The sequence below is a fragment of the Salvia miltiorrhiza genome, chromosome 5 (genome assembly GCF_028751815.1).
Source record: "Salvia miltiorrhiza cultivar Shanhuang (shh) chromosome 5, IMPLAD_Smil_shh, whole genome shotgun sequence".
Taxonomy (NCBI): Eukaryota; Viridiplantae; Streptophyta; class Magnoliopsida; order Lamiales; family Lamiaceae; genus Salvia; species Salvia miltiorrhiza.
Window position 1 is genome coordinate 13299578 of NC_080391.1, and position 71595 is coordinate 13371172.

Here is a 71595-nt window from a genome sequence, read left to right on the forward strand (position 1 = left end):
CGTTTCATGAGGTTAAGAGGAAACGTGATCGGCGGAAAGTGGTACGTACCATTGGGCTTGTTCCATTTTCTACAGCTTCTTCAAATGTCTTGGCTTTTTTCCTAAGTTCCTCTAGTTGTGGGGCCTCCATGCTGTCCAGTTTTCGGTTGATAATATGTTTAGAAGCAAACTTTCAGCAAGATCATGACTTTGCAATAATTTAAGGATTCGGTTACTATCATATAATTAAGGTTTTATCCACAAATTCTTAGCTGACCTTCAGTAAGGCTGGACAAGCTACATATATATAGTTTTTTTAGGTGTTGCTATTAAAATTTTAGATAAGGTTTTAAAAAAATGGAGCGGGGATTTGCAGAAGATTGAAATCCATCAAAGCACAATTATGTTGAAGTGTTTTCATTACCTAGATTACTTATGCCAATCTAATCCTTTCAAACATTTCTTTTGGAGCTTAGCTTAACTGTACGTGATTAGAAGAATAAATTGACCCTTCATGAAAAAAAACTTATATCATCATAATGATATACCGGATGGCTGCAAATCTAGTGGCTCTGAGTTTGATAGAACTGAATAGTGTGAAAGATCTTGCACATTAGAAAACAGTATTCCTTTTGCATTTTGTCCCCGTTGTTGTTGGATTGCTACTTGTTCAAAATCACTGGATGTTATTGATGTTTATGCTTATGATACAAAATAGCGAGTTAGTACTAATTTTGTTTTTTCATTTTCCATGTGACTCTTTTGGAATGCAGCGGCGAGGGACTAGGGGTGGTGGAAACAATTATTCTTCGTATAATTCTGCTGGTATACCTTCTGAGTTGGCTAAAGATGGAAAATTTGGTCTGCTTAAATAATATTGATGTGTTCCTTATAATTTAAAATTTCTTGCTCTTCTTTTAAATTTTTAATATAGGATGGGAAACTATCTACTTGTCTGTCTCCCTAAATGACTTCCCCTCCTTGCTGGCTTTATTAATTTCGTTAGAATTCTTTAGGGTGATCATTCTGTCCTAGATATGCCATAAAGAAATTCTTTGAATGTCCTAATGGATATTTCACATTCATGTTGTAATGTTGCTTTTTAAGAAGATGGAGATTGCATCCTTTGTTGCTCATTGAACTTTCTACTGGGGAATATTGCACCAGTGCGGTAATTTTTCACTGTTCTGATGCCTAGTGTGGGATACTATATTTGTTGTGCAGGGATGGAAGAGTACATGTCTACATCGAATCCCTGTTTTCGTGGTCCTTAAATTGTGGCCAGTATACTTCCATAAGAGTAGTATACTAGAGTGTAGTTTCTGAAGTGTTCAGTAGTCTTTTAAGTTCTCTGTTTTTAATCTAATTGTGTTCATCTCCAGGTCCTAATGACAATTTTATAAAGATATAGGGTGGATGCTACTATTCAGCATTAAATTTTTTGATAAAAAATAGTGTATTCACTCTTGTTCCCGGGGTTATATCAATTTTATCATTCAACACCTTATTTAATCTTGCATCACCTATATTAAAAATTCATAAGATGTTGTAGGTGGGAGACAACTAAATGTTCGTCAAGAAATTTCTCACAGTAGTCCTATGGCTATGGGGAGAGATTCTAATAAATCTTCTGTGGCAGTTGTGCACCAAGAAAGCAGTAAAGCACCTGCTATAACAGGGTAAAAGTTCATATTATCAGCTATTATCTTGATTCTCATGCTATTCTGATTTATTTATTTATACGGGCTTACCAGTTGGTGGATTAATTATTTAGTTCCACAAGTGCTGCCAATGGATCAACAATTGTATACAATGGAAGCCCAATCCATGAATTGAACTCTCAATTAGCTGAGCAAAATATCAGAGGTGCCGCCAAAGAAACTCAAACTGTTTGTGATGGTATGTCCAAAAAATTGCCATCTCTGCGGACTGTTTCCTTGAAGCAATTTGCAAATATAGATCCCGGTCCTACTCCTACTTCGACACCTACCAATGCCTCCGCAGCAGCAACAGCTAGAACTCCAGGTGGAAGTTTGAGGCCAAAATGTAGTCATGTTGGGAACAGTGTTGGCTTGTACTCTTCTGCAACAGATCCTGTCTTAGTGCCATCTCTCAACCCACGGAACCCTGGCTCTGTTGGTATAATTAAGCGTGAGACGGGTAATCAGCGTAGTGCTGCTGAAATTAGTGGTAATCTCCTAGAAGACAGCAGAATGACTGCTGTCGTCAATGTGACATTTGGTCAAGTAGCCACAGGATCTGTTGACTTGACTCAAGAGACACAGCCTATAGAAGAATATCAGGGAGTCGGAAGTAGTCAGGCTGAATCTTCAAGACTGCCATCTTCAACTAGTCACCACACTGCTGCTGCCAAGGGTAATCAAGAAACTTGCTTAGTTCAACAGGATAATGCTCCTTCTAAAGGTATGTCTCATATCTTTGTGCAGAAATAGGGTCTGATAAGGAGGTAATCAAGCTCTACTAATCGGTCTATACTGATAAAAGTTGTATCAGCGTTGCTTACAATAAATAAATGCTATTATGTCCTTTATAACGAAGTGTTTCCTTTACAGTAAGCACTCGGAAACTAGTTCCTTTTAAAAGATGAAGGAATCTTACCGACTAATGCTTGCTCATCTGATTCTTGTTCTCTTTAAGAAAGAATTAAATAAGACTGCAGCATATGTGATTTGCTTTCTGTTTATTATTGACTTATTCTGCCTCGATTATGCTCCAGAGATGTGTGAAGATGTGGATGTTGCATCAGAAGCTAATCTTCATTCTCTTCCTACTGTGGAGGATCCTATTCAAGAGCAAACTACTTCAGAAGTTGATAAGCTACACTCAGCTACAAAATCTGTGATTTTCCCAAATCATCTTCATGTACCTGAAGCATTTAAAAGTTCTTTGATGTTTGGAAGTCTGGAGTCTTCTCTAGGAGAGAGCAGCGACTCCGGTCCTAGGGAAGCATCAATTGGCACCAATATTGAAGCTTCAAAGGAACCTTCAGTAATGTAAGTTAGAAAACACTGTTCTCCTTGAGTTGGGTTATCACTTATCTCCAGTTACATTTTCAAGCAGAGCTGTATAAGTGTCCTTGCTTTAATATGAATGTATTGTATATGAAGTGCAGTCCGAGGTTAAATTTATCATTATTGGGTGCAGGCCTCAGTCTTCATCCTCGATATCTAGATGCAGCGACTATCCTGATTGCCCCCCTTCTCCACCTCATGTCCTTGTAAACTTAAAAGAAAATCCTGCTGCGTCTCTGAGATATGAGCGGTCGAAACAGGAGATGCTGCAACCTCACAACCCACCTGCTCCCCCTACCACTTCTGACTACGGTCTGAATCTCGTACCTCCTGCCGTGCAACTAGAAGGACTTGAAACAAAGGCATGTTGTGTTGCCATTTTAGATGATTATCTGATGGAATTGATACTCACAGTTTCTTTATATTTATTCTAGGGAGGAAATCCAATGGTTCCATCATCATCTTCAACTCAACCCAGAGGAATTGCTCCGAGCTCTATGACAGCTGTATCAGCAGCAGCAGCACCACAGATGTATCCTTACCTCCGGCAAACATATCCTCCGAATTACATACCATACAACCCTTACTATTATATGCCAGCCCAGCACGCGCACCAGTTGCTGAGCCACAGCGGGTTCCCTCATCAACCTTCGGCCGGCAACATGTATATGCCTACGGGGGTTAAATTCCCAGCTTACAAGCCCGGAAATGTAGCTGGAAACATGAGCCAATACGGAATCTCATCTGGCTATGGCTATGGGCCGCCCCGGAATGAGGATATTGCAGGAGCAGAGCTCAAGGATAAGAATATGTACTCCGCAATGCCAATCAAACAGGTCCGAAGTTGCTTTGCTTTGAAAATCATGGATTTTAATTATTTACTAAAGTATTTGTTTGGTTCGTAGAAGGAGGATTTGTTGTACAACGTGCCACAAGGACAAGCGATGGCGTATCAAGCAGCCCACAATTCCTTTGGTGGGATATATCATCAGAGCATGGTGCCGCCGCCGCCACTGCGATCAGTCCATCAACCTCACCCAACCGCTGACACTTCTTATTCTTCTCAACCACCTCAACACTACGCCCACATGAATTGGAACCAAAAAATGTTCAACAGAGAAACCGTTTGATTCTGCTCTGTAAAATACATATCCAACACATTATCAAATAATTCTTTTTGCTCATTTACTACTATTATTCTTGCTAGGTTTTGTTTCTTCACGTGTCTCCCATGAAGTAGTATAAATAATAAGTTATTTCTAGTTAAATTCTGTTCCTACAGTTCCAATCTTATCATATGTGGAATTTGATCTTATCATATGTTTGATCCCCTCTCACACTCCAACTCATAAGGAGCAATTTTAGCTCACCTATTGTCATTTTGTTTCTGTATAAATGAACATTGCATGTGGTTTTTAGACACATTTCCTCTGCACTTCATCATTAAATTTTCTTAAAAATATGATATACCAACCTATATATTATAAGACGTTGGATTTGCGAATGTTGAACAAATCAAAAACTCTAAAATTCATTCTCTCGCTTAAAAAGAAGTGGCAATGGTGAAAACTACCATTTGTCACGACCAGTGTAGAATTTGAACAAGAGATTAAATATGGTTACTCGAGTTGCAGAGAGTGAGATGGAAGAAGACAAATTATGTGCATATTTGGGAATTGAGACAAGTGAAGTAACCGTTGTGTTAAAAATAATTGAAGATATCTCCATATACACATGACAAAGATATTTATCTTCGTCAATTGTGTAATTAGGATTTCAGAAATAAGCCATTAAAAATAAAATATTAACTAGAAAGACACTATACAAGATGAAAGAGTGTTATTGTGTGTTAAAGCATGTTCAAATAGACCATATATATAGAGTTTGATTTACTAATGATGCATAAATAATAAATAGTGTAGATTTAATGAAATCTGGTTGAACGGTGAAGATTCAAATATTTAGATTTTAAGATAAGATAGATTTTTTACGAATGGAAGCTGCATTAAAGCATTTGGTAGGACCAGATGTCAATCAATGTAGTGAATGAATAATGAAATGGATGTTGCACTAAAGCATTTGGTAGGGACCAAAATCAATATAGTGAATGATATTGTCAATCAGATCTTTCATACAGTACGGAGTGATAGAGTGGACGGTGTGGATTTAATGAAATCTGGATGAAAGATGGCAATTCAATATTTAAGATTTTCAGATAAGATAGCATTACTAACTATCTTATGGAAGCTAAGTTCTTGGTCACAAGGTAATCCATCGTGACTGAGAAACAGTAGCTCATCGTCTCTTCAATGACTATCTTTCTTAAAAGTCCAACATTTATCAAAGAAATGTTTAATTCAAAGAAAAAATATTATGTAATTTATGCTTTGTCAAGTACTTCGTAATATGTAATGTTTAATTCTAAGAAAAAGCATTATGTAATATTAATTTTTATATTGTTGAAATAAATTAATCATTCTACAATATTTAAATATAGCACTTTAAGTATAATTATTTATAAAATATATATGATATAGTAATAATTAAATTGACAAAATAATTTAATAATAAGTAGCATAAAAATAAAATATTTCATTGTAGAAGAAAATATAGAGTTAGTTGTTGGATGAAAATCCAAAAACCCTACATTTTAACTTTACAATAGAATGAATGACACTCTATTGTAGAGTTACCGTGGGAGATGCTCTGAGAGTTGAAGAAAGCGGGCTAAGGTTTTTGAACAAAAACACGACTTGCTGTTATTCAATTATACATTTATGACTAACAGCCAATTTACATTCTCATACACCCAAAAAAGCACAAATTAACAAATAAAAGCAAATTAGGAAAACAGTTCCAACACATTGGCCTCAAATTTACAATGCATATAAGCAATTATTCTGCACAAGAAAGTGATTGTAGGCAGTCACCAAACCGGCCTCTCACCAGGCAAGTAGGAAGGAGAGCCGCCATCTACTTTGTTTTTCTTTTTCTGGAAAACATAAGTAAGACTAGGCATCAGCACTTTCTTGGAAACAGATGTCTTTGCCTTCTCTAGCCTCTTGGTTTCCACTACTTTCTCTTTTACTTGAGACCTTGGCTTTTGGATTTGGTAATGACTGGGAGATGATTCCAGAGACTTGTCTGTCTCTGCAAGAATACGCGCTGCTGCTTCTTCAGCCTTCTTTTGCTCCCGTTCCCGCCATCTTCTGAGTTCCCCTTCAACTGCCTTCCTGGCCGCCTCCGCCATCTCTGCTTTCTTCAATGCCTCTTGGGTTGCAGCTTTCATCTCGTCTATCTCTTTCCGGGTCGCCTCCAATCTCTGCAGTGCCTCATTCTCGCTGGCCTGCACAGCTTCCACCTGAGCCATGGCAGCTGCAACTTTCATATCTGACAGTTTTTCAGATTCCTCAACCTTTCGACTCAGTGATTCAAATTCGTCTCTCGACAAGGTGATCTGGGCGCCAGGCTCGGACGTGGAGGCACGCGCAGCATCTGTTTTCTCAGAAAGCATCTTAATTTGATCAAGGGCTTTGACTTCAGCCGCCTTTGCTTCCTCAGCTTCGTTCATCGCTATCTCTAGCTTATTTTCTGCTTCTTCCAGTTCAATTCTCGTGGCATCTGCTTCTTTGTTAAGCTCTTCAGCCTTGTGTTTCATCTCTTGAGCTTCGATTTTAGCAGTCTCATTCTCTGAAGCTAGCTGATGAATCGAAGCAATCAGTTCATCAGATGCACCTCTGATCTTGGCTTCTTCAGCAAGTGCATCTTCAAGCTCAGACTTAGCTTTCCGGAGTTTGACGTGCAGATTACCTGCCAATGATTCAGTTTCTGCTTCCTGCTCCTTTAATTCAGCATGCACCTTTTTAATATTTTCCAGTTCAACCTTAAGACTCTCGACTAAGCTTCTTAGCGAGCTCTCCTCTTCTGCTACTTTATTTAGCGAATCTTTGGCACCAACCAACTCTACAGTAACAGCTTTAACAGAACCAAGATCAGAAACCCTTGTGTTCTCCATCTCATTTCGTAGAGATTCGATTTCAGACAAAGTTCCATTCAACTCAGCCTCCAGATTTTTTGTGACCTCAGGCTCAACATCTTTCTTCAAAGCAATCAGTTTCTTCACTGACTCTTCGATTCTTTCTTTATATGAGTGCTTCTCTTTCTCCTTGTCGGCACAGATTAACGTTTCCTCTTCCTTTGCTTGTGCGCTTGCCAACTTTACTTGCTGAACCGAGTCATGTATATTAGCAATTTCAGCAGACAGCTCACCAACTCTCTCCAAGTTTGCTTTGGCAGCAGCATCAGCTTCAACAGCTTGCTTTGCTGCTCTGTCCTTCTCTTCTACAGATGCATCATATTCCAGACGAATTTTCCTTAATTCCTGTTTGGCTGCATTAAGTTCAGCGACAGCATTCAAATACTGAGTTTTGTCGGTTTCAAGATCATTGTTCGAATATCCGTTTACTCCTTCCAAAATATCATTGTTGGCTTCTGCAAGTTGGTTTGCCTGACGCTTAGCCGCTTCTGTAGATTTAATTGCTGAATCTTTTGATTCATTAATGACTTTTAGCTTCTGGCTCAAATCATCAACGGTCCGTTTAGCTTTTTCTAGCTCTAAAAGAGCATCGACTTTTGTGGTCTCGGCATTTTTCAATTGCTCCTTCAACTTATTTAACTCCTTTTGGGCCAGGTGAAGCTGCGTCTCTTTTGCCAGAACTCGCTACAAATAAGAAACACCAACAGAGGAAGGGGCAAAATCAGTATCCATGCCACATAAAATGGCGAGTGCACACATTAATAGTTCTGCTAATAAAATAACCTAGCGGCAGCCCGGCCGGCCTCCCGACTACCCTGTAACATAACGAGACATTAATGACGCACTGAATGTAGCTAAGTGAAAGCCACATGTACGTATCTACCATTCATATTCTATATATTATCATAACTTCTAGGAACTTGCTTTTCACATATTCACACACATCCAGAAACATGAAATAAACCACCACATTGCAGCTTCGATTGATTTAGAGGGACACTGTTATGTTAACTGGAACTCGAAAAAATCAACGGAGTGATTTTTGACCAATTGTGTGAATCAAGGTCCGTGAACATGGTCCCCATGACCATATGACCTCACATTATATATATAATAAAGAGATTTCTTATGTCCTAAGGAGCACTATTATTACTTAAGATATTTATAGGAATGCCAAAACAAGAAACCATTTAATAACAATTAAAATCATGTTTATCTTGAATCAAACTAATAGCAAAACCAAGTACTCGGCTGTAATGACACTATCCTCATCATTCTTAAAATTTTAAATTGAAGAATCACCAACACAAAGTAATGATTAAGAACACAAAGAACGGATCAGAAGTGGGATCAACATACTTCTGCAGATTGTGCTTTCGGCTTCCTAATGGCAGGCCTTTCACCTGAAAAAGCACCTTCACCAAATAAGTTGACAGCATCTTTGACGGATTGAAACGGTGCACTGGTGTCTATTTCTCCCACCTCAGCTTTATTTGATCCTTTGCTTTTCTGATAATCTTTCGCCACCATAATGCCCCAATATTATTCAGCTGTTAACTGCAAAAGAAAGACAAAGAAAGAAAATGTTGAGAAAAAAACTGACAAAGTGACAATTAAAGGTCATAATGTAGAAAGAGAATATAGTATTCCAACTAAAAGAGTATGTGAAAAGAAGGTTGCTTCCAGCAAAATATGTCAGTGCGTGTGGGACATGCAACTAAAAGGTTCAACCAAGCTTACTGCTAGATTCTTAAAAAACTTGCATCTGTCCTAAAATTTTAGAGATCCTATTTCAACCAGCACAAAGATAGATATTACACATGCTAAGATGTAAGAGATTCAGTACAAGATCACAAAAGAACTTGGATACCAAAAATTATCAGCTGAAAGTAGAATAAGCACCATGTTCTAAATTCACTTGTTTTATTTTATAAATAGAAACCATGGGTCCAAGTCAGTAATATAGAGACTGAAACCATGAGATTTCATGCAAAAGGCTCTAAGGAATGGATGTTTTTTTCTGAAACAGACCCAATACGATCAACTACATGCTACTGATTTTCCTTAATCAGCTGCAAAGCTAGACCACCATCTATTCCTTAAGTATATTTTGGTTGCTAATCATGGGGCTGATATCCCATAAAGAGTTATATAATTGTGAATCCTCAAAATGGAGCCGGTATAAGAAGCAATTTGATGAAAGATATGTTCTTTTTACAGAGAAGCTCTAGGTGGGTGTGGGTGAGGGTGTGTGTAGACAGAGAGAGAGAGAGAGAGAGAGAGAGATTAGGAGGATGCATATACTACGTCATCATCATAAGATGTATTCTTGACACTATCAGAAGAATTGCAGCTAAACAAAAAGAACACGTCCAATTGTGAGGGAAAGAGTGTTCATCAAAAACAGAGATTAGAATTATGTACCAATGTTTTCAGATTAATACTGACATCACACACATCATGACATTGTATAGCACATTTTAATGAGATATTCACATAACAAAACAATAATGTATGGCAAAAATAGCCTTAAATCCATGAACTACAAAAGCAACAGGATAAAAACATTAAGATAGGCAAGCTGATAAAATTCTTAACTAGAACTACTTGGAACTCCAGATGTGTAAGATGGCTGACCCCTCCACAATTTCATTTAATTTATGATCGACGATTGTAACCAGTTATTCTAGTAGAAGACGAGTTCTGTTCAACAGGCCAATTTGACAGATTTGACGTCCGGACATTTTCATATCCATCAAAAAACAAAAGATAAATGCAGATGAAAATCATCACATACTACTCAACCAAATATTTAAGGACTTTTCAGATTATAACTGCAGGGGTGATTTAATTCAAGAAACTAACTTTTGCCATCAAAGAGGGGAATCAGCATATTCAACCAGCACTTAGTAAGTCTATGAAAGTGTAGACAGTGGGAAACTTTCAAGAACGTCGAAATCAAAGGAGCAAAAGGACCACTTCAATATTACCTGAAATTTGTGCTTCTGTAAAACCACTTCAATCCTTAATTTCTCAGAGACTAGATTGAACCTGAAATCTCAAAGCCGACAATCACCCATTTTACACACTAAAATACTGTGCGTGATAAGTTAGAAGGCAAAGCACAATAAACAGGAAATAGAGCAAAAAAAGGGGTAAAAAAGTACAAAAGGCTAATAATAACTCACCAAAAACCCTAATCATATGAGAGAAGGAACAAGCTGACAAAAACCTCCAGAAATCATCAAAGCACTGAAATCCCAAAAAGGGCAGTGAAAAATCTTGTGAAACTCAACAGTATTCGACCAGGCTCCGAAAAAGTCAAACCCTTTTTTCAGAATCTACAAACCGGAAACAAAGCACCACCAAGAAAAACCCAAGAATCTGCAACGCAAGAAAATCACCTCGGCGAATTTTTCGGTCTCAAAGAAAAACAAAATTTTCTTTTTCCTTGAAAGTTAAAACTCCCTGTTATAAAGGTGGATAAAACAAGGAAGCAACTTTAAAGAATGAATTTTTCACCGTTGTATGAGAGAGATTTTGAAAATTCTTGGGGTTGTTTTTTGATGGGGGTTTTAAAAATGAGAGTGGGGCGAGCAATGCAAATGAGAGAAGTAGCAGGTCAGCAAAGAGCACCGTCCAAATGCTGACTAGCGGAAAAAAGGTGAAAACAACAAAATTGATGGAGATGGCTTCTTGTAATTCGTAATAATATTTATTTATTAGTATTAATATTATATGATATTTATTTGATTCTCTTTTCCTTTTTCCTTTCTTTACGACTGGCCGACTGGGGTTTTAAGGTGACAATATAGTATGCTACTAGTTCAATGATTTGATTTTTTTTTTGACTTGAGTTCAATGATTTGATCAAAAATATATGCCGGATAATTTTTCTTTTTACTTGTATATTAGTATTTGCACCCAGTGCAATGCACGGGAAACATTTTTATATTTTTAAATTTATATAAAATTAATATCAACTCAATATCATATTTATAAATACAATAAAATTAACTTTAATTAATTAGATATACTTTATTTAAATATTGAAAAACGAAAAAATAGAAAAGAATTCACAATAATAAAATTTGATATTATGTAAAGACTAAAAAATAATTAAAAATAGATTTATTCAAAAAAATATGAGAGAGGAGAGAGATTTTTAAAAAAATTAATCTTTAAATAAATATAATTTTTATAGTTTAAATAAAATATTTACATAAAATATATCAAGTTAAAGCTCTTATCGTGATCTTTAATTTGATATGCATATTAAATATAGAATTAATATATAAAACTATCCACTTTCATATTATAAAGATAAAAATTGTCCACTAAGATAAAAATAATAAAAACTGTCCACTTTTTGATTGAAAAGACAAAAATACCCCTTACTTTAAAATTAAAAAAATGGCCACTCATTTTTCTCTCTCTCTCATCTCTCTCTTCACATTCACGTCACATTCTCTCTCTCTCTCTCCCTCTTCCTTTCCTTCTCGTCCTCACCGTCGTTCCACAGTTGCCGCCCACCACCACCGCTACGCTGTTGTTCTGAGACGGAGGGAGCCGCGCACGCGGCAGCGTTGCTCCGCCAGTGCTGACTCGCCGGGGAAGAAGGCGCGCTTCTGGCGCGGCACCTTTGACTCCGCCGCGCCGCCTCCCCCGGTCCGACGCTCCACCTTCCCTGGTCCGACGCGCCGCTTCCCTGGTTCGACGCTCCTTCGGAAGCCTCCCCCTCCGTTCGACCTTGGCGGTGGCTGCTGCTGCAATTTCTCGTGCTTCAGATCCGAGAATTGGGAGCGGATTCCGCCGTCGTCCGGAGAGGGCGAGGCGATTGGCTGGGAGGCAGCGGCGGCGGCGATGGCGATGGCGTGACGCCGACGATGGTGTGGCAGCTACGGCAAGGAGACGAGATAGAGAGATTTAGGGGAAGGCATGTTGCACTACAAGAATTCAGAATTTTGGGGAAATCAATTGTATTCATCTTGATTCAGAATTTTACTTTCTCTTGTACTCAAAATTGGGATGGTTTGTTTATCTAAACCTCAATTCAATTTTACTTTCTTCAAGTTAGTTTAATTGCAAGGACTGGAAATTGGGGAAAAGAGCAGGAAATTGGGGAATTTGTGGAAGAAGATGATGTGTGAATTAGTTTAGCTTGATGAATGAGAAATAGATGTGAAAAAACAGAGGAAATTTATTTCACTGATGTATAGTCAATTGATGGTAGATTGAGTTGTTGTATTTTGGTGTTGTACACCAATTTGATTGAGCTGTATAATTATTTTTTTTAATGTTCTTAAATTCACAACCAAATTTATGAATTCACAATTTAATGTTCTTGAATTCACGACCACATTTATGAATTCACAACTAGATTTAAGAATTCACAACCAGGACGATGAATTCACAACTTAATGTTCTTGAATTCACAACTAACTCGATGAATTCACAACTTAATATTCTTGAATTTACAACCAAATCTATAAATTCACAATCAAAATAAATTACAGTTTTAATTGTGAATTCAAACTTTAAAAACTCAAACTCACAACTACTTGAATTCACAACCAAAATAAATTCTAGTTATGAATTAAATTCAGGTTGTGAATTCGACTGATTGTGAATTCACAACCAACATAAATCTGGTTGTGAATTAAATTTTGGTTGTGAATTCGTTTGTTGTGAATTCACAACCAAAAAATTCTAGTTGTGAATTAAATTTTGGTTGTGAATTTGACTGGTTGTGAATTAAATTTTGGTTGTGAATTCGACTAGTTGTGAATTCACAAACAAAAAATTCTGGTTGTGAATTGCGGGATTTTTTAAAGGGGTGATGTAAAGTGGACATTTTTTTAATTTTTAATGTGAAGGGTATTTTGGTAACAGTGGACATTTTTTATGTTTTTTATTTTAGTGGACATTTTTTATCTTTACAATATGAAAGTGGCCATTTTAAAAATCCACTCATAAATATATTATAATTAAGCAAATTTCATAATTTTAGAAATAAATAAAATAAAGAATAAAAAGTTAAAGAAAAAGAAAATAAACCTTTTTACAGATTATAGAATTGTAAATAAACTTTTCGTGAGTTAGTGGACTTAAATACTTTAATTAGATATGTGAGAATGTGAGTGAGAAATAGTGGGATTGTGAATGGATCATTTAATTCCTAACCTTCATATTAAAAATATTTTTAAAATTGCCATTAAAATCAATTTCAAGTTGATTTGAAATTGAGAACTTCTTTTTAATATAGTATAGATTCGGATGATTTAATGGGATCTAATATTCATATTCTACATGGTTATGTTATTATTTAGAGGGGCATGGTTATGCTATTATTGATTGTTAAATTCAACGAAAATGAGGGTTTTCACGTTAATATTTAGGGTAAATATTATATTAAACTTCAAATTATATTCATTTTATTAAAAATATTTTGAATTATAAGAAATGCTTTTAAAAAATTTAAATTATTAGATTTAAATTTAAAATGTCTCACTTTCATTTTTCGATTCACAAAATCATGATATGACTCGTCGAATGCCAATGTATAATTAATATTTTGTTATTTTAAATGACATGGCATACAACGACATCATTTTATGTCATATTATTTTAAAAAATAACGTCGTTTTGTGCCACATTAGTTGATTCAAATCGCGTTGAATGTGAGTTTATCGAGCGTAGACTTAATGTATTTAATAATAAGGTAAAAAAAAGGCATCATTTTGTGCCATGTCATTTAAAACAATAAAATACTACTCCCTCCGTTCCACCTATCTTGTGACAATTTTCATTTTGGGCGTTCCACCTATCTTGAGACCTTCTTTTATTTGGCAAAAATTTACCATTTATTCACCTTTTTATCTACACACAAAATGCTACTTTCTTAATTCTCGTGTAAAAAAAAATGTCTCAAAATAACCGAGATAAAAGGAGTATAAATTATACTGTAGCATTTAGCGAGCCACCTAAATGATTCTAGGGACCGGACAATGCATGTAGGACATTTTGATACAAACTTAATAATTTCATATTTTTAAAAAGGGGTTATTGCCGGAAAATACATGTAGTTTGTCAATTTTCTGGTTTATAACATGACTTTATAATTTGACCAGAAAATATATCAATTTTCAATTTAATCGCAATTATAACATGACTTTATAGTCTGACAAGAAAATACACCAAATTTCAATTTATTCTGAATTATAACATGTTCTTATTTAGATTATTTTTCATCATAGATGTATTAATATTTATTGTATTTATATTAAATTGTTATGTATAAAATATTGTTAATTAATTGATTAATTTTTATAAAAATTAAGTTAGATGATTAATATATATATATATATATATATATATATATATATTGAATAGTGGTATTTAGTTAATATGTTGAAAATCTCATCCCCTCCAAGATTCGAATCCAGAATAAAATGCACATTTATAAAAATTGTTGATTTATTCGATCATATTCACACATATTCTCAATTCTCAAGACATTTAACATTCTCAACGGAAACACACGCGCGCGCGCGCGCCCACACACACACACACACACACACACACACACATATATATATATATCTTATTTCTTCTCTTCTACAAGCCCCCTCTATCTCTGATTTCTATGTCGATGTTGTTGACATCAACTCCTTCCATAATAATATGATGACATATGAGTTTTACGAGTTTCAAATCTACGAAAATCATGAGATCCAAATCCACATCTACGTAAAACAAAGAAGCGTATGAGTAAAATAGAGCCCGTAATTTTTTTTGTACGTAATAGGGTGTAGATCGGTTCGGGTTTGGTTACTCGTATCCGAATTTTCGCTTCATATTTCACTAACTGTTCCCGAACCGTTTTAGGAGTTCGGTTACCCAATAACCGCTTCGGTTATCCGATTCGGTTATCCGATTCGGTTATTTGGGTATCCGAAATACCCAATTAAAAAAATTCAAATTCAAATAATTTGCTAAATAGAGAATTTGAACCCTAGTCTTCAAAAAATACATAAAGCAACTTATCCACTAGACTAAAGCTCATTCTTGTACTTTAAATATATCATAATTTTATTTTAGCTAAGAATCGATTTAAAAAAAAACAAATTAATGAATTAATAATTAAAATGTATATAATATACATATTAAATAATTTTCGGTTATTTCGGTTAACCCATTTCGATTATCGGGTTGACCGATACCCAAATTTTTTTTAAAAATGATACCCGAAACCGAACCGATAACCAAAAAATTATGTTATTGGATACCCAAACATGAGAATTTCGGTTCGGTTAACAGATTATCCAAAACCCTATAACCAATTAGACAACCCTACATAAAACAAAAAAGAGTGTGAGTAATTTCACCCGAAACAATTAAAATTATCTATAGTCTATTGAAATAATGTTGAATGAACAACTATTGATTTTTACTATCTCCAGTAAATATTCCGCACCATTAACACTATGGATGTGTTTGTTTTGAGGTATAAGGAAAGGATAGCTTTATTTACCACCTTATACCTTATTTTCTTTGACGTAATAATCTGGACAGATGGTATAAATTTTTTGACAACACATTTTTCCTTGGAAAATAGATAATTTTATACATAAAGGATGGTGGTATGATTTTATATAACCTTATAAGGAGTGGATAAATATATTATCATTCAAACTAAATAAGATATCAAAAATGTGGTCCGCACTTTAAGTAATAAATTTATATTCTCACTATATATATACATATATACGTGTATTATATATATATATATATAGGGTGTGGTTCTAGAGAGAACTACATTATTTGTGAGAACGGGAGAACCATCAAATCTAATGCATCCACTGTAAAAATTAATGCATTCGCTGTTAAAATTAATGCACTAAAAAAATTAAAAAAAAATGCTCCCTTCAGGATTCGAACCCAGGATCTGCATTCATCCAACAAGATGATGCATCCACCGTAGATCTTGATGATCGAATGGCTGAAAATGGTTCTCCGGTCTTCTTTTATTTATGGTTCTTTCTTGAACCTCTCCCTATATATATATATATATATATATATATATATATATATATATATATTTCGTCTCTTTAAATGTTCATAATTTGTTTGTTTTAAATCAATATTTTGCATATCAAATTAGTGCTATATTCTCGAGATCTTTAATTTAAGATGTGTATTGTATATATTTTTATGAGTGAAATAGCATAATTTTATGAAAGAATAAAAGAAGAAGAAAGAAAAGAGATTAAATAGAGAGAGATATAATTAATATAAGAAATAAACAATACTCCCAATCCTTTTTTAGTGGGGATATATGTGGAGTTTGGAGCTGGTACACTTAAAATATTAATCAATATAATATATGATATCTAATATTCGTGACATTCATAAATAATAGTAAAATATAGAATATAACACAACTTATAATATGAAATCTCGTATGAAAGATCCTTGGAAAACCAAAATCACCTCTAACGCATCTTCTCTCTAATTGATTATATTATTTTACAAGATATGATGATCTGAAAATCAATTTTTTCGTACTGATTATTGATTTTTTTTTTCTTCTTTTACTGATTATTGAATATTGGGCACTCTTATTTTAGGTAACACCGTTCTCATTTTTTCCTCTTAAAAAATGTAATTGATACCGTAAAATCGATATATTTATTAGTATAATTGTCATTGAGGCAATTAATTAGATTGATATTACAGCATTAATTAAGGGGCTAGGATTGTTGGAGAATGATGTTTTTAGGGAGTTGTTGGAGAAGTTAATTAGCATAAAATTGAAGGAAACGGCCTGGGAATATAATGAGATGAACGGCAAATAATGTAGAGCATAATTCAAATGCAAATAGCTAACTAATTATTAGTTTGACGTAGGCCTTAATGGATGGTTGGAGCCCACGCATTAAATAGCCTGTTTTAGCTCACCTAATTATCGACAATTAAAACTCAATTGTACGTAGGGCACTAATTTGAATATCCTTTATTGAGAGAGACACCGCTTTTGAATTGCGTAAACATGCATTAATTAATATTAATGACGGCAGTTATGGGCCAAATGGACTATTTGAACCCAATTATTATGCTTTATAATTTCTGAAACCCAACTTAATGAACTAGTATTCCAATCATGGAGGCCCAAATAAGATAATTAAAGTCTAATTAATGAAGATTTCAAGATAACGAAATGACAGACAGCGACGGCATGCTTTTGTAGTGTGTGAGTGGGGAAAGAAAAAATAAATTAAATTGAGGAGAAATGTTGTTGCTGTCGGCCATCCATATGAAGAGAGCGAGAGAGACTAGTTTTTCTTTGTTTTATTTGCAACAGTGGGTCATGGAATTAGGTCAAAACAAAAAAACAAGAGTGATGGGCCTAGTTTTTAATTAAAAATTTGACCCGTGTCTAAAAAGCTCTTTTTTTTTTCTTTTTTTTCAGTCAAGAGCTTTTATCCTTCCCAACTCAGCTTTTATCGATTTGAAACCTCTATTTAGTTATAAATAATGACATTTTAGTGTGTTTCAATATTGTGTTATTTTTTTTTTTATCATTAATTTGGCCATATTGAAATTTTCGACTACCAACTCAGCTTCAATTTGAAGAAATTTAAAATCATATGCAAAATAAAAATAAATAAAAATGTCAAGTAAATCTGTTATAAAAAAATTGTGTAATTTAAGAAAATCTTCAAAGTTCATATATTTTCAGACAAATATCCCTATATAAAACAATACGTTACCTACGGCTACAATACGACCAAATATATTTATAACTTAATTATAGATTGTTCTCACATTGTATTGCACATAATTGCATCTGGGATCCATATAAATATCAACAACGGTGTTAGCTTGACACTCTAAATCTAAGTTCACCATAAGTTTTCTCATCTGCGCATAACAACACAAGGCAAAGTGTTTTATAATTTCAGATTTGGTACAACTAGCAAACCAATATCCAAACTACATTGCTCTAAAGAATCATGTATAGTAAAGAACAGGAAAGATGCCCACAAGTTCTGGATGTTAAAGACATACCAGTTTCTAGTTGCAATTCGGCATCTGCTCATGAAACTTGGGGCGGGCTAACGCACAAATTCTTCATAAAACCAAAGTTTGTTTGCGCAATCCTACATGGTCCATAATGCTAACCAGGTTGAAGGAACCATATTTTGATATACGGTTCGTGTGCCCACGATCCATTTCGGATATCTAACAAGTACATACAAAAACCATAATCCTACAAGGTAGTAAAAGAAGTATACCTGCGAAACGAGAAGTGATCGACTCCAGAGTTGATCTTCCGAATTGTTCCCACGGCAAAATTCGACGTTGGATGGCAACGATCTTCGAATCCTATCTCAACTCCAATGAACAAACACTCTCAATCTCTTTCTTTCTCAATTTCTCTCTTTCTCAAAATTATGTCTAATTGCTACGTGATTGTTCATTCTTAAGAATGATATCACATATTATTCTTATCTTTTACTTTTGATTAAAAATAGCAAAAGATAAGAATAATAGCAATTATTATGTTTGCCATTTTACTTTTGATTAAAATAGCAAAAGATAAGAATAATAGCAATTATTATGTTTGCCATTTTACTTTTGATTAAAATAGCAAAAGATAATAATAATAACAATTATTAATGAGAAAGAATCTAGAGATAATGAATTGTTTGTCCACTTGAGATTTAAGCCTTAATTTGGGCCAATCGGGGATCTACTAGCTCGAATAAAGTTTGGCCTCCCAGTGCTCGATTTTTCTTATTCAGCCCAGAATATAAATCGAGACACTAGTATTAATTTATTCCACTAGAAAATTAATACTGAATTACCTCTTTATTCTTTAGGTGAGTCGGGGCTAGTATTAGACTTAATTAATCTCCGTGTTTAAGATATCGAATATCCATTAATTAATTAATTCCTCTGACGATCAATTAATTAATTAATTAGTCGTTTAATTATAAACGACATCTCGAGTGCTACCACTTAAACTTATTATCGTATCGGAACTAATTCCACCTGCAGGGTTTAATACGATAAACTTATTAAGTTCCTCGAGAGGATATTATCATCCTGTTATTAGCAGGACACGGATCCTTATTGCAATATAATCGCATGTCAAATAATAATTGCTATCACCCAAAGTATCGAGTATATTGAGCTTCAAGAGAACTCTCACCCATGATAAATCAAAGCAATAGTCAATCTATTATTCACACCGATTAATCCAACTAAGGTTAAGACTATTTAAGTCGCCGAGATCTTGATTCTTAATTAGTCAGAATATAAGAATTCATCTCACTGTGATCCTGTTCAATACACGAAGGTACTAGCATAAATAAATAGCCAAGACAAACTATTTATCCATTTATGCTACAATCTAAACCAGCAACTCGTCCATAGTTGCCTCGATTGTGAACTCAATTTATATCTCAACTTTTTCCAATTATATGATCTTCTGTGATCTACAACACACCATATAATCTATAGTATGAGATAAATTGGACTATAATAGGATTATGCAATAACAATATTTCAGATAGAAGAATCACAGTGAACTAAGGAATCAATGTATACAAGCATAAAGTCTTGCTTTCAGTATACAACCCTTCAATTCTCCCACTTATACTAAAGCAAACTTTTAGTATACAATGTGACTAATAAACTGATAATATCCTCTAGCTATCCACTCGCTTGTAAATCTCTATTACAAATTCTCCCACTTATACTAAAGTTTAGTTTAGTATCGGGAGGTCACGAACTCCAAGGTCTTCAACATGCTTGTTGAACACCGCACCAGGAAGACTCTTCGTGAAGGGATCAGCAAGATTATCAACTCCCGCAATATGTAGTAATGCAACATCACCATGCTTGACCACTGACCGAATGTAATGATACTTGCCATCAATGTGTTTCATGGATTGATGACATCTTGAATCCTTGCTATTCGCAATAGCAGCCTCGTTATCACAATAAATTGTGATGCACTTCGGCAAACTAGGAATCACATCAATCTCAGTTAGGAAGTTCCTGAGCCATACAGCCTCTTTAGCAGCTTCACAAGCAGCTACATACTCAGCTTCCATGGTAGATAGTGAATTGCATTTCTGCTTTACACTTCTCCACACAATGGCTCCACCTCCAAACATAAACACATAGCCAGTAGTAGACCGCCTCTTGTCCTTATCACCTTGATAATCGGCGTCTACATACCCTACTGGTGCCAGATCATGAGACTGGTAAACTAGCGCATACTCCTTAGTCCGTTTAAGGTACTTGAGTATGTGCTTTACAGCAGTCCAATGAGCTTGACCTGGATTCGCTTGATATCTAGCCACAATGCCAACGGCAAAACAGATATCAGGCCTGGTACACTGCATCGCATACATGAGACTTCCTACAGCCGAAGCATAAGGAACTGTCTTCATGCTCGCTATTTGCTCAGGTGTTGTGGGACACAAAGCTTTAGATAGCGGAACACCATGTCTGAAAGGTAGAAAACCTTTCTTAGCATTTTGCATGCTGAACCGCGCCAAAACAGTGTCAATGTAGGATGTTTGAGACAAACTCAACATTCTCTTAGATCGGTCACGACCAATCTTTATCCCGAGAATATATGCTGCCTCTCCCAGATCCTTCATTTCAAACTGTTGGGATAACCAATCCTTAATGCCAGACAATACATTCACATTATCACTAATGAGAAGTATGTCATCCACATAGAGTATAAGGAAAACCAAACTCCCATCGATACAGACCCTATAAACGCAGCTATCGTTGACACACTGCTCAAAACCATAAGTTTTGACCACGTCATCAAAACGTTTATTCCAGGATCGTGAAGCTTGCTTAAGTCCATAAATAGATTTCTTAAGCTTCCAAACTAGATGCTCTTCACCTTTCTTGATGAACCCTTCTGGTTGTAGCATATAGATATCTCTATCTTCTTCAAGATACCCATTCAAGAATGCGGTCTTGACATCCATTTGCCACACCTCAAGGTTCATATGGGCTGCCATGGACAAGAGAAATCGGATAGACTTAAGCATGGCCACTGGCGAAAAAGTTTCCTCAAAATCGATACCAGGTCGTTGAGTATAACCTTTCGCCACCAGTCTCGCTTTGAAGGCCGTAACCTTCCCATCCGGTCCTCTCTTGCGTTTGTATACCCATTTGCTACCAATGGCCTTTCGACCCTCAGGTAGCAAACATTTCTCGTATACATCCATGGCAGTTATGGATTCAAATTCTGAAACCATACATGCCTCCCACTCAAGAGCATCCGGATCTGCTAGTGCTTCGGAGTAAGTCCAGGGATCTTCTTCGATAAGCCCATCGTCAATTGAATCTTTAGATTTATTGACAAATGCATATCGACTGGGCAGTTTGCCCTTTGATTCCCTCTCACTTCGACGTGGCACTATTTCAGATTCGGTATCGACATTCTGTGCATTTTCTGATGAGACCTGCGGTACTACATCTTGCACAGTTGGCTGAATTGGCTGACTTGTCGTGCCAATTTCTTTGACCTCTCCGAATATAATTTTACTCTTACTTTTATGGTTATTTATGTAGTCCTCTTCCAAGAATCTTGCGTTAGTGCTAATAACGACTTTCTGATCCTTAGGACAATAAAAATAACCCCCTTTCGTTCCTCTAGGATATCCTATAAACAACTTTACTTCAGTTCTAGAGCTCAACTTATCGGCATCCTTGTTCAGCACGTGTGCTGGACTGCCCCAAACCCGGATGTGGTTAAGAGAAGGCTTGCGCCCTGACCACAGCTCGGACGGGGTCTTAGCAACCGACTTAGAAGGCACTAAGTTTAGAATGTAACCAGCTGTTTCTAAGGCATATCCCCAAAACGAAATGGGTAAAGTAGCAAAACTCATCATCGATCTAACCATCTCAAGAAGAGTTCTATTTCTTCTCTCTGCCACACCATTCTGTTGGGGTGTACCCGGTGTAGTCAACTGAGATGTAATCCCAGATTCTAACAAGTATGCTCTAAACTCGTTACTGAGGTATTCACCACCGCGGTCAGATCGCAATGACTTGATACTTTTATCTTGTCGCTTTTCTACTTCCGCCTTGAATATTTGAAACTTGTCAAAGCATTCAGACTTGTAGCGCAACAAGAAAATGTACCCGTACCTTGAGTAATCGTCAATGAAAGTGACAAAGTACTCGTACCCTCCACGAGCTTGAGTGGACATAGGTCCGCACAAGTCAGAATGAACCAGTTCCAACACTTCTTTGGCCCTATACCCCTTGGCCTTGAAAGGCCGAGTCGTCATCTTTCCTTCTAGGCAGGATTCGCAGACTGGGATTGGTTCTACTTGAAGAGACTCCAAGATACCATCGGAAACCAGTCTTTGGATCCTCCTTAGATTGATGTGACCCAATCGTAGGTGCCAAAGAAGAGTTTGGTTCTCTAGAGAAGAAGTTTTTCTCTTCTTTTGGTTTGTAGTCAAAGTAAAAGCAGATGAAGAATAATCAAATGGACATGTAAAAGTATAAAGAGAATCAGCTGCACTTCTAAATAAAACTTGACCATCTTTAATGAATATTGCACTGTCTTCTAAAAGAACAGAATATCCATACTTTCGTAATTGAATGGTAGAAATCAAGTTTTTCCGAAAACCCGGAACATAGAGTACATCTCTTAAAACCAAAACATGTTCATCAATTAATAAATTCACATCTCCAATTGAAACAACGGGTAAGCTTGCTTCATTTCCCATGGAGAGTGCTAGCTCGGCTTTACTAAGCTCCCTTGTCCGCAGGAACCCCTGCAAGGTGTAACAAACATGGTCAGTTGCACCCGAGTCAACAACCCATTGATGGGAAGATCTCGAAACTGAATATGTTTCCGTTACTAGAGCAATAGAAATACCTTGAGCTTTCTTCATCAAGGGACAGTCGGATTTCCAATGTCCTACTTGTTGACACTTGAAGCATTTCCCTTTCCCCTTTGGCTTGCCAACGCCTCCGGTCGGGCCTAGCTTCTTCTTGCTCCCACCTTTTTCTTGGCCTTTCTTGCCATGGGGCCCTTTCTTCTTCCTACCTTTCGGTGGAAAACTGGGTCCTGTGGCAGTGGCCAAAGCCTGTGGACTCTTTCCCATGACCCCTTCGGCCGCTACCAACTCATTAAGCAGTTCATTTAGAGTGAACTTTTTCTTGCCCATTACGGCATTGAGTCGGAAGTTTTCGTAGGATTTGGGCAGAGTGTGGAGAACCATGTCTACCTTAATGGCATCCTTGATTCCTCCACCGAGCACGTCCAGCTCATTGAAATGATTAATCATTCCAAGCACGTGCTCGCGCACAGACGAACCTTCCGTCATCTTTGAAGACATGAGTTTCCTCATGAGTTCAAAACGGACTGATCGGTCTGATTCCCCAAAGAGCTCCTCGAGGTTCCTTATAATTGCAGCCGCAGTCTCCAACGACTGATGTTGCAGCTGCAACGCAGAAGACATAGTGGTCATAATATAAGCTTTCGCCATATTATTCGCCCTATGCCACCGCTTATGGGCCTCCCTTTGCTCTTCGGAAGACCGAGTAGTAAGGTTCGCGGGAGCGGGAGTAGTAAGCACAAACTTATACTCCTCCGCGTCTAGGACAAATCTCAGATTGCGCTTCCATTCCGAAAAATTCGGACCAGTAAGCGGCTTAGCAGATAAAACATTCAAAAGCGAGGTAATAGTCATATCTGAAATATTAAACAAACAAATGCAAATAAGAAAACACGTTATTGCATAAAGATTCGTAGCAATAATATTGTAACCTTTTGATAAAACAATATTATTGAAACCTCCGTTAGCCCAATCGAATTACACGCAAGCCACGTTCGTGTGGACGTTTACGCGCTCTTCGTTTGACCAGACACCCAGTCTTTGGTCTCATTCCATTTTCAACTTATCCTTATGAAAAAAATGGGACCAATAAACGGACCTTGTCTAGACCACGCAATTTCAAGAAGGGACTCCGTTGGGGAGTTGTACTTGAAATAAACGCCTAAGCTATGACCACAGTTTAGTCAACTTTATGACTATCTTTTATTTTAACCCCTTCTAGAATAATCCATGAAAGACTAACCCGTGCAAGCCACGTTCGTGTGGACGTTTACACGAGAAGCTCCCACTATTCTCAAGGTTAAAATAATTAATTTTAATCATTTCTAGAATAATTCGCAGAAATTAATACATGCAAGTCACGATAGTGTGAACGTTTACATGCAAAAACTCCCACTTATTCACAAGATTAAAATATTTTTTAATTTAGAAGTTTAACCGACAAAAGCTGCAAATTAATAACGAGTGCAAGCCACGTTCGTGTGGACGTTTACACCAATTATCAATTTACTTTGTCTTAAACCAACTGTGGAGGTCTATATCAATTTTATTTAAAAAATTGAATTATCCGCTAAGTCTTTTACTTCAAAAGGTTTACAGGTTAAATCACGTTGACACGGAAAACCTAAGCATGTATTTCTATAACACATGTAATAAAACATGCTCGCTTGAAATTCTAAAACATGCTTAGAGAAAACGTGATAACACCTAGCATGATATACTATGCGCATTTAAAACCACATAGAGCAAAAAACATCATGCTATTAAAACACCTTAACGGTGATTAAATTCCACGACATAAAAGAAACCCGACAAAAAAAAATGTCGTCTTATCGTGGAAACCTGGAACCTGTTCTTCCCTGCCTATTTTATTACAAATGAATAAAATAAGGGAAATTAAATTCTAATCTATTACATAATAGATTTCTTCGTCTTTTGGCAAGTCTCGTCGTCCGCGAAACACTCCATCCATTAAGTAGCCCAAATTAAATAAAAGATCCCAAATTAATTAAATCAAAGAGGCTCAAATTAATTAAATAAAAGAGCCCAAATTAATAAGCTCAAATTAATTTAATTAAATAGGCCCAACTTAATTTAATTAAATAGGTCCAATATATTTAATTTAAGAGGCCCAAAAGAGAGCCCAATGGAATTAAATCATAGAAGTCCAAAAGATAGGCCCAATTCGTCAATCTGTTGCTGAACAGGTCAGCCAACTTCAACGCTCCGTTTGACCCCTCAAACGAACTCCAATCGTATTTTATGCAGAAATACGACTTCTTCGTCTTTGAAAGAGCTTTCCGTGGCCACTTGTTTCACCTCAATCGGACTTCTGTAGAGGAAGTTATAGCTGTTCTTCGGAAACTGCCAGAACTTGATTTCCTGCGAGAGGCACGGCGGCACCGGCTGAATTCCGGCACCGGGCGACCAGCGGGAGCCCGGAATTTCTGTGCTTCTCCATTTTGCATTCTATCACCCTCTGTTCTTGATTTCTATTGTTCTCCAATAGATAAACCAACAAAGAAAAAATACAAATGGAAATCCTAATCTAATCACGCATAGCTTGTCGTGATTTTAAGATTACAGGCCAAGATCGACAAATCAAATAAATGATCCACGATAAGACGACGAACAATATACAAAACCTGCATATTGATATAGCAAAGTTCTACCAAGATCTAATGGTTTTACTACTCATTAATCCGATAGAGCCGAAATGTCCGGACCTTGGCTCTGATACCAATTGAAGGAACCATATTTTGATATACGGTTCGTGTGCCCACGATCCATTTCGGATATCTAACAAGTACATACAAAAACCATAATCCTACAAGGTAGTAAAAGAAGTATACCTGCGAAACGAGAAGTGATCGACTCCAGAGTTGATCTTCCGAATTGTTCCCACGGCAAAATTCGACGTTGGATGGCAACGATCTTCGAATCCTATCTCAACTCCAATGAACAAACACTCTCAATCTCTTTCTTTCTCAATTTCTCTCTTTCTCAAAATTATGTCTAATTGCTACGTGATTGTTCATTCTTAAGAATGATATCACATATTATTCTTATCTTTTACTTTTGATTAAAAATAGCAAAAGATAAGAATAATAGCAATTATTATGTTTGCCATTTTACTTTTGATTAAAATAGCAAAAGATAAGAATAATAGCAATTATTATGTTTGCCATTTTACTTTTGATTAAAATAGCAAAAGATAATAATAATAACAATTATTAATGAGAAAGAATCTAGAGATAATGAATTGTTTGTCCACTTGAGATTTAAGCCTTAATTTGGGCCAATCGGGGATCTACTAGCTCGAATAAAGTTTGGCCTCCCAGTGCTCGATTTTTCTTATTCAGCCCAGAATATAAATCGAGACACTAGTATTAATTTATTCCACTAGAAAATTAATACTGAATTACCTCTTTATTCTTTAGGTGAGTCGGGGCTAGTATTAGACTTAATTAATCTCCGTGTTTAAGATATCGAATATCCATTAATTAATTAATTCCTCTGACGATCAATTAATTAATTAATTAGTCGTTTAATTATAAACGACATCTCGAGTGCTACCACTTAAACTTATTATCGTATCGGAACTAATTCCACCTGCAGGGTTTAATACGATAAACTTATTAAGTTCCTCGAGAGGATATTATCATCCTGTTATTAGCAGGACACGGATCCTTATTGCAATATAATCGCATGTCAAATAATAATTGCTATCACCCAAAGTATCGAGTATATTGAGCTTCAAGAGAACTCTCACCCATGATAAATCAAAGCAATAGTCAATCTATTATTCACACCGATTAATCCAACTAAGGTTAAGACTATTTAAGTCGCCGAGATCTTGATTCTTAATTAGTCAGAATATAAGAATTCATCTCACTGTGATCCTGTTCAATACACGAAGGTACTAGCATAAATAAATAGCCAAGACAAACTATTTATCCATTTATGCTACAATCTAAACCAGCAACTCGTCCATAGTTGCCTCGATTGTGAACTCAATTTATATCTCAACTTTTTCCAATTATATGATCTTCTGTGATCTACAACACACCATATAATCTATAGTATGAGATAAATTGGACTATAATAGGATTATGCAATAACAATATTTCAGATAGAAGAATCACAGTGAACTAAGGAATCAATGTATACAAGCATAAAGTCTTGCTTTCAGTATACAACCCTTCACAGGTATCTGAAGAGTTGTTGCTGCTAGTTCCAGACAACATGGGACACATTACGAGTCAACAACCACATCATCAGAGTAGGTCAAGAGATTGCACCTGCAGAGGCACAAAAAAGAATTTAACATGTGATTGTAAGACATGTGCCAGCTATGAAAAGAGCATTAGTAGTTTAAGCCATGGGAAGAACCATGGCAACTTTTTTTCTGGATACTGCCAAGGGTACCATAAATATATATTTGGAGAACCTTTTCACGACGATGTGATATGAAAGTTTCAATCTTAGGTAGAAGATCTCTAAACTCCACCCACGAAGTTAGAAGGAATGCATGGGAAGGAGAAAAAACGTAAACGCTCAAGAGACCCACTGTTTAACTTCCATCAGAATTTGATAAATTCTTTTTCTTTCTCTTATGCTTAGGTTTCATGGCATCCAATAATGTCTTGGCTTTGTTTTTCTCTTCTCCAGCTCGAGCTGCCACCGATAATGAAGGTGATGCATCTGCATCTCTAAGGGATTGATCCATTACATTCAACTGTTGCTGTTCAGGTGGCATTGCATCCATCTTCTGATCTGGTGATGCTATAGCTGCAAAATATGAAATGATTTATACCTCTAATATACAAAACAAGGATCAAACAAAATAAAGTGCCCAGATACAAAGTGTCAAACTAGCCCTCTAGGTCGCTAGGTTAAACAACTTGAAGATAAGGGGAAAATGATTACAGTATCTGCACGTGCAGATCTGGAACCTGAAAAACTAGCTCAAAACAAACAGATCCATCTAACAGCAGGCTCATGCCCAGATGAAATATAAAACTATAGAAACTAAGAACGAAAATTACCAGAAATTAAAAATATAGAACCACAAATAATTGAAGAACAAAAATTGAAGGACTTATGTGTTTAGAAAACAGATAACTATAATAGATTTGGGAGAGTGAGGAACTTGGGTGCCCGAAAATAAGAAAATTCATACTCTTGTACAACGAGAAATATGACACAACAAAATACCTTGTGTAGCCAGACTTGCTTTCAATTCATCAGCATCAGCAACCTTGGAGTATGGATCCCTGTACGCAAAAATAACATACAAGCATCAAGAACATGCATGTGATTAATAATTCAGAGTCCAGACCAAGCATACAGAGATGTATTTTGAGGACTTGGAGATATAGATTCCTCAATAGCAACTATAAATTGGACAACATATTCACTAATTTGACAATTTTGCAGTCTGTGCAGGCACCCATTCGCTTGGTGTAACACTTTATTGGCATCATTGATTTAGCAGTTAGCAGCATAACAAACATAAAAAAGGCTTTTCATATATGTGCACATATTCATATATAATTACCCCATGCACAAACAAACTCATACAATAATATCTAAACATAAAAAAGGCTTTTCATTGTAAGAGCAATTTCACTCACTGACAGTCATTAGAATAAGTATTTACCAACTAGATGGTCCACCAATGACGGCTTTATGTTTGCTGTCTCTCAAACTTCTTTCATCTTTCTTTGATGAGTGGCTCTCAATTTCCATGTCATCACTTTGTCTGGCACTTGTTTTCTCTATTTTCAGTTCAGGCTTCTCCATGTCCTTCGATATATCAACTGAATCAGGGTGTCTTTTTATTTTTTTCAAATCTCTTTTTGTTTTATATGATTCGACCTGCAGAACAGAAAAATAATTGCAAATACTCCTTAACTTAGCCAGGTTATATAGTACATTATGAGATAGAAACAAGTAAAATAAGTGCCAGCAACTGCTCAAGCATGTGTACTGACAGCTTTTCTAATTTTTCCAGTAATATCAGCAGCCTTCACAGATGCGATCCGCAAGCATTGCATAACAACACTTTGCATCACACCTTCTCCTCCAGCTTTTTGAATAGCACAGACATCACCATTTGTGTTCAAAGTAGCAGTCAGTTTTCCACCCATAACAGCTTCTTCGAAGTGCGATGGGTCAACAATCTAGCAACACACGTAACAAAGAGGAGTAGTGTGTCAGAAACATAACCAATCAAATATGAGATAACAAACATGCGAACACAAAGGAAAAAGACTCATGTTTATGATATGCTTACCACTCTGCTCTCGTTACCAATAAATGCAAATGTTACTGCTACAGGGAGATGGTGTACAATCAATGGTAAGGGTTCTCTGACCTGCCATAGCACCAAAAATGAAAATTGAAGTTCAATATCTAAGTTTCTTGACAGGGCTGCCAGTCGAAATAAACAGTTTAGCACCCATCAAAACCCCCCTCTTATTGGTAAGAGAGGCAAGGTGAGAAATCTATTAACTTAGAAACATAATAATGGCCTAAAGTACATATAACACATGCCATGTAGCAGAGCAAGCATTTCATCTAGCAGGAGGAAATTGATTATCCGAGACCCCGTATAATCTAAGAGTCTTCATCAATTGCAAAATAGTGAGGTGAAATCCATTACACCAGAACCAAAATATTCGAGAATCGAGATCATCTACAAAAGGGAGGGAACATACTTCTGGCGGATGAATTATAACTGCCTGACCATCTTCTCCTCCCAGTGTGCACTCTGGCCTTCTGAATGTCAACAGCGCAGCCAAGGCTGCAATATTTGCGGCATCAACAAGATTCCTATTTTCAAGGAAAAGAGAGATGCCAATAAAATTGTCAATACGGGCCAGCAGAACCACGTAAATCATCTATTTGAATTAAAACATACATGCACAATTTACCCGCCATTGTCTAGAATGTGAAGATCGATACGGATGGACCACACCCATTTCCCCGCAACAACACAAAGTGATTCTGTGTCAATTGCCCTACTTTCCCTGTAAAGAACTTTTTATTGATTCAGCAAGAACCAAAATATCAAATTTCAAGATATCTGCTAGTCCTATGAAAATACTTTACATTTCATTTAATCATAAAAACTTCAGATGATTAAGTTTAGTAAACAGATACTGAGTTACAAATTACCTTAACCCGCGATCAACTATCCGTCCCAATTCAACAGCAGATTCCCCAGTACGACCTACTTCAAACGAAGGATCTGCCATTGGAGAGAACTCAGTAAATATGGCAAGAGTACCTTCATTAGGGCGATCACGGTAAGGTTGCACTAGTTGTGATGTTACAAACCCCATTACGCGAGTCTGGCCTAGCTGGACTTCTGATGAGCCATCTTCACTGTTCAGACACCAAAAAGTTCACAATTGTATTTAGACCCACACACCCACAATTATCACTAAAACAAACATCATCTAAATTAAAATTAAAGAGCATAGAGAAAAAAAAAATATGTATAGGAGGTTTTATATATTTCAAGATCCAATATATTTACTCAAGTGGTAAAACAAATGCGCTGCTTAAGAATGTCAAAGCATACATGAACCTATCATGGAAAATTACAAAAGTACAACAACTACTCTACTGCTGGCCAACACATTGGCAGATGAAAAGATGAATGTTTGCAGAAATGACTGGCAAAACGACTGGGAAAATCGGGAAGAGAATTTGTTACCTGCCAAACTGGATAGTTAGGTTTCGGTAATCAAAAGGGCCACGACCGTCAGTTCGGAGGTCGGAGAGCAGTGCTGTTTGAATGAAGTTCTTGTCATTGACGGTCATCCGCCAGGAATTGGGCAACCGCTGCTCCATAATTGGTTATTCTCTTCGGCTTTGGAGATTGAGGTGGGGATAGGTGGCGGCACCGCCGACGATGGTGTGAATCGTTGGATGTTAGAACCACAGCAAAGGGTTTTAGATTCTTTAGGGTTTTTCTGTTAACGTTGTTATGCAATTATGTGGTTTTGAATTAAACTTGTGAGCACGATATATTTTATTATTTTTTAAATTTTAAATTATATAAAAATATTAAAATAGCATCGTTTCTGAATTAGATTAATTGATAATAAAAAATAATTTATATTAATTTAAATATTAGTAATTAATTTAAAATAGTGTTTAACAATGTTATCAATTAAATGAATATGATATTAAATTTAATGAATATCATATAATAATAATAATTTAAGTCAATCTCTTTTTAAATAAATAAGATTAAATTATCAATATAACAAGATTAATACACTTAATATAATAATTTTAGACTCTTAAAAGTTTATTAATCCCTCCATCCCATTACAAATGTCCCACTACAAATGTCACATTCTTTTTTTTGACAAAATATTCTTTCACTATACCTAATATTTAAATAATTTTCATCAATTCACTTTATCTACTAATTATACATATTACACATTTCTTAATCTTTGTGACATAAATAATTCAAAAATAGGGAAAAAAAAGGGTAAATATCATTTTAAATCTCAAACTATTTTCGCACTATCAATTATATCTTAACTATCGAAAATGATTTAGCCTTGAACTATCAATTTGAATTAACTGTACCATTCATCCATTTTTTTTTGCTCCAAAATTTTGATGTGGCTCACCAGATGCCAAGGTCTAATTAGAATTATTCTTGTTTACCTACATTATATAAAACGACGTGAGTATATGTCTTGCTAATTAAAAATTCAAAGGATAAAAAATAGATAAAGGGTACAATTGATATACAATTAATAGTTCAAGGTTTAAAAAATTAATTGATAATACGAAAATAATTTGGGGTTTAAAGTGATATCTACTAAAAAAATTACTATTAAAACTCCTCTTCATATTATTATATAGATATAGATGAGCAATCGGAGGAAAATTATGTCTTCAAAATACTCATCAGTCAAATGTCTACCAACTGACTCTTATGTTGTTATAAGCTAACATACTTAGGGCATGTTTGATATGAGTTTAAAAGCAGGATAAGTTAAATTAGTATGGATTTATGTAGTGTTTGATATTATGTGTTACTAATATGGTCAACTCCAAGTTTATCCCAAGACCCTAGCTTATTTTGTGGGATTAACCCACACTAATTATCCCACCTTCCCCATGGGATTAACCCACACTAATTATTCCACCCCCTCCATAAGCTACTAATTTAGGTATTTGATATATTAATCCAACCTATTTCAATGGATACCAAACACTTTTTGGGATTAATTACTAATGATATCAAACACCCATCTGAGATTAGAAATCATGACTAATCCACACTAAATTATCAGGATAATTTATATCCTGATTAATCCAATACTGAAAATCAAACGGGCCCTTAGGGCGTGTTTGTTAGGGGTTATAAGACCCATCAAATATATAATACGGTTAAGGAATCCTGCGCTCTCCTTAATCCGGGGTCCTACGTGGCATCTCTAAGAATTCACCATTTAAAATCCCTACAATTCTAGAGCCTCTAGCTCAATTCCCTATCATTGACGTGGCAATATAATTCCACATCACTTATATTATACTCCCTCCGTCCCAATAATGAAGACACACTTCATTTGGGCACAGAGATTAAGGAGAGGTAGTTTAGATGATAAAGTGTTGTGGCCCACATCATTAGTGTTTTGCTTAATTTAAGTTTAGTGAATTTGTTGACTTTCATTTTAAGTTTTGACTTTATATTTTAAATATTTAAATAATTAAATTTCAAAAATTTAATTAATTTATTTAAATTAATTTTTTTATCCAGAATTTTTTTTATTCACTGTTATCAATTCAAATTCATTTTATTCCACTTAAGTTAAAGAATGAAAAACTGAAAAGGATGCTGCACTCCTTTCAAAATTTACAAACTGAAATTAAAAGAGACATTAATTGAAAAAAATGGCGGCTCATTCAATTTCATTTCAGAATCTGGGGGTTAAATTTCCCACCAAAAAATCGAGCATTACAGCTTATAAAAGGGAGTTCAGAATCTGCCATTTCCCACCAGCTTTCTCACAAAATTCACACAAAAAGAAAAAGAAAAAGATGACTAGAAGAAAAGATTTAACAAGTGAAGAAAGGCAAGTTGTTGCACTCTTCCTTCTTCGCAACAGTGCAGGCGGCAAGCTGAACTACGGCACTCAAAAGGCTGCCATGTTGAAGTGGGGCTGCTGTAGGAGTTCGATCGCTCGTCTATGGAAGGCTGCAAAGGAAGAACAAGCACAAGGTCAATTAATATGTGTTCAAAGTAAAAAAATCAACAAGGTTAGAAGGAAAAGAGTTCATATCGATTTAGATTTAATTTCAAGTTTGGAATTGCACAAAAGAGGAACAATTAGAAGGCTAGCAACAGGTATCAACTGCTCGAAGTCAACAGTGGGTAGATGGATATCAAGAGGGCTGATCAGAGCTCATTCAAGTGCTATCCGACCTGATTTGACAGCCCCCAACAAGCTATTACGGCTTAAGTTCTCTCTTGAACAGATTGAGTATGATAGAATATGCATGGCCCTAAAGTTTAAGCCTATGCACAATGTAGTGCATATTGATGAGAAGTCGTTCTATATCACCAAGACAAACCACAAATTTTACTTAACACCACAAGAAACTGAACCACATCGCACATGTAAGAGTAAGAAGTTCATCACTAAGGTTATGTTTATGTGTGCGGTGTGTAGACCAATTTTCGACACAGATGGGAGTGTGTTGTTTGATGGCAAAATAGGAATCTTTCCTTTCACTGAGATGGTGCCAGCCAAGAGATCAAGCAAGAACAGGCAGGCTGGAACATTAAAAGAGAAGACAATTCAGTCCATCACTAAAGAAGTGATCAAGGACTGCATCATCAATAAGGTATGGATGTCAAATGACAAATGTATGCAATGCCATTCTAATTTAGTAGGTTTTCAGTTGTTCATTTCATATGCAACTTAATTTAAGATCAATGGATATTTATTTCAGTTGTTCATTGCATGCTTGAACAGATTATTCCAGCAATAAAGGCAAAATGGCCTGCAAAACAATCTTCATTCAACAAGATAATGCTAAGCCGCATATTAAAGACAGTGATCCAGATTTTAGGGCTGCTGCAACAGCCGATGGCTTTGATATTAGGATTGTCCATCAACCTCCAAATAGCCCTGACACCAACATCAATGACTTGGGTTGGTTTAGGGCTATTCAAAGCTTGCAAGTGCAATCAGTTTGCTCAAACGTGGAAGATTTAGTTAAAGCAGTTCAGATTTCATTCAATGAGCTAAGTCTTAATACATTGAATGCTGTTTTCTTGAGTTTACAGGGTTGCTTAACTGAGATAATGAAAGTGAGAGGGCAAAACAGTTACAAGCTCCCACATATGAAGAAGGGAGTGCTTGCAAGACAAGATGCACTTCCATTGACTTTGGAAGTGCCAAAACAGCTAGTGGAAGAGTGCATTCAGTACTTGCTTGACAAAGGAGTAGTTGAAGGTATTCCCCAACTGAAAGAAGCTTTGGGAATAGACACTTGTAGTATTAGATCAATGGAGGCTGCCATGTTGATTGAGACTGCCTGCATTGGTTAGTTTGGTTGTTCTTATCAGTTTTTAAGGCACATATGGGTATAGTTGAAGGGGCAGGTTTAGGGATTTCTATAGAAACATGTGAAAATCAGTAGAAAGTGGAGCATATTTTTTGTAAATGACTCCCATTTTGTAAATGACCCTCATTTTGTAAATGACCCCCATTTTGTAAAGCTTAAGTGATTTTAGAGGGAAGTTTTTGAATATGCATGCCACAACACAAGTGCAATCAAAGGGCAATCAGCCCTCATACCAACACATAGGGCCAACACCACATTAATCACACAAAATTAGTCACAAGATAGAACCACATTGGCTGCCAAAATCGAAACCAGAGAGCAATCAGCCCTCATACCAACACATAGGGCCAACACCACATTCAATCACACAAAATTAGTCACAAGAAAGAACCACAGAGGCTGCCAAAATCGAAATCAGAGGGCAATCAGCCCACAATCTCATATAAATTGCAGATTAATCATAGATTTATTAAGAACGCAACCAAAGGGAACATATTGAGCAAAGAATCATCATTTCAGCATTAATAATCCATCTACCACACTGAACTCCTCCGCCAAACCCTAGATTGCACAGAAACACGAGCGAATAGAACAATCTCACCCTTTTAGAGCCGAATACATGGTCTCGACCATTCTTAGAAAAGCAGGGGAGCATCGGCGCCACCAATCGTCGCCGGCAGCCTCTTCCCCTCGCGCACGACGTCGTCCCACTTCTCCGTACACAGAAAAGGGAGTAGATCCGAGTCTTCGACCTTCATCGCGGTAGAGGGCCGGCGATAAATAGGGCATCGAACCGGAGACGGCACCACCGTCAAACCCTCCTCAAAAGCACCGCCGGACTCCTGGAACCCCTGTAAATCGCCGCTGCTCTCATACACATAACCAGACGGCGGCGAAGGCAGCGGAGGTAAAAGATCGAAGAATTCTTCGTCCTCCGAATCAGGGACGAATTCAGAGTTCAAATAGGCCTCCCAACCCAATTTATCGGCCATTTGAACGATGGGTGAGGTGGATTTAACAGATGGTGGAGACGGATTCAGGGTGAGGGCGGCGGAACCCTAGGGTTCTAACAGGAGGGCGGCGCAATTTTCGGAGGGTAAATAATCGGAGACAAAGGGAGGCGTAGCGGAGGAGTATGAGGACGGCAGATCAGATCGGAGAAGGGCGGCGGCGTATTGGAGGGCGGCAGATCAGATCGGAGAAGACATGGTGAAAGAGAAGAGAGAACATTCGAGAGAGAGACAGAGATGAGGCTGATATGAGGGAGGCGGACGTTTCAATTTCTAGGGCTAGTGTTTTTTTTTGTTATTTATATTAGTCATTAAGGTTAAGTTAATTCTAATTTGGCAACCCTAATTATTTCCATATATAGAAATGTGTCTTCATTATTGGGACAACCCGAAAAGGAAAGTGTGTCTTCATTATTGGGACGGAGGGAGTATATGATTATTTCTTTAAGCTATTTTCCTTCACCAATTTTTGATATCACCAATTTCAATTCCTCTTCACACACGTCTTCACACACAAATGATTTCACCCTCACATTCACCAATCCTGCGCTCTTAATCCTCCACCAGATTTCCACCAACTGCACTCGGATTCCAGTCGCCACCGCCGCCTTCACCGCGCCGGCCACCTCCCTTCCCCCGCAAGCCCTCCGATCTGCATCGCCGCCTCTTTCTTTCTTCAATCGGCGGCTCCACCCCCCACCGCTATCTCCGCCGCACATTCACCAATCCTGCGCTCTTAATCCTCCACCAGATTTCCACTAATTGCACTCGGATTCCAGTCGCCACCGCCGCCTTCACCGTGCCGGCCACCTCCCTTCCCCCGCAAGCCCTCCCATCTGCATCGCCGCCTCTTTCTTTCTTCAATCGGCGGCTCCACCCCCCACCGCTCTCTCCGCCGCTCCCGCAGCCTCAGCCGCTTCTCCCGCCCCATTGCGCCGGAGCCGGAGGCCGAGATGGACTACATAAAAAACGTGCCCAGGGGAAAATTCGTCAACACCACGAGGGGCTCGACCTCACTGGCACCAACCGCGAAGCGCCGAGCCCCTAGATCCCCAAAGTCTCACCGCCTCTTTGTGATTTCCGGCGAACACGACAGCCATGTCCGCCGATCTGCCACCTCCCTTCTCCCATATGGTAAGTATTAAATGTTTGACTATTTTAAATATAGAATGATTATTATTTTAGAAAGAACAAATTTTGGAAAGATTTTTAACAATGGAAACATAAACCCTAGATTTTTATGTTAATTAATTTTCCGTAGCTGCAAAGAAATTTTTTTGGAAACAATTTTATCAAAGGAAACTTAAACCCTAGATTTTCATCTATAAATTCATTAGTTGAATTATTAAAGATACAGCAGACGCAAGGTAACCTTCTTCTTCTTCTTTTGTTGTCTTTCTTTTCTTTTGTATTAACGCGGCCATACCTCCTTCTTCTTTTTCTTCTTTTTTCCAGATTTTTTGTTTAGAGGATTAAGGGATTGCTTACTTCCCTGTTTTGGCGGGTGGCGGCTGGAATTTTTTTAGACATTATCGTAGACAAACAGGAAGAAATTATCATTATATGACCAAGGTTTGTGATTTGATAAAGTTCATCGATTCATCACACAAATAAATATGAATAATTGTGCAGGGATAACATAGCTGATAATGCTAATCTTGATTGTTTTGTATATAATTGAGGTGGCTTGATCTTGATGGGTTGGTGCTAATCTTGATTGTTTCGTTGCAGTCACTGGTGGTCTAGGTCTAGCTAAACAGCTTGCTTTATTTTCATTTGACCTTAAATCTGGTGTTCTGTTGCTATTTAAGATGTAATCATGCAGATACCACAACTTGTATTATGTTCATAAAAACTGATTCTTATATTGACGTAAATAAAATAGAATTCAACATTATGCTTTATTTTCATTTGACCTTAAATCTGGTGTTCTGTTGCTATTTAAGATGTAATCATGTGGATGGAAATTAACGCTGCCATATTAACATTTCTGGATGCATGGTATACTGGTAAATCTGTTAGTGACTGATGCTCATTTCTTTTGTTAGATTTGTCATATTTTAAGCCATTTTACTGCACCCCAATTCCAATTCCATCTACATGAGTTTTGATATATATATATTAAAAAAAAAACTGATAGAATATTTAAATTTTGATATTGAATTGAATGCCAACATATTTTTCTTTAATATTTCTATCTTAAACATAGGAGATGTCAACATCAAGAAAGAAGATTCAATTGAATGCCATAAATGACAACACGAGAAATAAGCTTGTGGTGGTCAGGATACTTCGATTGTGGATTCAAAAGGACATAACAGGAAAGGAAGGAATTTAGATGATTGTAGTGGATGAAATGGTAATTGTTCATTATTGGTTATTTTTTTTTTAGCCGGAGACTTTATCTATGTAGTCTATACATACTTTTTTTATGTGCAGGGTGACAAAATTCAAGCTACAATCTCTACGGGGTTGAAAAACAAGTTTTTTGATCTACTAAAAGAGGGCCAAATTTATGTTTTTGAAAACTTTCAAGCTATCAAAAATAATCCAAGCTTTCAATATGCCAAAATCAATCATCAATGTAGGATCGGCTTTGATCTTGCTACTAATGTGTCGGAACCTAAGGAGTTTGTGGAAATTGTGAAATATGGATTCCAATTTGTACCTTTCAAGGAAATACAATCGCATGATAGCATGTTTGTTTTGGGTAAGAATAATTTTCTTAAATAATGATCTATATATTAAATTTTACATGTTCATGCCATATTTTATTAAAATATAAATTATACTACTTGCAGATATTCTCGGCGAGGTCAAGAACGACACAATTACAATAGAATGGGCGGACTTCAAAGGTAGAAAAGCCAGCAAATGTGACGTCACATTGGAAGATGCATAGTATGATTTTTACTAATTCTTTAATTCATTATCGATAGTCATTATCTAACTTTTTGATTCACTTATATATGCTATGTTGACATTAGTGGAACACAAGTAACTTGTGTGTTGTGGGAGTCTTTTGCTGATGAACTAAAGTCTTTTATGGAGTCCAAGAAAAATGAAGACAAAGAGCCCGTTCTCGTGGCTTTGCAATTTGCGAAGATATCAACTTTCAAAGGTTTAAGATTTATTAATTGTTCTAAGTATATAAAAAGGATGATCAAAATTATTCACAAATTTTGTATTTCATTTTAGGGAAAACCTTCATTTCCACAATGAAGCATGCAACTCGGTTCTTTATCAGTCCGGAAATCCAACAGGTCAAAGAGTTTATTCTTAGGTTTGTAATTGAACATACACTACTTATTTTCAAATTGTTTATAGTTTTAATTATTTTTTTTTATATTAATTTGATATTTCTTTATTGATGTTACTATTATATTAAGGCGTGGGACTGGAAATCTATTGAGTTGTTCTATCACAAACATTTCGAGTAGTGGTGGAGAATTTAAAAGTGAGGATTGGTTGAATGGTTCTCTCGCGAGAACCATTAAGCAGATGGTTAACTCGGATGAGGTATACATAGCATAGTGATTATTCAAGGTTGGGATTTTTTTTAATTGATAGCACCAAAATTTAATTTTAATTATTTATTTTTTAATTTTTAGGTTGGTACCTATATATGCAAGGGGACTATTAGAGACATTCATCCTACGGAATCATGGTTCTATGAAGCATGCGGGAATGATAGATGCTATAAAGGTATTGCAAAAGGAAGTAAAGTCGGAGACCAATGCAAAAAGTGCAAGCGTCCGATTGGGTCAATCCATATAAGGTTATTTACATATTTACCATTATTTTTGTATCTAATATTATATATGTTTTATACATTTTCTAGTTTACATCTATATAAATTTACAAAATATCTTTTAATTTGTTGTTTTCTGGTTATTATTAGATATTTGATGAAGGTACTCATAAATGATGATGATGATGACATGGAGCAGGCAACATACTTTACATTATTTGAAGATTGTGCTCTTTATTTTCTTAAAAAAACTGCTAACCAACTCATGGAGGAGATGGAGAATGAGGTAAAGGATCGTTCAAAACTTAAATCTAGGTTTCGGGTATATATTTGACATTCATTTTTTGCTTAAATATTTGCAAAAGAACTCATGGAGTCCTATTTAAATTAATTAAGATTAATGCATCAGCCATGAATCACGTATGTATGTCGTAATGTAAGTCAATTAATCTTTAAACTCCATGTTTATTTCATAATCTCAAACTTTTATTTGAAATTTGTAATCAGACTGGAGATAGGAATGGAACCCCTGAGGCACTCACCATCATGCTTGATAGACAATGTCTTTTTAAAGTTGAAGTGGGTACGAGGTTTGGTGATCGGACATATACTGTGAAGAAAATAACTGAAGATGTTGATATTATGGCAAATTTTTCTAAGCTTTGTCCTGATGAGGTAAGCGTATTCATTTATGCAACAGATAAATAGATTATGTATTGGTTATTTTTAAATAAAATAGAATTCTTAATTGATGTTTTTTTATGAAATTTTAGGAAGTCGCCTCAAGATACAAGGGTTCTACCAATTTCACTGAGAAAAATGCAAATGAAAAGGTAAATAAAATATTGTACAGAAGTACTCATTTTTACATTATATTGAAATTATATTTTATATCTAATTTTTTTATTGTAGGATCATATAGAGGTGATTGAAGAATCGTGTTCCAATTCTACGAGCACTCAAATCACTCCACAGAAAAGAAGTCCTAATGACCTGTACAGAGATCATACTGGCGGTGATGATTTACAATTGTCATCAACAAAGATCTTGAAGAAGTAGATGACATTTAACAATTTGATTTGAGATTTTTTTTATTGTTATTTTTCAATGGATTATTTGAAAGATATTTAGACGATTGTGGTTCATTTTATTTGGATAATATTATTTTTGTTGAACAATTTCATTAATTGACCAATTTTATTTTTTAGTTTTGTTGGAGAAATATTTTGAATTTATTTACATTCAAAATATATAATTCAAGAAAATCGAGGTGGGGCCAATAATACATATGCAATGATACAAGTAGTTGTCGATGGGGCTTAATCTGGGAATTGAACATGAGACCTTCCCCAAAATCTCTCAACTACTCTTTATCAATATGTATGTATGTATTTAGGTAACTTTATTTTCATTCAGCGCTACAAGTAATTAAGGTATTAGAGTTAATATTTTTACCAATTCTTATTCTCATTTATGCCCAAAGAAAAACAAAAACAAGGAATAGAAATAAAAAATGTAAGACTTCGATTTGTAATTGTTTGTTGCGTAAGTCTTTTTTATATAGTCAAAGGAAAATAATAGTTTAATTTATCGGCCCAAGCATGCATATCAAGATAGATACATTCATTTTTTTCGCTTTGTTTATAAATAGATGACTACAGTTACAACTAATTAACTCATCTACATAATTAAATTAGGTGAGGGATCTTACGTGTAATCCATATATTCACCTTTTAATATTCCCCATTCTTGACACCCATACGTATATAAACCGGTATATATGTGTGGTTGTTTGTGGGTGTGACAAAAAACTATAAATTAGACTAAAAGTTCTTAATATTTACGTATAGCGAGGTCGAATATATTGAAGAATAGGATAGCAAATTTCCTTTCTTACCATGTTTCATATGGCAACGTATTGTTTGAAAGTTAAAAACAATAATTTCTTGCCTTTTCAATTCGTTTTGGGAAGGAATTTAGATAGCAGATTTTGTCTTCTCAATATATTCCCTCTTCCTCAAGAAACTAATGGAAGGAAACTTTCTGTATATGAATACAATGCTTAACTATATAAAGAGGTTCATAGCAAAGGATTTTACACACAAATTGAAACAGTAGCTACATATAACAACTCATTCCTTCGATTTAGTTTCTTTGGTGGTAATTTGTTCCAATTCCGGGTGAGTTATTGGCTCCACAATTGCAAGAAATCTGTTTTCAAATTTTGCATATTATGTGTTTGATAAAATGCTTGAGAGAGCCTGCAAATTTTTCTTTACATTCTTTAATATCTATAAATAAAATTTAATACTTGACGTTTCTCATCACATCTGAATTTTATCTTAGCCCATATAAAATCTAATATTGTGCTTTATATATATTTTCGTTTTTTTAGAATTAAATATATTTTATGATTTTAACTTTTACCAAATTCCGATGTATAATACCAACTTCAATTGCTTTTTTTTATCTATCATGAACCGCAAGAAATATTTGCTTATTGTAGGCTAGGATATTGACCTTTTGAAATAATTATGGAATAAACATAAATATAAATATAAATATAATTGTAGTCAAAAATTGGTAGGGTTCATAATCAAATTGATTCGAAATAAATATATTTTGGTTATAGTTTCTATGCATTTTCTACCTTTGGTTTATTAAATAAAGTTTCTATTATTTATATTGGTTAAAGTTCGTAAACTTTCTAATATAGAATAATAATGTTGGTTTATATTGTTGATGTGCCGATCTTCTAAATTAATTTGGATTTATTGCACGTGTTGTTACAGTTTCATTATATTGAAAAACTTTAATGATGGGGATGTGGTCACTCTTCAACGAGCTTCACCCTTTGTCAATGACACCTACAGTTAAAGCGAGACTGATAAGATCTTATGGCATGCCTTCAACCAAAAATGATGAGTTAAATAGTTTTGAATGCATATTCCATGATATAGAGGTATAATTTATATATCAAACTTTATGATTAAATGAATATGTAAATGCATATTGATATAGATATAATGATTAAAATGTAAGGGAACTAGGTATCATTTCACGGCATCAAAATTTATAATATCTAAGTTGATCTCTAAATTTGAAGAAGGATGGCTTTATGCTATACGGAACTTCGGTGTTACACATAATCATTCAAAGTTTAGAGTTACGTCACATAAGTACAAAGCAACTTTTTATGGAAACACACAAGTTAGAGTTGAAACTAATACAATGTTTCCTAATATCATTTATGCATTCAAGACCTTTGATGATATTCAATCGATTGAAAACATTGCGGATGCTGTTCCAATTGGTAATGATAAAATATTTTTATACTTTTTCTTTATATATTTTTATATACGCTACAAACTCTTAGTTATGACGTATGTGGCTCGTGCAGATGTTATAGGCAAAGTCGCCTCGAAGCCTAATCCAACAAAACAGATAACTCGAGATGGTAAAGAAAAAAAATATTGGATCTTACTCTTATTGATATCGAGTGAGTATTTATGTATATATTTTTTGGTCATTCTTTCTTTGTTATTAAATTAACTTTTGTTGTTCTTGCAATATTGTATAATATTTATTAAAGGGGAAAGACAATATCTTGCACACTGTGTGATGAGGACTGAAATATGCACCAGCGCTCTGCTAAACATAACGGGAATATTTCTAGTTATGATTATGATTATTATTATTATTATTATTATTATTATTATTATTATTATTATTATTATTATTATTATTATTATTATTATTATTATTATTATTATTATTATTATTATTATTGTGGTTATTTCTGATATTTGGTACAGGATTGCCCTGACTCTCAGCTTGGCTCAGCTCGGCTCCGCTTTCCAGCTCTGATGACTCAATTTCAAGATGTAGATTAGAATAACGGGGCTTGGGCTTGATTCATGGGGCTAATGGGCTTTAGGGGTCTGATGGGCCCAAGGGCCTTAAGTTTATGTTCATGCTTATAAATAGGGCCTTGATGCATAGATTAAGGAGATAGTCATTTTTCTAGCCTACAACTTGTAAACTGTAAAATACTCTCTCGATTATAGTGGAAAACCCCCAAAACCCCCGTGGACGTAGGTCTTCTCGACTGAACCACGTAAATCCGGTGTCGTTTTGCTGCTTTTATTTACCGTATTATTTCTCGTTTCACCACTGTGGGATAATTATGTTGATATATTCATGAATCAATATGAAGAACGCCAAATGGATGTCAACGTTATTGTATTACAATTTTGCAGCCTAAGTATGTTTCGAGGTAAGTACAATCTTCACTCTTAACCGAATTTATAACTTTAAGCAATAACTTCACAATATTTAAAATTTTGTTAACTTTTAAATTTATAGGTACTGTAAAAGTGCAAAGTAGATATCAAGTTACTAAAATTTTGTTAAATGAAGATATACCTGACATACATGAATTCAAGCAGAGGTACCTTTAGTTTATCTAACCGATTGATTATATATATATATATATATATATATATATATATATATATATATATATATATATATATAGGGTTGGTATCAAGTGAGAACTTTAGATTTTGTGACACCTAAGAATAATCTTAAGCCCTTGATTTTGTTTAATCTTGCGGATGACATTTAAAGATAATAATCATAATTAATATTACAATATAATTAACATATCAGCTGAATTGTGTGAATAAAGGCATATAAGGTATTAGTTAAAAGTCAAATAATGGATGTTAATCAAAGATTTGAAGAAATCCCTTAATTGACGTGTCTTACTAAATTGGATAGAAATCAAAAGGTAATTTAATTAATGCATGCAGTTTTTTCACCTCTACTCTAGCCTATCACCGTCGATCATTCTTTAGAGAGAAAGAATTGTTCATCTACCACCAAACCAGAAGTTTCTCGCCCAACTTGGGATCGTTGTCCGGTGAACATCACCACCATTGATGAAGGTGAGTGCCATATTAAGGGATTCCACGATTTTTTCTGTTTAAATCTTCTTTTCGACGAATACCGACTTGGTGGTGTTAGTTTGTGTAATTTTCCACTTGGTGGGGAATCGATTAGAGAATTTATTGTGTGGTTTCTGGCGACGATTTTCTTCGATTTTGTGAGATTTCCGTCGGGTTTGTTCAAGCGTGAATATATTATGTGGGTGGGTTTCTGCGATTTTATGACATTCTCCAACGAATGAGCTTTATCCAATCTATATTTGTGAAAACTTTTTGTACTTTTCCATGGACACTAGGATTTGGTTGGTATAGTTTGTGTGGTTTCCGACTAGGTGGGGAATAGATATGGCAAATTCTTGTGTGATTTTCGACGACGATTTTTTTCGATTTTCTGTGATTTCTCACGGGCTTGTTCAATCATGACTATATTGTAGTAATACTAATCACAACATGGTTCATGCTTGTTGTTCGTGTGAACATAGAACTTATTTATGACAAAATGCCATATTTTTGTGTTCATGTGTCTATTTTGTTGTTCATATTTGTTATTCATGTGAACATATAATTTATTTATGACAAAATGTCATATTTTCATGTTCATTTGTCTGTTTTGTTATTTATGTGAACATAGAACTTACTTTTGACAATATGTTTTGTTCAACTCTTTATTTGGATATGAACATGACAAGTGGTTACAGGTCGTTCGTATGCTCATGCATTTTTTTGTGGGAATGTTTTAGGCTTTACTAAATATAAATATACCATTCATTGATCATTATTATTCTTTTCATATTATTATAATGTGAATATGAGTAATGTTTGTTAGTGTAAGATTTTGTTTGTGCTAATTGAATGTGTGAATATGATGTGGGGTTGTCTATGAATATAGTGTTTGTGAATATAATATGCGTTATTCATGTCTAACGTCGACAATGAATATGGTAAGAGTTGGATTTCATAATGTTTTTCATGTCTGCTTGAAGGTAAGAATATATTCGCCTTAATATACATTCATGTATAATTTTATATATTTTAATCATGTGTGGTTTTTTAGTGTTTTTTGTTGTCATAGTATCTTTTGGACCATCAGAAATTTGCAAAGGCAAACACGATATCAAGAGCGCAAATGCAACAGCCAACATGTAAATATGAAATGGGTAGACAACAAGAATACAATAGACACGAGGTTATACCTCATGCGCCATTTGGAGACTTTTATGGGCGGTGGATCAACAAGTTGGAAGAGTGGAATGTCGTCGTCGTCTCCACATGATATGAGCCGAGTTAGATATTGTGGCACGATTTAAGTTGCGAGTACAATGATGTGAGGGAAGGGCTGCTGAAATGTGCATCTACACATTATCGGGAGTTGTGCAAGAATAGTAACTTCAATGCTAACTATGTCTTGTTTGGATGAGACAAGTCAGTAATATGAACAAGTTATAAACTTCCAAAAAATACTACTCCATGTTTTATGCCATATTTCAATAAAGCACATACTTATGATTGCATTTGGTAGTTGAAATCAAAGTTTATTCATTTTTAATTGTTTTACTTTGCTCACATATACTTATGAAAAAAATGTTCATACATTTGGTTATGCACCATTGTTAAGCAATATCAAATACTTCTCCTTGTAATTTTTTTAAGTGTTTTATAAATGACGTTCCATGTTTGGAATTCATAACCAAAAACATATTCATTAATTGGAAAATGACTGTTCATATTTCAATACAGTCATGGATAAAAGGTAAGATCAAAATTTTTCAAAGCACAAGCTAATGTAATCAATAACAATCTACATTTATTTTATGCACACGAACAACATGCATGAACAATTCAATCACGAATGAACAAAGTTTATTCAATGAAGCAGTTGTTATGCAAATGTACTTATGAACAAATGTGCATAAATTCAACATGAACATGAATGTGACTTTATGTTCGGTCGAATAACAAACGTTGGGGTCACAAAATTCATGTGAAGATGTACCTGACCAAAGAACATGCTCATTAATTGAAAAATGCTTGTTCGTCAATTACTACAGTCATGAATAGAAAGTAAGTTTAACATAATTCAAACCACCAACTAAGGTAATAAACGGTGGAATTAACGCATTGGTGAATAAAATAATTTTGTTCCTACGTGTGATTATTTTGCTTGGACAATTTTTCCAAATTGATGAAGAAATAACTCTAATAATAAAAGAAGATGAAATCTCCTTAATTGTGTGTTAGTGGGTCATTAAAGATATGGTGGTTTGACCAAATCAAAAATACCATAAATATGAGATATTAGATTGCATGGAATAAGGAAGTAACCGATTCTAATAAATCATGAAATACTACTATACCCCTTAACACATATATATACGGTGGATGTGGAGGCAAATCACAACCGTTAGATTCACATGATAAAAGGCTAGGATTCATTCTTAGGTGTCACAAAATATTAGAGTTCTCACATGACCCTCTCCCTATATATTCTAATTGCTAACCATGTTTTAATATTTCAATCTTTATTCATTCTGGCTTAAGCACTATGGTTATTTCAAACACTTCACAAGCAATAAGCTCAACTGTTATTGATGAGCTTGAAGATGGAGTCACTGTGACAACCATAAAAGAGCTTTGTGAGAATTCAGAGGTTAGAAATTGAGACAACAATTAAAAACATACAAGATCTCTGAATTGAATATTATATTATTGTTAAATACTATGTATTTTTTGAATAGGGTAGAAGCTTTTGGATATGTGGTACTGTAGTTAATATTGACGAAGAACGGGGGTGGTTTTATTTATCTTGCAAAAAGTGCTACAGACAAGTGGAGAGAGTAGAGAAACAATTCTATTGCAAGTATTGCAACAGTTTTAACGAGTCAGCAGAAATAAAGTATAAGTTGATAATAAATGTCGTAGACGACTCTGGCAGTTTGCCTATTATATTATGGGATAAGGAGATTAAGCAAGTGATAGGAAAATCAGCCGCAGAAGTTAACGTTGAAGGAGCAGAGGTACGTTTTTAATTTTTTTTTCTTTCAAAATTCAGTAAAAGTAATAAAAAAAGTTTACACGTGTTAAGATATATTAATGTATGTATTCTTTTTTTTTTACATTATAGGAGTTTGTTGTTTCAAAAGAGATTCAAGATGTCCTACTTCAAGAGAAATTTATGTTCAAGATTAAGGTTCCTTTTGGAGAAGGTTGGGCATTTAATAGGGCGTATAATGTATTATGTGATAGTATAAGTTGATAATAAACGCTGTAGACGACTCTAGCAAGTTTTTAGTATTTTTTGGACGATATTAATTTGTTTTACATGATGTTTTTATATATCATATTAATAATTTTTTAGTGGATAATTTCTATAATTTATAAATATATTAAAAAATAAATTTTATGTTTTTAATATAAATTAAAATACCAAATGATACCCGTCGAAATTCGACGGGTTACACACTAGTATTATTTATTTAACTAGGCTAAACTGGTGTTTGATAGCTTATATTAATAAACTCTCAGGCCCTCTACAATGTTAAAGCCCGCTATTATTTCACTGTTACTCCCACATTATCTATACCACCTATTTGGCCGGATTAACAATCTTGATATCAACAGTGTTCCATACTAAATTTCAGCAAGCCAAATCTACCCTTGCAAATCCAACCTAACAAAGTTCAATAATTCAATTGCAGGCGTGGGTGCCCACTAAAATCAGAGGTATGCCTAAATTTGTTTTCATTGCCATCACCGATTAAAGCTAAACTAACTCCACCACCTCTCGCTTACTGGTCGCCAACGCCGCGCCCAAATCTATTGCCACCAGACACCCCCGCTATTTGTTACTGTCTGGGATATTTTCACAATCCGATCCGAAGCTTTGGAAGGCTAGGCGGACGGATGGCGGAAACCGATTAGTGGGCTAGAAAGAAGAAAATTAAAAGTGATGAAATTTACAAAAATGATAGGCGACGACGACGTTGTGGTTGGGGAGGGACGCCCGTGCTGGGGGCGGTGGGGCAGCGCGGCGGCACGCGGGTGGGTCGGGGGAAGAAGGAGATTGGAATTGCTGGAGATAGGAATTGCCGAATTCTATTAATAGATTTTTCCTTTTTTTTAATTTAAATTTAATAGTATAAGGTTAAAATGGTAATTTTTTGACCTTTGATTATTTAATCTAAATTTTAATCTTGATCTATCAAACAACTAATTCATGTTATTCTAGATTTTAATCTTGATCTATCAAACACTAAAATACATTATTAATCTCACCCAATCCATATTATTTTAACTAGGTTTTATTTATCACTCTTTATGTCAACTAGCTATCAAACTGACCCTTATTGTTTATCGGATGGCACTTCTAAACATGTCTCCTGACACTTTCGTTCAGCATCTACTGCAAACTTGTGTTCAACATTTGTTGATACTTCTACAAGTTAAATTTATCATTCAATACGCTTATCATGGATCATGCCCTAACAAAGTTTTTGAAAAGAAAAATGAGATTTAAAAGGATATATATTATTATCCCTTTTTTCATAAAAAAATTATGAATTAAAGAGAACACACAATACAATAATAAAAAAGTTATATAGCAATCCACAATGAAGAATAAAAGATCTTGACTGAAGAAAAAAAAAAGAGCCTTTTAGACACGGGTCAAATTTTTAATTAAAACCTAATAAAATTCTATAGCAATCTGCAGGTAGGGGTGTAATCGAACCGAGTCGAGTCGAATAGTGTCTTGCTCAAACTTGACTTGTTTAGCTAATCGAGTTGTTTGCTTGATTATTGATCGAGCTTTAATCGAGTCGAATAAAGTGTCGAGCCTAATCGAGCTTTTTAAATTTAAATTTTTATTTAAAAGTTTAGTTATTCTCCTAATACATAAATTGTTTTCAAATATATATATAAGTTATTTTATTCACAACAATGTAATATATTTACTATTTTCTTGTAAATAAATTATGTTAATTAGATACTTATTTCAAATATTACTAATTATTGTCTAAAATATAGTAAGACATTTAATTAATAATCTTATGTTTTTAAGATAAATCACTTAACGAGTTAACGAGTCGAGTATCGTCATGCTCAAGCTTGGCTTGTTTAACTAAACAAGTTGTTCATTAAATTACTGATTGAGCTTTTATCGAGTCAAACGTCAAATAGCTCACGAGTAGCTAGACTCGTTTACAGCCCTATCTGCAGACTGCAGGGAAAGATAAAAGCTCTTGACTGAAGCAAAAAAAAAAAAAAGCCTTTCAGACACGGGTTAAAATTTTAAGGGTAATTCTAATCATAGCCCTCATTTTATTCAATATAACTATAACTTTAAATAATAATAAATAAATAAATAAATAATAATTATATGAATTTACTATTTTATCCAATAATTCATAGCTCCCAAATTAAATACTCTATAACCCATAACTCCCAAAATAAATATTTTACGGTCCTTAACCCTTAAATATTGTAATTTCAACAAAGCATTCACTCCATTCCCAGTCATTGCTACAACTTCACTAGAATCCTTGAGCAATCTTTGTTTTTGCCTTGGTTCATGCCTTGAGAAAAGAAGTTCCCCACTTTGACTTAAATGCGATTGTTTGTCACGTTATTGATCAAATTTGAAAGAAATACAAGCAATGAAGGTATATATAGAATTGAGATTAATTAATAAATATTATCAACAATGTATCATCCTAAGAACCGTTCTAGTTTTTTTGCAGTGATTTTGACTTTTGAAATTTGTTCATTAGAGAGCATTTTTGCAAATCTGCAGCACATTATCATATTGAAAAAAAATAAAAAATAAATAAATGTAAAGATATAAGTATACCTTACTAAAGAAAAACGAAAAGATTGAGTAAATTAATTACTTTCAAAACATCCTGAAGTTTCCTAATTGCAGCTTTACTATAGAGAAGGGAGCTTTCAACGTCCTGAAGTTTCAAGTTTTTGGAACTCTCAAGACATGATTAGGCCCTAAGGTATTTAATTTGGTGACTATTGGGTAAAACAATAAATTCATAATTATTTATTTATTACTATTATTTTAGATGTAGGTTATAATGAGTAAAATGAGGATTATGAATAAAATTACCTATACAAGATAATGTAAAAAAATTGAGCCCTAAAAAATGATAGGACCTGAGTTGTTGTCCATGCTGACTCGTCGTCAAGACGACCTTGAGGGGTGCTCGACCCTTACATAGTACAAGCTCACTATAGTGAGCAATTGTTAATAGAGTAGCAAATTAAGCCAGGAAAATATGCACATAACCATTTTCATGAAGTAACCTTAACGCCTTCCATAATCTTAATGATAATTGGATCAACTCCACTGAAAATAAATCATTTCTCATCTTTCAGACTCTCCATGCCTTATTAGACTTTGTCGGGGACAAATGAATAAATGCTGGACTATCATAAATAAATATGAACATAAAATATGAAATATAATCTTTAACATATAAATGAATTGCTTGGAAACCGAAGGCAAAGATGGGCACACAGAAACTGGAGCATTTATTCATTATTGATGTTTGACCAAGTCGGGTGGCTTGTACATTAATTAATAGGCAAAGGTCTTTTGATAACAGGAACAACACACAGATCTTTGATCCTTCTAGATGTGACGCCAGTCCCGTCAGCCATATCCATCTCTTGAGGTTTCATCCCACCACCTAATTTCCAATCGAAATGATACAGAAACATTGCCAGCGGCAGCTCAACGTTGGCCAATCCGAACGTCATGCCAGGGCACATTCTCCTTCCCGCACCAAATGGGATATATTCAAAATGGTTTCCCCTGTAATCCACCATATTATCCATAAATCTCTCTGGTTTAAAGCTGTGTGCATCTTCCCAACATTTGGGGTCTCTGTTCACAGCCCATGCATTCACTATGATTTTGGTCTCTGCCCTTATCTCATATCCATTCACCTCACATGTTTCGCCGCATTTTCTTGGGAGTAAAAGAGGCAGCGGCGGATGCATCCTCAGTGTCTCCTTCACTACTGCCTTCATATACTTGAGTTGAGGAATGCGCGATTCGTCAACGAATCCCTCTTCATCAAATACCTTCCTCACCTCTTCTTGTGCCTTTTCAAGGACTCTTGGATTTTTCAGCATTTCAGCCATCACCCAATCCATTGTTGTCGCTGATGTCTCGCTTCCAGCACCCAACATATCCTGCATAATTACGACTTTAATTCCATGAAAAGTACTAAAACAAGACAAAAAGGAATTAGTTAATTAGAAAACTAACCACGAGAACAGACTTGATATTGTCCGTTGTAAGAGGAAGTTCAAGTCCTTCTTCCTCAACTCTGAGAAGAACATCCAACAAATCTTCATGCTCCTCCACCTTCACACCTCTATGCTGACGGACTACATCTTCAAGTATCTTATCCGCTTCTTTGTGCAAAACCATAATTCTCCTCCTCAATCCACTCACCCCTTGAAGCACTTTGACGGAAGGAAACAATTCAGCTATATCAAATCCCGCAGATATTTCAATCACCTCTTTGAGAATCGGTAGCAAAGCCTCATGTTCCGTAGTGTGGTCGCCAAGTGTGGCTCGTGAAATAAGAGCGTAAGTGGAGTTGTAGAGCTCCGCCGTGAGATTGATGGACGACCCCTCCATGGACGCAATCCACCGGCTGAGATCAGCGAACACTTTCTCTCGCAGCGATCGGAACGACTGAACACGTTTGTTGCTGAGAAGCTCCAACGTGCAGAGTTTGCGGAGCTGCCTCCAGTAATCGGAGTGAGGGCTGAAGGTGATGCTGGTGCACCCATAACTGATTATCTCCGCTGCTATGATGGGAGGCCGCGACGCGAAGTTGATGTCGTGAGTTTTCATTATCTGCTTAGCAGCATCAGCTGAGGAAATGACGACAACAGATAGTTCACCAAGCTGAAGGCCCATCATGGGACCGAACTTCTGGGCAAGCTGGTGAAGCGCGCGATGAGGAACATCGCCCACCAGATTGTGTATGTTTCCGATCAAGGGCAGCTTCCATGGCCCCGGGGGAAATTTTGCATTTGATTTTTGTTTGCTTCCGAATTTCAAGAGTATGAGAGTGAAGAACAAGAATGAGATGCATAGCAACAGAGATGGAATTTGGATCTCCATAGTCTTTTAGATCACCACATGAGTAATGATGATTGATGCCGTGTATTAATATATCCAACGGCTTGTGTTTGTGTATGTTGGCCAAGCGGTAAAGGGTTAACGCCTAATGTCAAAGGTCTAGGGTTTGAGTCCCTATAACGTGATTTTTTAATTTTTTAATTTAATACGGTTAATTTATATATAAATATATATATATCCAACGGCTTAACTGCTCAATATTTGACGCAACTACTCCGGCTAAACGCCAAAGACTTTTAGTGTCAAAACACTAATTAATATATGTAGTTTACAATTGTGTGATCTGTATCGCGTGTTGGATTCCACCATCTATCTATAATCTATTTATTTTTCCAAACTTATCTGTTCAGCCCAAGTTGACAGTGTAGGAAAAATATTGTTTATGTACAATTGACATAGCCAAACATGAAAATTAATATTTAATCTGACATTTGTCGAATCGGTACATAAATTACTATACTGAAACTAATAATTTCTAATATATAGACAAACATGAAAATATTTAATCTGACAATCTTTCGAATCGATACATAAATGACTATACTGAAGCCACTAATTTCTAATGTTGAACATTGAAGAACAATATCCCTATATATATATATATATATACTATATAGGAAGAGGTTCTAATAAAAACCTCTTTTAAAATGAGAACTAGTAACCACATTTTAGCCTTTAAATTTGAAGATCTAGTGGTTAGGATTAAATTGATTAATAATGTGCCTAAAATGAGAGAATTTGTTTGACTTTGCCGTTTTTTTACTTTTTTAATTAGGAGAAGGTTAACTTTGTCTTTTAAGGTTTTCTTAATTAATGATAGATGTTATGTTTTAATTGCTTTTTCGATGACATTTCGTTTTTTATTAATTTAGTTTTTAATAAAAGAGTTTTAGTTATTAAAGAATTCTATTTTTTAATGATAGATGATTATTTATTTTTGTTGCACGTTTCGTCTAGGTTTTTTGAGTTCTGTACTTTTTGTTCTTTATTCTCTCTCTTTCTTTCTTCCATATTCTTAATATCTTATACTCTTAATATCAATTTTTATTGAAGTCAATAGCAGTTATTTGTACACGATGAACAATGAAGGTATTGATTAATTTAATTTTATTATTTGTTTTAGTTGATCAATTTAATTTATTTATTTTTGGTTTTTTTTAAAAGATTTTATGTTTATTTGATTTTGAGGAAGTTGTTCTTTTGTGGTGTTAATTGTTTAAGTGCATGGCAAAAAGTTTGTATTGCACAAAAGATTTGCAGTATTTTAGTTTTGTAGTTACAATCTTTTAATTTCAGTTTTTAAATGTTCACCCTCAATTTATAATGTTGTATGTTTCGGAAAGAAAAGCATGTGTGCATCTTTGCATATAGACTGTTTATGGGTGAAGAACAAATGAAAAAGAGAGATTTGCAAAGTAATATTCTTTTGATGAAATACCAAAGTATTTTGCTTTATTATGCATCATTCACCTATTTGGAATGTGCAGCTTTGACTAATTAACATGTTTAGACATCGAAAGCTTAGGGATTGTTGAAATAAAGGGTTTGGAGTGAAATACATTTTAATAATTGCATAGATGCATAGATGAATTTTAATAATTGTAGCGAATGAACTTTAATTGCATAGATGCATATTTGTAGGAGCTATATGTTCTATCTTTTGTTAGTAAAGGACAATCCATGTTTTAAGATTTTATAGAGTTCTACCGAATTATAGATTAAAAATAATGCAATCATATTTTTTTAAATGCTATTTAATTTTCTTATTGCACGTATTTTAGTATTATTAATATTGTTTAAGTATGTTTTATTATTTCATTCACATTATGTGCATCTTGATTTGGAAACTACGGATGTTGAAGATTTTTACGTTCCTCAATGTGTTGAATCATTAAAACCTAAAATTGGCCAAACATTTGATACTCTGGTAGATGGTGTTAGTTTTTACCGTGCATATGCAACTGCATGTGGATTCACTATCCGTAAGAGTATGCAAAAAAAAAGCAAAAAATGGTAGTGGTATGTACACATGAAGGTTCAAAAGAAGATGTTAAAGTGAAAGATGTTGACCAAAGTGCCAAAAAACCAAAGAGGAAGCGTTTGTCTTGTAGGGCGCATTGTATGGCTTGTGATTGTTATCAGCTAAGATATTGTAGAATTCCTCTAGTCGTTCACCAGTGTCATCTTGCAAAAATAATAAAAGTAATTAAAATATTTCTACATAAGAATATATGTAAAATCAAAATGTACCATTTGGACGCTCTTTATTAACCATTCTAGCAGATGATTTTTTCCCACGAGGCATATTTAACTGTCCAAAAATTCAACATTGCAACATATTACTTTCACGGATGCAATTAAAAAATCATCTATGCAATAAAACAATTATGTAAACAAAAATATGAATTTACCTTTAATTAATTGCCTAGATGCATATTAATAATTGTATAGATGCACATATGACTCCAAAAATTAACCATTATCCATGCAATCTTAAAAACTTAACCAAAAAAAAACTAGGAAATTTGATAACTATGCAACTCAATCCAACATCTATGCACTAACAACCTCAAAATATGCAACTCCAGTAACAAAAACAGAACAAAACGTTTCACTTTGGCCATTTATGCATCAATATCCAACATATATGCATCACACTCTCAAAATATGTAACTCCAATAAAAAAACAGAAAAAACGGTTCAATTTTTGCCATTTATGCATAAATATCCAACATCTATGCATCACAATCCTTCATCTATGCAAATCAAACAAAACCTATCAAAGAATCGCAAGAAATGATAACTATGCAACACAATCCAACATCTATGCACTAACAACCTCAAAATATGCAACTCCAGTAACAAAAACAAAACAAAACGTTTCAATTTGGCCATTTATGCATCAATATCCAACATATATGCATCACAATCTCAAAATATGTAACTCCAATAAAAAAAACAGAAAAAACTTTTCAATTTTTGTCATTTATGCATAAATATCCAACATCTATGCATCACAATCATTCATCTATGCAAATCAAACAAAATCTATCAAAGAATCGCAAGAAATGATAACTATGAAACCCAATCCAACATCTATGCATCACAATCTTTCATCTATGCAAATCAACAACACCCATCATCTACTCAATTTTAAAAACTTAACCAAAATCGGCCAGAATCCGCCGATTGCAAATCAAACAAAACCCAATCAAACAAACAGCTATTCAATTACATAAAACATCTATGCAATTGATTTACCCCAATTTCGAATCGGTTGAAGCTTCCGTCGCCTCCTCCTTGTATAAATCGGCCAGAATCCGCCGCCCCCTCTTGGAATAATCGGACAGCCTCCGCCGCCGCCTCTTGTTACAGATCGCCGAAGCCGCCGGGAACGACGAAGACCCAGTTCGCCCAAGCCGCCGAACGCCAACTCCTTGTACAGGAGGGAAAATTTCGAACCTTGCACAGATCGCCCCTTGCACAGATCGCCGAAACCGCCGCCAGAGAACACCCTGTGTCCGATGCTTCGTCGCCGGCGTGCAGATGGGTCGTTCGTCGACTGCACAGATGTCTGCGGTTTTAACTTCTCAAGCCCTAGATGAAATTCCAAAGTGAAAGTGAAAATGTAAATGATGATGCGTGTAAATTTTAATTTCATTCTTTACATTTCTACCCTTTTAATTAAAAATACATTTACATTATATATTTTAATGTGCATCTCTAATTTAATCCCAACCCTTTATTTTATTAAAATCAGTGGTTTAGATTAGGTTCCTAGTTCTCATCTTAAGGGGGGTTTTTATTTTAACCCCACCCATATATATATATATATATATATATATATATATATATATAGAGGGCCGCTATTCAGTAAACTGCCCTTAGTCTATAAAATAAGACTAATTTCTGATCATAGATCATAAGGGAGTTAACGGTTGTGATCAAAATTTTGAATAATATGTAGTTCATGATACAAATTCATATAATTCGTACACATTCACAGTTGGAGGGTATAATTGAGAAATGATTTTGACCTTCCATATCTACAACTACATAATTCCAATTTTCACGCCTATTAATTATGGAATTTAAGATTTAAAATGATTTACGCTCAGTTTCTGCACGCAATTGACGCTAGTGAAAATTAAATGAATTGAAACAAAAATTGAACGCAATCAATTTGAAGATATACAGGGGATTACGATTATGATTTAATACTTCTATTAGAAGTACATCAAACCTTCTTAACCAAAAATATGCACGAATCTATATTTGTTGCATGAATTATTTTTGATTTATGTATGAATTTTTATCTGTTGCATGAATTATTTTTGGTTATGTATGAATTTTTACATTTTTTGGATAATCTGATTGCATTAATTTTTTTTGTTTATGTATGAATTTTTATTTGTTGGATGAATTATTTTTGGTTTATGTATGAATTTTTACTTTTTGGAATAATCTGATTGCATGAATTATTTTTGGTCTATGTATGAATTATTTTGTATGAATTATGGAATGTGGGATAGTGGTTGAAACACAATCCATTAATTAAGGAAAGATTAGTTATTAAAATATTGAAATTACTTTTATATCCTAATACAAATCTAGCGTTACTTTTATGATCAAGATCAGACCGTTGAATTAAGAAAATCTAATGGTCTATATTTAGTCTTATTTTATAGGTTAAGCTTTGGTTTTATTTTAGCGCAACCCTATATATATATATATATATATATATATATATATATATATATATATATATAGGGGGCAGTTATTCCACAAACTTCCCTTAAGATATAAATTAAGAACTTCTTTGAACCGTTGATATTGATGTAATTAACGGCAGAGATCAATTTTGTACTTATTTACAGATTCATTTTATGTATTAATTTAATTCACACTCGAATTGCTATGGAGGGTATATCTGGAATGATGTTTTGACTTTCCTGATTGCCGAAATCGACGCCTCATTTATTTATGATGAGAGATTCGATTTGATTAACTCTATATCCTATGGATATGAATTGAGTGTTGCATGAATTAAGAACAAAAATAAGAGAAATAATGCTAAAAAATTGGGATATGATGCATCAGTTAAATCAAATGCATTTACCTAAAACATACTAAACCCTATGAACATTTTCTCTCTACCTTAAATCGTTTGAGAAATAAAGAGAGGGAAAGGACGCAAGAACTGAGGCGGCGAAGGCGTGAATCGACCCTGATCACTATTTTATTAGCAACAAAAATACCGCAACTAACACGGTGTAATCGTAGCACAGAAATAGCAAGCAGAGTATCGTATCCACAAAGACTGTAAAACGAAATCACTCTATCTACTTCCTAAACAGACTCTCACAGTATGCAAGTGAAACGATTATGAGGGAAAGTTTAATTAACTTAAACTAATACGCAAATAACAATAATTAAAAACACGAAGGAAAATTCAAATATTAAAAGACAACTGATCCTAGGGTAGTAAATTCATTAACTAAATCTACGCAATTAATCTATTAATCCTATGTACCAGTTTAATCCAGTTATGATGAGAGATCACTAAATTAATCAATCACTCTCGCTAGAGCAGCAACGATCGTAGATTAGTAAATTATCTATCTCCGTTAGGTCTCAAGAAAATCTACTAACTCCCAAAAGCTCCTAAGAATAGCTCTCTATGATCCACCTATCTCCGCTAGGTCTCAAGGTTAAAATCATATCATACATTCCTGAATCCGCTAAACAGTTATCTCCGCTAGGTCTCAAACCGAATAGCTAAACATGCAAACTATTGATCAGATAATTCACAAGAAATTAAGCACCAGGAATTATGAATCATAAACTGGAAGGCACAAACGTATTAACAAATAAATCACATAAATTCAATCAACTATTTACAAACCCTAGAATCAGCTAAAGGAAACTAGCCAGACATGCTAAAATAAAACATAAGCATAATTAAATAGAATGCAATTATAAAAACTAAATTGTATAAAAACCGAGTGAAAAACGATTGTAGCGACTTGAATCTTCAATCTTGATCCAAACCTTGAAAACTGGAAAGCTAAAAAGTTCTAAAGCTATAAAACTGAAATATGAAAGTTTGGGAACTGAAAAACTAAAGTTGGGAACCCTGAATAGGTGCAAAGAAGACCTATATATAGTGCCAGGGTAAAACTACAGAGTTTGAGCTCGAAAAGACTTTGAAAAACGAATAAAAATACAAAAACCCGGACTCGCGGCGGTCGCACGGCAGGCACCCGGCGGTCGCCGCCTCCTTCTTTATTTTCCTTCTGCACGCGGCGGGCGCCCGACGGGCACCGCTCGATCGCCAGCCACGCCGATTTCTCGGCGGGCTGCGCGGCGGGCGCCGGCTGGGTCGCCGGCTGCTGCAGTATTTTCCTTCACAGGCCGGCGGTCGCCGGCTGGGTCGCCGGTGGATCGCCGGCAGCTCCGTTTTTTCCTTTTCTCGAGCTCTTCAAGCTCGTTTCGTCGATTTTCGCATCCGGAACACTTGTAACTTGATATTTGGATCTTCAACATCCATATGTAGCTTTCAAAACACTCAAACCTATAGCAAAATGACCAAAACCATACCCAAAAGCAATATCACAAAAGAATATGAAACTTAAACCAAATGATATCACAACCAAGCATAATTCTAGCACTTTGAACACTTAAACACTCCTAAAAATAATGCAAAATGAGTGTTTATCAACTCCCCCAAACTTACATCATTGTTCATCCTCGAATAATGGAAAGAATAAACTCAATAAACACGAATGGGCAGAAATTTGGATCACAGAGGCCTCAGAAAAACGTAGAAAGTTAGAATTCTCAAATCTCCAACAAGTAAACACAAAGTTCACCAATTAAACACAACTTAAAGCAAAATCAACCTTGAATTTCAAACAATTGAATCTCACTATGTATGTGTATCACTCAACTCTCAATATGTATGATGGGACGTGTATACTCTCATCGAATTCAATGCAATGCAGATCACTTACCATAGGCTTGCCAATCGTCTATAATCTCCATCGCTAAAAGTGTGCCAAGACTAAGATCAAATAGGTCTTTATTTTTGGGTTATAATGTAGGGACATTGGTTAAGGTAGGGAAATATAGGCTAAGTGACTCAAATAGATCAAGAACAAAGGATAAATTCCATCTTCCACCCAACTATGTCACCATAATCAACAAAACTCAAGGGATTTAATCATCACAAAATAGAACTAAACACTCTTTTATGCTCTCAACTTCTTTCCAACAAACAAAGTCGATTTTCTAACAAATTTCTCAATATACACTCGACTTCACACTTTTTTTTCTTTTTCTTTTTTCTTTTTTTTTCTTCTTTTTTTTTTCTTTTTTTTTTCTTTTTTCTTTTCTTTCCACAACTTTTCTAGAGCTTATAAGAGTAAATAGTATCATAATATCATCCCTTCTTTTTCATGAACCACTATGATATTCACCACATAGAGATCCCCATATACTACATCACCCCCTATCATCCGGCTAAAGAATAAAAGCTAAAAAGGCTCAAAGTGGATAACAAAGGATAAATTTTCATTAAGGACAGTGTTTGGGAAAATAATGTGGCTAACAAAAGATGGCCTAAAATCATCTCCTAATCCTGGGCACAACAGCAACCTCAACACATAAACCATGGCAAGTTCTAGAAGATCACCACATGCATGACAAAACTCACAATAAAGAATAAACTGTGTATGATAAACAGTTATAGCTCAAATCCTCACAGGTTTATTCAACGTCCCAAAATCAAGGTCAAAATCACCCTAAATTATGCAAATTAGTTCAAATTATGCTCAACTTGTCAAAGAAGATTGAATTCTACATAATTTTATCAAAGAAATCATCATAAGCCTCTCACCAAAAATCTAATGGAGTGATAACCAACTCAAAAGCAATCACACACCACCAACCAAGCAGGATAAAACAATAAAGCTAACAAAAATATAAAAGTGATACACATATCTAATCTCACCCCCCTCCCCCAAACTTATTACAGAACATAAGTTCGAAAATAAGTTTGGAGGGATGATGATATGTGTGTCACTACTCACAGAAAAAACATGCTCCATGGTGGTGGTATGAACCAAGCGCGAGTTCCCGCATCTTCCAAGCTCAACGCTGCACTAAAACCCCAAACAAAACAACAAAACAAAAAGAAACAAAACGAAACTAAAAGAAAGAAAAACAAAACAAAAATGGTTGGGTTACCTCCCAATAAGTGCTTAATTTAACGTCTAGAGCTCGACGATACCTTAAAAACTCATGGAGGTCGGAAACAGCACTCTAACCATTGGAAAGCTTTTCTACTCTTGGGTGCCCTCTCCACCAAAACACTTCTCTTGGCTCGAACATCCTCCACAAGCATTGCCCCCTTCTCATTCTTGTTCCGAAAAATCCGGAATTTCACTTTCTTCTTCTTGGGGGTATGGGTTTTCAAAGACCCCCCATCATGCTCCAAAAACAAACACATCTCAAAAGTCAGAACTGCTTTTGGTTTTGGAGTTTTTTTCTTGGCTTCATACTTGGGCAACTCATTCTTCTCAACCTCTTCATCCTCCGAATTTGCTAGAAAACTGTCAGCCAAATTTATCACTTCATTCTGGGGAACTTCCTTTGGTGGAGGTTTCTTGAAAATCACAGTTTCCCCATAGGCTCCCAATGTCATCGTCCCCCTTTGCATATCTAGCTTTGCTCCACATGTGGCAAGGAAAGGTCTCCCTAACAGCAAAGGCATCTTTGGATCCTCCGGAATATCCAACACTACAAAGTCGACTGGGAAGAAAAAATCACTCACCTTCACAAGCACATCTTCCGCAACTCCTAGAGGTTTAGAGCAAGACTTATCAATAAGCTGAATTGTCTTGTTAGTTGGCTTCAAATCCCCCAGCTTCAACTTCCTATAAACTTTGAGAGGCATGACATTTATGCTTGCTCCGGTGTCACACATCACTTTCTCAAACAATGACTTTCCAATCTTCACAGGAATATTGAAGCTGCCCGGATCATCTCTCTTTGGAGCCAACTGATACTCCTTCACTGCGAACATCTCCTCAAATTCATTGAATGCTCTCTTCTTTTCCATCACAGCCTTCACAATTTGCACCTCATTTGGCTTGTTTCTCAAGATCTCCACGGAAGGAATATTCACAGCCAACTGCTTAAATGTCTCCAAAAACTTCTCATCCATCTTCGGTTTTGCCAGGCTATTCGGGAAGGGTGCTACAGGCTTGTACTCTGGCCTGGGAAACGTAGGAGTAGGAATAGGCTTCTTAACAGCAGAGGTATTCGACGATACCTTAGAAGTAGGCGGCGAATCGCACACAATCGTCTCCAGGTCATCCTCCTCCATAATCTCTACATTTTTTTCCTTTCCATTCTTGCCGTCCCGCTGCTCTGTATGATCCCGCTGCTCTTCATCCTCAACTGAATTATCAACCACCCGTATGGAATGACATTGCTGATTTTGCTGAGGCTGTTGATGTTGGCTCTTCGGATTGAACTGAGTGTTGCTAGGAAACTTTCCTGGTGTGTGCTGCGCAGCTGCTTGGTTGGCCATCTGACCAACTTGAGTCTCCAACATCTGCACTTGTTTAGACAGTGATGAAACATGATTTCCTATTTGACTCACTTGGGTCTCCATGTTGGTCTTCCACGCACCTACATTCGTTTCCAAACCACATATCTTTCCCAACACCTGCTTCATCATGTCTTCCATCGAATCTTTCTTTGGCTCATTGATAACTCCTCCGCTAGATACAGAAAATCCAGGTGGAGGCTGCAAAGCATTGTTCGGATTGCCGTAAGAAAGGTTAGGATGCGGGCGTGCTCCTGGCTGGAGCTGCTGATGACCCTGCTGAAATTGTTGACTTCTGCCATACATTCCTGGCTGTCCTCGCTGGAAATTCCCATCATTTCTGCCATTCACAAAATTTATATCTTCCATGACTGACGGATCTATCACAGCTTGCTCAGGACGTCCAACATTCCACTCACCAAGTTTTGTAGTCAAATCTGCCAGCTGTGTAGCCATTGCTGTCTGCTGCGTAGCCATCGCTGCTTGTTGAGTAACCATTGCTGCAATAGGATCAGAACTGGAAGCAGCTGCAACCTTCTTCAATTGTATTCGCTCAGATGGCCATTGGTAGCTTGTAGAAGTCATACTATCAATAATGTTCCATGCATCAGAACTGCTCTTCTGAAGTAGAGAGCCACCTGCAGCTGTATCCATGTGCATCCTTGTACGCTCCCCGCAGGCATTGTAGAACATTATCACTAGCGTGCCTTCATCAAATCCATGGCTTGGGCACTTTCTGAGCTTCTCCTGATACCGCTCCCAAGTCTCCGCTAGCTTTTCTCCATCGTACTGTTGAAACTGCACGATGTCCATCTTCAAGCCATGCGGATGGAACTTGCGTAGGAATGCATGAGCCAAATCCTCCCACACGATATTATTTCCCAGCTGCAGCGTATGATACCACGACTTCGCGTTATCCCGCAATGAAAAGGGAAAAAGACGAAGACGGATAATGTCATCAGGGACACCATTCATCTTCACCGTGCTACACAGCTCCAGGAAATGCGCCAGGTGCGCATTAGGGTCTTCGATCGCCTGTCCACCATATTGGCTCTGTTGGACCATCGTGATCAAACCCGTTTTCAGCTCAAAGTTGTTGACGTTCACTCGTGGGGGCTCCTGGTACACATACTGTGGAATGAACGCTTCATTGATGGCTGGTTGTTTCTGAGCATCTCTCGTCTCCTGTGCATCAAGCAGCTTTTTCAACTGCTCTTGCAGAGCTCGAATTTGGATTTGCTCTGGAGTAGCCATCGTTTCTGTCTCAACTTGATCGTTCTGCTTCTTTAGATTGCGCAAGGTCTTGTTGATTTCAGGGTCTAACTCAAAGAGAGGATTCCCGTGAGATCTTGTCTTCATATGCAACCTACAGAAACACAACTTATAAAAGTTTGAAAAGAAAAAAAAACAAAAAAAAAAAACTTGCAGTACTATAAAGTCCTATTGAAAATATTAAAGCAAAATCTAAACAGTCCCCGGCAACAGCGCCAAAAAGTTGATCACTATTTTATTAGCAACAAAAATACCGCAACTAACACGGTGTAATCGTAGCACAGAAATAGCAAGCAGAGTATCGTATCCACAGAGACTGTAAAACGAAATCACTCTATCTACTTCCTAAACAGACTCTCACAGTATGCAAGTGAAACGATTATGAGGGAAAGTTTAATTAACTTAAACTAATACGCAAATAACAATAATTAAAAACACGTAGGAAAATTCAAATATTAAAAGACAACTGATCCTAGGGTAGTAAATTCATTAACTAAATCTACGCAATTAATCTATTAATCTTATGTACCAGTTTAATCCAGTTATGATGAGAGATCACTAAATTAATCAATCACTCTCGCTAGAGCAGCAACGATCGTAGATTAGTAAATTATCTATCTCCGTTAGGTCTCAAGAAAATCTACTAACTCCCAAAAGCTCCTAAGAATAGCTCTCTATGATCCACCTATCTCCGCTAGGTCTCAAGGTTAAAATCATATCATACATTCCTGAATCCGCTAAACAGTTATCTCCGCTAGGTCTCAAACCGAATAGCTAAACATGCAAACTATTGATCAGATAATTCACAAGAAATTAAGCACCAGGAATTATGAATCATAAACTGGAAGGCACAAAAGTATTAACAAATAAATCACATAAATTCAATCAACTATTTACAAACCCTAGAATCAGCTAAAGGAAACTAGCCAGACATGCTAAAATAAAACATAAGCATAATTAAATAGAATGCAATTATAAAAACTAAATTGTATAAAAACCGAGTGAAAAACGATTGTAGCGACTTGAATCTTCAATCTTGATCCAAGCCTTGAAAACTGGAAAGCTAAAAAGTTCTAAAGCTATAAAACTGAAATTTGAAAGTTTGGGAACTGAAAAACTAAAGCTGGGAACCCTGAATAGGTGCAAAGAAGACCTATATATAGTGCCAGGGTAAAACTATAGAGTTTGAGCTCGAAAAGACTTTGAAAAACGAATAAAAACGCAAAAACCCGGACTCGCGGCGGTCGCACGGCGGGCACCCGGCGGTCGCCGCCTCTTTCTTTATTTTCCTTCTGCACGCGGCGGGCGCCCGACGGGCACCGCTCGATCGCCAGCCACGCCGATTTCTCGGCGGGCTGCGCGGCGAGCGCCGGCTGGGTCGCCGGCTGCTGCAGTATTTTCCTTCACAGGCCGGCGGTCGCCGGCTGGGTCGCCGGCAGCTCCGTTTCTTCCTTTTCTCGAGCTCTTCAAGCTCGTTTCGTCGATTTTCGCATCCGGAACACTTGTAACTTGATATTTGGATCTTCAACATCCATATGTAGCTTTCAAAACACTCAAACCTATAGCAAAATGATCAAAACCATACCCAAAAGCAATATCACAAAAGAATATGAAACTTAAACCAAATGATATCACAACCAAGCATAATTCTAGCACTTTGAACACTTAAACACTCCTAAAAATAATGCAAAATGAGTGTTTATCAGACCCATATTTCCGGTGACTGCAACACCGCTTTCGGTGTACCGGCGATGGCATGAACAAAATCTAATCCTACGATACTTACAATGGCTCGATCCATCAGTTCTGGACAGCATTTTTAGGGCAGCGAAGCGGAAGAATTTTTCAGAGCAACGACTTTCACACTAGTTTCACCACAAATCTCATTCAATCGTTGTTATCAATGGCTCGGTCTAAATCTATTCCACCGGGTAAGATACCGGAGGGTTAATGATATGATTTTTTGAGATATCTTGTGGATTTCTGTTAAAATATTTAATAGAGATTGATATTGTTTTTACTTATTTGGTGTGTTCATATGCTGTATATGGTGATAAAGAATTTTTTTTGGGTAATGGAGACATGTTTTTTTATAGCAAAAATGGAGTCGTGTTGACTGTCATATAATTTGGTGATCCCTAATTGTGGAATTATGCACTGTGTGTCTCGCGATGCAGTAGTGGGACTAGATCTACACTAATGTTGAAACGGTGTTATTTATGTTTTATTTTTATATTTTGTAGTGTGTTAATTGGCCTATTACTGGTACGAATTATGTGTGTGTGTTTGGAGCTACATCATGATTTATGTATGAATTGAGTGAATAATCTTACTGTATATTGTTATATTTGTTATAGATCATTGTATGATGCTGATAACCATTCTTGTGACATTGAAAATTTGATCTCTTTGTCATGATGAAATTTAATCAAATTTCTTGACAGCCAATGCTGGATCTCTTGTTGCAGGGAGGAAGGCAGTCAGATTTGTTGTTTGTGGTCAAAGTAGCAATACAAGAAGTGAAGATACATCAATTTTTTTGGCTTTGTTAGTTGTATGTAATTTTTTTAATCATGGATGGTGTATGAATGATGGCAAGGTTTTACACGAATATTTTAATTTTTGTAAATGAATGACATATTTTTTTAATTTGTGTTACATATAATGAGTAACTAATATAAGCCCATTTTGTCAAATACATCTTTATAATTAATTTGTTGTTGTTATAAACATTTTAAAAAAAAAAAGTAGAATGTTTTGTTTTTGGGCAGCCAATTAAGTTTATTTTCGGTTCATGTTGTAGTTATTAATTATTCACACGCATACACTGAATTATTCACGTGCCAATGCATCCTATTCATGTCGAGCTATGAAAATTTATACATGGAACATTTAAAATTATTAATGGCATCCTATTCATGCGCACACACTGTATTATTCACATACTAATACATCGCAAAATTATAACGAAGAATGCATATAATGATTCAAATATACAGATTCATTGTTCATCGCAAAATTATGAGTATGTTTATACGAACTGGACAAATAACTAAGTATTGTTGTATGAATCGTTATGCAATTGTGGATGAATAAAAATGGGTGAAGTTGATTCATACGAATAAAGGGTTCGCTTTTATCCCTATGAACATGATTCATACGTCAATTCACATGAGATATAACGAAGAATGCATATAATTATTCAAATATGTATCCTATTCATGCGCATACACTGAATTATTCATGTGTCAATGCATCCTATTCATGTCGAGCTACAAAGATTATACATATCGAGTTGCAAAAATTATACATAGAACTTTTAAAATTATTAATCGCATCCTATTCATGTGCATAAAATATGTATTATTCACATAATGATTCATCCTATTCATGCACATACACTAAATTATTCACGTGTCAATGCATCATATTCATGTCGAGCTGCAAAGACTATACATTGAAATTCACAGTGAATAAATTCTGGAAAGAATGTCTATTGAATTGGCATTTAAAAAGGCATGAATTTGTTTACCACTAAGTTCGAATATAATAAAATTAATTTAACGATAAAACAATAATATTACTTCTGTTCATACATCCTGACGGGACAAAAACACGATACATTCAAATAACATAATGAAATAATATGATTCATATGTTAGTTCACGAGAGGCATGGCAAATTATCCATATAATTTTTTTTTAAATACAGCCTGAACTCCCAACACATATTATAAGTGTGTTTAAATTAATACATAGATGAATAAAAGTGAGTTTTGGGTATGAATCGTTTTGTCAAATTGCACGAATTTAAAATATTTAGACTTCATCACAATATTAACATTGCTACTATTGCGTGAATCGTTATGCAATTTTGTATGAATAAAATATAAGTGAACTACAACTCAATAATATAACTGATGCCATGAATGTCGTGGTTGTACAAATCGTCACTTTTCTTTTTCTTTTATTTCCTTGTATGCGTGTTTGAGAATGCTACAGAGATAATGGTATTAAATCTTTAACTGTTACACTAATAATACACGATCCCTTTAATTAAGGAAGGAATATATACTGACAAATTAAAATTACTTTTTTATCCTAATCTTGTAAGTAACGTAAATTGTATAGTAGAAATCTGGAGCAAATCTGTTCGTTGGATATTAAAGATTCAATGGCCTATAATGGTTCTTAATTTATATCCTAAATCCAGTTCTTATTTTAGCCTATCCCTATATATATATATATATATATATATATATATATATATATATATATATATATATATATATATAGGGGAAGGCTAAAATAAGAACGCTTCTTAAAATATAAATTAGGAACCATTTTCAGCCCTTAGATCATCAAGATCTACGGTTGATTCATCACCTTGTTGGATAAATTCATGGTCCTGAGTTCGAATCCCAAAGGTAGCAAAAAATTATTTTTCGCAATTCATGCATTTATACAGTTTATTCATGCGTGTTATACATAAAATTCATGCATTTTTGCTGGTTCGTAATTCTTAAAATAAGGGTGGTTTATTGAATAACCGCTCCCTATATATATATATATATATATAGAGTCATAATATTTGCAAAGTCTAGAGTCATAATCTCGTTCGTTAGATCGATTTTAATCAAGGGCTGAGATTAAAAGCTAATATTAGTATCCCTTAAATTACTCACATCCCTCTCTCCTCTCTCTCTCTTCCGTCACTTTTTCCCTCTCTCCTCTCTCCTCTCTCATTTGTCTCTCTCTCCCTTCCCTTTTTCCCTCTCTCTCTCTCGTCTCTCACACAGAACACACACACACACACGGGGATGGTGTTCCTGACGACGTCGCTGACGGGAGGGGTGTGCACGGCGGCGCTGCTGGCGGTGAACGTGGCCGGAGGGGTGGGTGTGCACGGTGGCGCTGCTGGCGGTGAACTTATACATATAATTATGTTGAACTTGTGTTGAACTTGTCTTGAACTTGTCTTGAACTTCTGAACTTCTGAACTTGTGTTGTTGAACTTGTGTTGAACTTCACTTGAACTTCTGAACTTCTGAATTTGTTGAACTTCTGAACTTGTGTTGAACTTGTCATGAACTTAATTATGTATTTTGATTTTAAGAGAGACAGAGAGAGAGAGAGAGAGACAGAGAGAGGAGAGAGGAGATAGGGGACGAGAGAGAGAGGAGAGAGGTGAGGGGTGACTTGAGAGGAGAGAGGAGAGAGGAGAGAGAAGAGAGTAAATTAAGGGATATTATGAATCTTATCAATTTTAATTATATTAACTTCTAATCTCGGCCTTTGATCAAGATTGATCTGACGAACCAGATTGCGACTCCATTCTCCATCTAATATTGTGTTTTTGTATAATGCAACCCGATATATATGCGGTTATAGTGAGAACCACAATTATCGTGAGAACATAAGAACCAATAAAATTACTGCATCTGCTATACAAATTAATGCATCCGCTATTAAATTTAATGCATCCGAAATAAATAATTTTTTTGCTCCCTTCAGGATTCGAACCCAGCACCTGCATCCATCCACCAAGATGATGCATCCACCGTAGATCTTGATGATCGAATGGCTTAAAATGGTTCTCCGTTCTTATTTTATTAGTGGTTCTTATTTGAACATCTCCCTATATATATATATATATATATATATATATATATATATATAGGGGCGGTTATTCAATAAACCACCCTTATTTTAAGAATTACGAACCAGCAAAAATGCATGAATTTTATGTATAACACGCATGAATAAACTGTATAAAGGCATGAATTGCGAAAAATAATTTTTTGCTACCTTTGGGATTCGAACTCAGGACCATGAATTTATCCAACAAGGTGATGAATCAACCGTAGATCTTGATGATCTAAGGGCTGAAAATGGTTCCTAATTTATATTTTAAGAAGCGTTCTTATTTTAGCCTTCCCCTATATATATATATATATATATATATATATATATATATATATATATATATATATATATATATATGTATGTATGGTCAAGTTAAACAAAGAATGACCCTATATATAGATAATAGAGATTAAATCTCATCCCTCAAAATCGCTCCATCGTGCGGTTTGAATTAAATCAGCAAGCCACATTTAATTACAATATAAACGGACGAAATTTACTTATAACTACAAAAAGGGTATATTGGTAACATTGAAAATGAGTAAAACGAAACATTCCAAATTTACTCCACAATTATCGAAATAGATCTTCTCCCCGTTTACTGCATATTTTTTACTCTCTCTCTCTCTCTCTCTCTCTCTCTCTCTCTCTCTCTCGTTCCAATCCCTCGTCCCTTCTCCCCATTCGACGGTTGCCGACATCTGTTCTGGAACTCACGCAGTGTGAGATCGAAAAATTGCGACTGAATGTTGCGGTCGCAGGCGGTGCTGTCACGACCATGGTGGCATGGATCTTGTCGTCGAACTGAGCCTTCTTCAATTACGTTGTTGGTGAGTTTGATTATTTTTTTCTTAGTCATCTATTTCCCAGTGATTTGCTATGGTGTTTCTTGATAGATTTGATTTTTATTTCTAATTTTTTACCAGAAGACGGCTAAGAACGGCAGAAGACGGGCTATCGACGCCGCCTTTCCGATGTCTAATCTAATATTATTTGACATTTCTAGCTATTGTATCAATCAGCCCCATGTTGAGAGAGTTTGATCATAAGAGCCAAGGATTTCAACATTGTTTTTGATTATGTGGCCATCACACACTTGTCGTATGGTGCCTAATTCTCAAAGGTTGTGGAGCAGAAGCAAGTGGCCCAACAATAGGTGCAGAGATCAAAGTTTGTAGTCATGAAGGCAGAGCTGCTATTGTTAGGGTTGAGGGTGAAACTGAGTCTGCCAAGCTAATTTATGATGCAACTGTAACTTCAGGGGTGAGTTTGATCGAGCTGAGGAAGATTGAGGCAGCTGCAGGAGAGGAAGAAATTGAATTATTTTAATTGTTTCATTTAGGTTTCTGTTCATTTAAGAATATATCTTGTTCGTTAGAAATTTTGTTATGTTCATTTATAAAATATAATTCTTTGTAGCATAATATATTCATGAATTACTTTTTTCAGTATAATATTTTTATTTTTAATACTTTGTGAGTTAAAATTGTGTTCTGTGGATTAAAAAATTATATTTCGTTCATTGAAAAATTATGATTATTCGTTTCGTATTATATTCCTAAATAATATTATTGATATCTCATTCAAACTTGTAAAAATATTTAATATAAATATTTTGAACAAACTTTAAAAGTTTACGAACATCTAAATAAAATAATCGAAACTTTTTTGCTGACATAAATTATTTAACATAAAGTAATTCGAACAAGCCCAAAAAATTTACGAACATCTAGAAGAAAGATTTGAATTTTTTTATTGATATAAAATATTTAACATAGAACTTTTCGAACAAACCTAACAAAATTACGAACATCTAAATAAAAATACTGTACACATAAGACTCGAAAATATATGAGAATTTTAAAACAACAGTTATCTTTTCACGCATAATCAGTGTTCAAAAAAATATTTCCATATCTTGAAGTTAAGTCGTGATCTTCAGAAACGGCGTCAGTGGCGTGAATAAATCAATTTAGGGCTAAAACATATATTTTAATGTAAATAAGGTGATTTGGTGTATCTTTGAAATACTCTTTACGGTTACAAGGTTTACAAAAATAACCTTTTCCAATAAAACAAATACATAAAATCGGTCATTATGTGCATCGTTAGATTAGATTATTTAAGGATTAGGATTGATTCTCTATTCTCTTCATACTTATCATTCTCTATTTAACCTCTCTCTCTCTCTCTCTCTCTCTCTCTATATATATATATATATATATATATATATATATATATATATATATATAGAGTTGGGCTAAAATAAAAACAGTTATTTTTGTTTAAAATAGGATCACATATCATCCATTGATTTTAAGAGATTTGATGGCTGGATTTCGTCCCTTTTATCAGCCCCAATCTACACGTTTATATTGAATGAGGATATTCATGTAATTTTCATATTTAGTAATACCGGTATAATTGATTTGGACATTATTTGCACGATCTTTCCATATCATACCAAATCTGAAAATCTCTATCACTTAACATAATCTGCTATCACTCAATCAATTATTCTATCGAGAAATCTTCAGTTTCCTGTAACTTGCCTCTGTACATTGAATTAACACAAAACCTCAATTTCCAGAGAACGCAGTGGACGATTCAATAACAATATGGGTTCGTGTGGTAT

General features: G+C 35.3%; 6 protein-coding genes and 2 long non-coding RNA genes across 12 annotated transcripts in view; 5 read left to right on the plus strand and 3 right to left on the minus strand.

Moving 5' to 3' along the window:
* LOC130986147 (uncharacterized) overlaps positions 1-4279 on the plus strand; it is a 5067-nt gene extending 788 nt beyond the window's left edge. The window contains exons 2-9 of one of the 2 annotated variants that reach the window (XM_057909438.1): positions 1-41; positions 753-804; positions 1523-1658; positions 1754-2403; positions 2717-2993; positions 3145-3377; positions 3450-3847; positions 3917-4279. The exon at positions 1-41 is cut by the window's left edge and continues 3 nt beyond it. In XM_057909438.1, the coding sequence (XP_057765421.1) occupies positions 1-41; positions 753-804; positions 1523-1658; positions 1754-2403; positions 2717-2993; positions 3145-3377; positions 3450-3451 (1391 nt within the window). In that variant the 3' untranslated portion in view covers positions 3452-3847; positions 3917-4279. The remainder of the gene's footprint in view (positions 42-752; positions 805-1522; positions 1659-1753; positions 2404-2716; positions 2994-3144; positions 3378-3449; positions 3848-3916) is intronic. The other variant, XM_057909439.1, reaches the window with a different exon arrangement.
* A 1465-nt stretch (positions 4280-5744) lies between these two features.
* On the minus strand, positions 5745-10737 carry LOC130986148 (WEB family protein At5g55860). 2 transcript variants are annotated; one of them, XM_057909441.1, is made up of 4 exons: positions 10236-10737; positions 10038-10098; positions 8407-8604; positions 5745-7731 (listed from the first exon to the last, which is right to left on the minus strand). In XM_057909441.1, the coding sequence occupies exons 3-4, from the start codon at positions 8575-8577 to the stop codon at positions 5938-5940; spliced, it is 1965 nt and encodes a 654-aa protein (XP_057765424.1). In that variant the 5' UTR covers positions 8578-8604; positions 10038-10098; positions 10236-10737; the 3' UTR covers positions 5745-5937. The 2 variants fall into 2 exon arrangements, with proteins under 2 accessions (XP_057765424.1, XP_057765423.1); XM_057909440.1 differs by having other exon boundaries at positions 10038-10105; positions 10236-10676.
* A 16403-nt stretch (positions 10738-27140) lies between these two features.
* On the minus strand, positions 27141-30945 carry LOC130986149 (exosome complex component RRP45A-like). Of its 2 annotated transcripts, none has more exons than XR_009089179.1 (10): positions 30670-30945; positions 30126-30335; positions 29882-29977; positions 29666-29780; positions 29242-29322; positions 28940-29128; positions 28606-28823; positions 28161-28219; positions 27394-27734; positions 27141-27244 (listed from the first exon to the last, which is right to left on the minus strand). XR_009089179.1 is itself a non-coding variant. In XM_057909442.1 (10 exons), the coding sequence occupies exons 1-9, from the start codon at positions 30804-30806 to the stop codon at positions 27517-27519; spliced, it is 1323 nt and encodes a 440-aa protein (XP_057765425.1). In that variant the 5' UTR covers positions 30807-30945; the 3' UTR covers positions 27141-27244; positions 27514-27516. The 2 variants fall into 2 exon arrangements, 1 of the variants encoding a protein (XP_057765425.1); XM_057909442.1 differs by having other exon boundaries at positions 27514-27734.
* Positions 30946-33023: 2078 nt separating this feature from the next.
* On the plus strand, positions 33024-34539 carry LOC131025536 (uncharacterized). Its single transcript, XM_057955329.1, has 2 exons — positions 33024-33852; positions 33962-34539. The coding sequence occupies exons 1-2, from the start codon at positions 33024-33026 to the stop codon at positions 34537-34539; spliced, it is 1407 nt and encodes a 468-aa protein (XP_057811312.1).
* Positions 34540-36052: 1513 nt separating this feature from the next.
* LOC130986150 (uncharacterized) lies at positions 36053-40524 on the plus strand. 2 transcript variants are annotated; one of them, XM_057909443.1, is made up of 13 exons: positions 36053-36700; positions 37022-37138; positions 37776-37925; positions 38006-38276; positions 38368-38467; positions 38554-38687; positions 38765-38849; positions 38956-39085; positions 39178-39344; positions 39468-39603; positions 39825-39992; positions 40091-40150; positions 40230-40524. In XM_057909443.1, the coding sequence occupies exons 3-13, from the start codon at positions 37905-37907 to the stop codon at positions 40374-40376; spliced, it is 1419 nt and encodes a 472-aa protein (XP_057765426.1). In that variant the 5' UTR covers positions 36053-36700; positions 37022-37138; positions 37776-37904; the 3' UTR covers positions 40377-40524. The 2 variants fall into 2 exon arrangements, with proteins under 2 accessions (XP_057765426.1, XP_057765427.1); XM_057909444.1 differs by lacking the exons at positions 36053-36700; positions 37022-37138; positions 37776-37925 and having other exon boundaries at positions 38085-38276; positions 38388-38467.
* Positions 40525-41147: 623 nt separating this feature from the next.
* On the plus strand, positions 41148-42926 carry LOC130986151 (uncharacterized). Its single transcript, XR_009089180.1, has 4 exons — positions 41148-41497; positions 42110-42279; positions 42360-42630; positions 42718-42926. It is a non-coding gene; the product is annotated as an uncharacterized LOC130986151 (long non-coding RNA).
* Positions 42927-50779: 7853 nt separating this feature from the next.
* LOC130986152 (salviol synthase-like) lies at positions 50780-52517 on the minus strand. Its single transcript, XM_057909445.1, has 2 exons — positions 51543-52517; positions 50780-51466 (listed from the first exon to the last, which is right to left on the minus strand). Exons 1-2 carry the CDS (start codon positions 52410-52412, stop codon positions 50843-50845), a joined length of 1494 nt encoding a protein of 497 aa, XP_057765428.1. The 5' UTR covers positions 52413-52517; the 3' UTR covers positions 50780-50842.
* A 16867-nt stretch (positions 52518-69384) lies between these two features.
* Positions 69385-70411, plus strand: LOC130986153 (uncharacterized). The gene is made up of 2 exons (XR_009089181.1): positions 69385-69790; positions 69887-70411. It is a non-coding gene; the product is annotated as an uncharacterized LOC130986153 (long non-coding RNA).
* Positions 70412-71595: the final 1184 nt, after the last annotated feature.

Coding starts and splice junctions, on each gene's coding strand:
- LOC130986150 (XM_057909443.1), top strand. CDS start 37,905: ATGATTGTAGTGGATGAAATG. Junction 38,277..38,367: donor TGATAGCATGTTTGTTTTGG/GTAAGAATAATT, acceptor TACTACTTGCAG/ATATTCTCGGCGAGGTCAAG. Junction 38,850..38,955: donor GTCAAAGAGTTTATTCTTAG/GTTTGTAATTGA, acceptor TATTATATTAAG/GCGTGGGACTGGAAATCTAT.
- LOC130986149 (XM_057909442.1), bottom strand. CDS start 30,806: ATGGAGCAGCGGTTGCCCAATTCCTGGCGGATGACCGTCAATGACAAG. Junction 29,323..29,665: donor TTATAATTCATCCGCCAGAA/GTATGTTCCCTC, acceptor GTGCTATGGCAG/GTCAGAGAACCCTTACCATT. Junction 29,129..29,241: donor TTGGTAACGAGAGCAGAGTG/GTAAGCATATCA, acceptor GTGTGTTGCTAG/ATTGTTGACCCATCGCACTT.
- LOC130986148 (XM_057909441.1), bottom strand. CDS start 8,577: ATGGTGGCGAAAGATTATCAGAAAAGCAAAGGATCAAATAAAGCTGAG. Junction 7,732..8,406: donor CGAAAGCACAATCTGCAGAA/GTATGTTGATCC, acceptor TCTTATTTGTAG/CGAGTTCTGGCAAAAGAGAC.
- LOC131025536 (XM_057955329.1), top strand. CDS start 33,024: ATGACTAGAAGAAAAGATTTAACAAGTGAAGAAAGGCAAGTTGTTGCA. Junction 33,853..33,961: donor ATGGATGTCAAATGACAAAT/GTATGCAATGCC, acceptor ATGCTTGAACAG/ATTATTCCAGCAATAAAGGC.
- LOC130986152 (XM_057909445.1), bottom strand. CDS start 52,412: ATGGAGATCCAAATTCCATCTCTGTTGCTATGCATCTCATTCTTGTTC. Junction 51,467..51,542: donor ATATCAAGTCTGTTCTCGTG/GTTAGTTTTCTA, acceptor GTAATTATGCAG/GATATGTTGGGTGCTGGAAG.